Source organism: Aedes albopictus, chromosome 3 (genome assembly GCF_035046485.1).
Source record: "Aedes albopictus strain Foshan chromosome 3, AalbF5, whole genome shotgun sequence".
Classification (NCBI taxonomy): domain Eukaryota; kingdom Metazoa; phylum Arthropoda; class Insecta; order Diptera; family Culicidae; genus Aedes; species Aedes albopictus.
The window spans coordinates 102,143,925-102,216,013 of NC_085138.1; the positions used below are offsets into that span (position 1 = coordinate 102,143,925).

Here is a 72,089-nt window from a genome sequence, read left to right on the forward strand (position 1 = left end):
TAAGAATATCACTACGGATTGCCTAATCCGGTGGTAAAAGTCCACCAAACAAGCGACCCCTAATTCATGGTGTTAAGCGTACCGTGCCTAGGAATGAATGGTTAGGGGGGTCTAATAAAAACTTAACCGTGAACGGAGCCTTTGGAGTACCAGGGCACCCTCCACAGTTTGTTGCCCTTACTGTGTTAAACGGAGCAATGACGCAGTGGACCTTATTTGTCTCCGGGATAATCGGCCACTTTTCTTACGTCTCAATACCGTGGCTTAATAAAAGTGGGTAAATGATTTTTTTTTATGGCAGGAATTAAGTTCGTACAGGTAAACCTTCATCACGCAAAAGGTGCTTCTGCTGTGTTGAGTCGAAGGTTTAAAAAAGAAGGACTGGAAGTGGCGCTTATTCAAGAGCCGTGGTCCAATAAACGAAAGATTCTTGGTGTTCTGACACAAAATAGTAAACTATTTTATGATGAGCAACAAGATTCTCCCAGAACCGCTGTCTTAGTACGCAAAACGTTAAAATGCTATCCTATTACAGAGTTTATCAGAAAGGACATTGTTGCGGTCATGGTAGAGGTACCAACCACTAGAGGTAAAACTGAGATCGCTGTGGCTTCAGCTTACTTTCCTGGTGATGTTCCTGAGGTACCTCCTCCTGAGATCGCATCATTTGTTCAATTCTGTAAAGAAAACAACAAATCGTTAATCATTGGCTGCGCATCACACGGTTTGGGGTAGTACGGATATTAACAGTCGAGGTGAGTCACTATTAGAGTATCTGTCTTCCAACAATATAGACATTTGTAATAATGGTGATAAACCTACTTTCTTAAATGCAATCAGACAAGAGGTCTTGGATCTAACACTGTGCAACGCTGCAATCTTTGACAAGATCACAAACTGGCACGTGTCAGATGAGATTTCTCTATCTGATCATAAACACATAATCTTCAATTGGAGTGGTGGAGATTATTCTAGAACCGCATTTAGAAATCCCAGGAGGACAAACTGGGATCAATATGTAGAATTGTTGAATACGCATTCATTTACAATGGGAGAAACTATTGATTTAACCCAAAAGTTGGAAACATTTTCTCAAAGGGTAAATGAAAGTATCATCAATTCCTTTAACGGAAGTTGTCCCACCATACAATCGTCTTCTACTAGAGACGTGCCATGGTGGAACTTTAAACTGGATCGCCTTAGAAAATTTTCTCGTAAAATGTTCAATAGAGCGAAACAAACGGGAGATTGGACTCAGTACAGGAAGGCCCTGACTGAGTACAACAACGAAATACGAAAATCTAAAAGAAAGTCTTGGATGCTGACATGTAAAAACATAAACAGCACTCCTGTAGTTGCAAGACTACAGAAAACGCTCGCAAAAGATCATTCAAATGAATTGGGAAACCTGAAGCGCGACGATGGAGCTTTTACCAAAGCTCCTCGTGAAACATTGGATTTAATGATGGAAACCCATTTTCCGGGTTCGGTTCTAAGTGTGGATTCCAATGATACTATATCTCTAGAAGGTGAAGGATGTCCTATTATAAACTCTTCGGAGTCAACTAGTACAATAAACACCACCTCAGATTTAGCTGATGAAATCTTCACGAAGACCAGAGTGGAAAATGCAATTAGATCTTTTCAGCCTTTTAAATATGCAGGAGTTGATGGAATATTTCCAGCACTGATTCAAAATGGAGAAGCGGTGTTGGTACCATCACTAATTGAGATGTTCAAGGCTAGTTTAAGATTGAATTACGTTCCATCAAAATGGAGACTTGTAAAAGTTATCTTTATACCAAAAAAGGGGAAGCGAGACAAGACGCATCCAAAACTATACAGGCCAATTAGTCTTTCTTCAGTTTTGTTGAAGACTATGGAAAAGGTTTTGAAGGATTTTATCAATTCTTCTTACATAAAAGAGCATCCCCTATCTGACTTCCAGTTTGCTTATCAATCTGGTAAGTCAACGGTTACAGCACTTCATTCGCTAGTAACAAAAGTGGAAAAAACGTTTTCAGCAAAAGAAATAGCTCTATGCGCTTTTTTAGACATAGAAGGAGCATTTGATAATGCCTCCTATTCATCTATGAAGCGTGCCATGGAGAACAAAAACTTCGACCAATGTATCATACATTGGATTTATAATGTGCTTGCAAAAAGAGAAATCACCTCTGAGCTGGGAAGTTCTTCTATAACAGTAAGAGCAACGAAAGGTTGCCCTCAAGGAGGAGTCCTCTCACCATTATTGTGGTCCTTAGTTGTAGACGATCTTCTAAGAAGCTTGAAGGAAAAAGGTTTCGAAGTTGTGGGCTTTGCAGACGATATAGTCATAATAGTGAGAGGAAAGTATGACGAAACTGTTTCGGAGAGAATGCAAAGGGCCCTAAACTATACACATTCATGGTGTATTAAGGAGGGCCTTAGCATCAACCCGTCAAAAGTCGTAATTGTCCCTTTCACTAGGAGAAGGAAGATCAACCTAAAAGCTTTTCGGCTTGGAGGGATACAAATTCATCCTAGTGATCGAGTCAAATACTTAGGTTTGATACTGGATGCTAAACTGAACTGGAATGCTCAAATTGAGTCCGTGATCGGTAAGGCAACAAGTGCGTTCTGGTTATGCTCCAAAACTTTTGGCAGGAAGTGGGGCTTGAAACCAAAAATGATAATGTGGATTTATACTGCCATAATCCGCCCAAAAGTGACGTATGCTTCTTTTGTCTGGTGGCCAAAAACAAGAGAGGCTACCACACAATCAAAGCTTGCGAAAATTCAACGTCTTGCGTCCATTGCTGTTACAGGAGCGATGCGAAGCACTCCATCAAAAGCTTTAGATGCGATTCTCAATCTGCTACCTTTCCACGAGTACGTGCAATTAGAAGCAGAAAAGGAATTGCTGAGACTTGAACGAGTTGAAAAGTTTATGCCAGGTGATCTTGTAGGTCACCTGAGCATTTCACAATACTTCCAAAATAGGCCAGTAATGAAAATGATTAAAGACTGGATGAAACCTGTGGAGAACCATGATGTTCCTTACAAGTTGCACGAAACAATTCGTGCAGATTAGGAAGTCGGTGGTCCCACTGTTCGTCAAGGGTCAATCAAATTCTTTACAGATGGCTCAAAAGTTGGAATAAAACGGGAGCAGGAATCTACGGCCCTGGAATACAAATTTCAGTGGCGATGGGACACTATCCTACGGTGTTTCAAGCAGAGATTCTTGCTATTATGAAATGCGCAAATATCTGCCTTGAGAGAAAATACAGATATGCAAATATTTGTATTTTCTCAGATAGTCAAGCTACACTAAAAGCATTGTGCGCTTACAAATGTACTTCAAAGCTTGTCTGGGAATGCATTCTTTCACTGCGCAGGCTGTGCCAAGGGAATTCAGTACACTTATACTGGGTTCCAGGTCACTGTGGCATTGAAGGAAATGAAATGGCAGACGAGCTTGCTAAAAGTGGTTCCAATTTACAGTTTGCTGGCCCAGAACCATTCTGTGGTATATCAAACTGTACAATTAAAATGGACCTGAAACGCTGGGCTGAGCAGAGGGTGATATCCAATTGGATGGACGTCAAAAATTGCAATCAGTCAAAACGATTTATAACACCAAATGCTTATAAAACCAAAAAGCTCTTAGTGCTCAACAAGAGAGCTCTATGTACATACACTGGCCTAGTAACTGGACACTGCCCGAGCAGGTATCACTTGAAAAATATTGGCCATATTCAGAGTGATATCTGTCGTTTCTGTAATACGGAACGTGAAACCTCGGAACATCTGCTTTGCAGTTGTGGTGCTTTATACACGCGCAGGCAAAGATTTCTAAATAGTGGTTGCTTGCAACCCAGTGAGATCTGGTCTGCAAAACCTAGGAAGATCTTGGAGTTTATTAATTCCATTGCACCTGACTGGGAGACGACGCGTCGTGGCAGTAGCTGATTACTTGACACATGGTAATTAGCTGGCTAGATGCGAATATCAAAACGGGACATGCCACAAAAGTTCAGCCTATTGGACGCAGTTGCTTAATTTCCCCAACAGGGGAGAAAAAAAAAGTGTTGAACAAAATTCTGTCACATGGTTCCATTGAGATCCACAGGGTACTGGTTTAATAGAAATTCTCTTGGCAATATTTGAACATGCACTGATGTTTTCCGCAAAAGTTTTTTTAAAGTGATCAATTTGTCCCCGGATTACGGTACCGGAGAAATGGATGGAAGGTATCGTGTGTCCCATCTACAAAAAGGGCGACAAGTTGGATTGCGGGAACTACCACGCGCTCACACTACTGAGCGCTGCCTACAAGATACTCTCTCAAATTTTATGCCGTCGTCTATCATCGATTGCAAGAGAGTTCGTGGTGCAATATCAGGCTGGATTTATGGGTGAACGCGCTACAACGGACCAGATGTTCGCCATCCGCTAGGTGTTGCAGAAATGCCGCGAATACAACGTGCCCACACATCGATTTCAAATCGGCGTATGATACAATCGATCGAGAACAGCTATGGCAGATTATGCACGAATACGGATTCCCGGATAAACTGATACGGTTGATCAAGGCGACGATGGATGGAGTGATGTGCGTAGTTCGAGTACCAGGGGCACTCTCGAGTCCCTTCGAATCTCGCAAAGGGTTACGGCAAAGTGATGGCCTTTCGTGCTTGCTGTCTAGAGCGTGTTATAAAGAGAGCGGGGATAAACACGCGTGGAACACTGATGATGTCCGTTCAGCTGCTTGGTTTCGCCGATGATATTGATAATATAGCTCGCAAATTTTAGACGATGGCGGAAACGTACATCCGACTAAAGAGTGAAGCCAGGCGAATCGGATTAGTCATTAATGTGTCGAAGACAAAGTACATGATGGCAAAGGGCTCTAGGAATAAATTTCTATTGACGGTGATGAAATCGAGGCGTTTGAAAAATTCGTGTACTTGGGCTCACTGGTGACCGCCGACAACGACACAAGCAGAGAATTTCAGAGACGCATTATGGCAAGAAATCGAGCTTACTTTGGACTTCGCAGAACTCTACGATCGAATAATGTTCGCCGTAACACGAAGTTAACTATCTACAAAACGCTGATTAGACCGGTAGTCCTCTATGGGCACAAAGCATGGACTCTTGGAATTAATCTTTTTATCCCAAATCTAATTTACAACTGCAACAATCTGGAAGCCTAATTGGGTTCGTTTCAGGAAAAAATCTCGCCACAAAAAAAAAATCAATGTGAAATCCAAAACTAAAAAAAAAAAAAATACACAGTTAGAGTAACCGAGCTATCATTGATCAAATACCGCACACTGCATCAACTCCCCCGTGGGAATCCACACTGTCTGTGGCACTCAGAAGAGTCCATCCCATCCGTCAGCTGTCCTGTCCTGATGTAACCTCGAAAACAACTCCGCCCAGATCATTTCACGGAATCCCTCCCCTAAGTTGCGACGCGGTAGGTAAGTATGTCGGAGAGCAGTGTGACATTCAAATTAAATTTTCGACAGAGGAAAAGTTCTGGAAAATAACAGCTAACAGAGATTTATTGGTCAACCGTGAAAGTGTGGTTTGTTCCGTCAGGTTTCGTTCCTTCGTCCCCCAGGGAACAGGCCTTGGTTTCCCCATGGAAATCTGTAGGGGAAAGCATGATAAAATACAGACACTGAATGTTTGATAAAAAAATATAATAAAAATATTGAGTTTCAGATGGAATCTAGAAAATGTACATAATTCTTAAGATGCATAAACTGCTTGGAGTTGAATTTGTTAAGAAAGTACTTAGTCCAACAGTTCATGTTGAAGTAAATACTCCTGCCAAGCTAGACGGCAATGACCGCTGCAAAGTCCTTTGGCACACGCGAGAAACGACAAGAAAAAGTTCATCTTTCTTCTCCTTGCTTGATGTGGTGTTTTGTCACCGGGGCTTCTCGCGTGCTAATCCAAATTGAAAGTGATGTTCGGGTAATTGAAAATTGACGAAGAAATTGGCCTCTCCGACATTGCACACTTCTTCCTTTTCTATTGGATCGTGGGTGAAATCTGAAGCATTCATCGATGGATTCCCTGCCCACGTTTCCTCCTTTTCGTCTCGTAAGAAAATTGGAAACATCAAACATGTTTGACATCAGGCGCTGAACGTGAGGGGAACGCCATAAAACATATTGGAGATTTTCTTTTTGATGGTGAGTCATTCACCTCAGAGAAAAAAATAAACATCCACGTACTTTTTTTTGGTTATTTTGGGGGGAAAATCTCTTTCCATCCTATGTGTGATGCCATGAAATTTATTTCGGTGTCACAGCTCCAGTCAAGATGTCAAATATTGGAAATTTAAGTTCAATTGTATTGTATTTTGGCGTTTTAGGGTATAAAAGCTCATGATTTTGATGTTAAATTAGCTAACTCATTCACTTTACCATTTAGATATCGACCAATCCTATAAAAAATGAATCGTGACCATATTCATCTGCCAGGCAACAACTACAACAACTGCTCTAAATAACATCCAGTTTCATTCAATCCCAAACATTAGAGCCCACATTCAAACACAATTTGTAAGCTTGTAAAACTGTAAACATATTTTGAATATCTGTTTTGATTAAATTAATTATTAAAGAATTTCAAAACTTGCTGCAATCACCCCAAATTCAATCATGCCGTTCATCAGCCAACTTCCTACACAGTAATCTAATTACGCAACGGCAAATTTCCCGTTTAAAGCTGCCTTCCAGTTGTAGAGATAGAGTTCCTAAACTGAACAATATAGCCTGTCTGGCCCACATAATCATAAAATTTCATTAGGGATCGCTTCTACCTGCTACTAAACCAACTCCCACCACCAGAGCGCCTTTATGGCAAGGAAAGGGTCTTTGGGTGAACCGAATTTGCACTCATGCGAACAACTTCAACTCGTATGTCACGTGTTCTTGTCTCTCGCTCAGGCCCGGGATACGATTACTTCCACCTTTTGTGAGTCGGCTGCTGCAGTAATAAGATGAAGCCCACAGCCAATGATGAGGTTTTTATCTCACCGTCGTCGGTCGTCGTCTCATTTGTATACACCCGACCGATAGAATCTTGGTCTACCTGAGCCTGAGGAGTGGAGCTCCGGACCGAGCATAAGTTTTATATTACAGCAATTATTCTTTGACTCTTCCGGGAGGGGAGTCAGATTCGCCTAATGCACAACGACGTCCCCTGTTTTTACAATGTTGCTCGAATCGAAACCGAAACCATACGCGACTGTTTGCGGTTGGTTCGCAAGGCGGAACAGTACCGCTCACAAATAAATCCACGAGTTGGTTCCAGTCACAATAGCGAATTGAAAAAGAGGAAAATATGAATATCAAAGGAGTGGGAGTCTGAAAGGTTCATCAGGAAATTTCATTGAAAGTCTCAAGCAAAGCGGCGTCTCAAACTCCTCTGTGCTTCTTCATGACCCCACTTAAACCTGATTGCACCCCTTTATCTTTTAAAACCAAATGAAACTCTCCAAAAACATCCATTAGATTGCCCTTGAATCTTATTGAAATTTTCTTTGCCCCTCCTTGAAAATCCCTTAAGCTGCTTATGTTTAAAATTGCCGATAACCCTCTTCACCTATACCTCAAACCCCCTCTCAAAACCTTATTGGTTTCTTTTTAACTCTACACATCTATCCCATCGTCCTTTACACCTCCCTTGAATCCTTCTTGATACACTTATACTTTGTATCTTCTTTCCAATCTCTCTTTGGCCACTTACTCTGTTGATCCCCATTGAATTCCTTTTCACTTTAAAGCTTTTCGGGCCTCCTTCATATCCTCCTTAGCCACCTTGATGTCCCCAGAAACTTACTGTGCCTATTTGTTCTTCCAGGAATCTTGTTCTCCTAGGACTCTCTCCTTTCCACGTTACATCACACCCCACAAAACCCGCTTTGAATCTCCCCTCCCCATACCTTGTACCATTACTGAAAGCCTCTTTGCTCCTCAAAATGCGGTTCAAAATCTATCTGAAACTCCTTTGGTCTTTCTCTAATTTCACACCAATGAACGGCTCTTGCTTCCCCTTCAATTTTTTCTGCAACTATCCTTTTCCTTTTTAGAAAAAGGATTTTCACTATCTCATCAGCCAGCGCTATTGAACCCCCTTTTAAACTTGTCAATTGACCCTTGAACCGTTATGGAATAGCCCGTTGCCTCCCTTTTTTAACCCCCGTTATCCATTCTCATTGATCCTCTTGCCATTCCCCTTTGATCCTCTATCATTGGCCTCCTTGGCCGTTCCCAGTGACCTCATGGACCCCCTGAAACAACTTTGGCCCCCGACACTGCAAACAATCCCTGACAACTCCGTTAACCTTCAGGGTGTTTTAGAAGGTTTACAAATGTTCAGAGGGATTTCATGAAATTTACAAGAGTGGTTTATCAGGTTTCGAGGGTTCCATAGAAGTTCCATGAGCGTTTTAAAGAAGTTTCCGGGGACTTAAGGAGTTTCAAGAAATTTCAGAGGGTTTCAACATTTGTTATCAGGGGATTTCAGGGGGATTAACAGAGTTTAGGAGATTTCAGGCGTGTTCTAGGGATGTTTCAAAGGGTTTCAGGGGCGCTCAGGAACATACAAAAGGCATTCAGGGGCATTGCGATAGGTCACAGGGTTTTTTTGGGGCTCAGAAGGTGTCTGGGCGCTTAAGGTGATTCACAAATGTCTATTTTTTTTCTTCTCAGGGAATTTCTTTTGGGCGTTTCAAAAAGAGTTCCAATAAGTCTCAGGGGCATTTTAGAGGGTCTCAGAAGACCTTAGTGGCATTGTAGGGAACCTCAGGAGAATTCTGAAAGGTTTCAGGGGGTCTTAGAGGCATTTCAGGGTATCTCTATGGGTTTTGGGTAGGTTTTAAAAGGGGTTTCAGGGTTTTAGGGGACCACAAGTGGAATAAGAGGAATTTGAGGGTACAGTCAGGTTTTTTTTACGCGGGGGATACGTACCGCGTGAAAAAAAACTCAGTTCAAAATTCAAAAAAACCGCGTAAAAAAAGTCTCACCATTTCTCGACGAATCATGCAAAAATAAGACGATTACATTTTTTTTGTATAGAGTTTTTTTTTACGCGGCCGCGTAAATGAAAACCGCGTAAAAAAGACCTGACTGTATTAAGGCGTTTCAGGATCATGCTCGTACAGATACTTTCACCTCCTGTAGGGCCTCTGAAAATCTGGGATCTTAAATTTCCCGTTCTTGAAAACCCCTGGAACTCCCTTTTCTCACACTTCTTCAGATTTAAAACCTCCTGCAAACCTTTTTTTGATGCCAAGCATCCAGAAGTAAGATCTTTTTCCACTTACGGATCTTCCTTATTTGAAGTATTAATGTAATTCATACACAAAAGTCCCACTTTTCATGCCCTGGTTCAATTCAGGTACCCCAATCCCAAGGTTTAAAAAGAGGGTCCAGTTTACTCCACTTCTTCCAAAAAGTGTTTTGTGGATGCTGGTTCGACTGTATTACTACAGCAATTTTGATTATAATTCATTCCCGCTGGGTTTTTAGCCTTTCTCAAGTGTCGTACTGTCTATAGTCTCCAGTCTTCGGCTTACCCAGTCATTACTTGTTGTTTTTAGTGTGGTTTTAAAAGACGTTTGCACTTGTTTTAGTCTCACAGCACAGGCAACGATCTTTCAAAATAAAACACGTTTTGTGATTAGGGTTTCGAACTACTTGGGCACCCGCTTCAAATCCCGACACCTCACAGCAAAAAAAAGTCAAAATAGGGTATTGGTTCCCTTATTAAGCATGTGACTCCAATTTTCATCCTACAAAAAACAACGAATTGAAGCGCTGTTTGTTTTGTTTCTTATTTTTGTATTTTTTGTTAGAAGTGAGCACGCACGAAAACAAAAAGAACGGAATCAATCGGTGCCGTAATCGCTTGTTTTCGAATAGGATGAATATGGGAGCGTGAGATTACTGATGGCACACAAACCCTATCACTTGTTGCGTATCTTCCAAACGCATTTCCGTAGGTAATCATCTTCCGCAACATTTCCGAAATGGAATCTGCAGCCAATGAACTACTCGTTCACTCTGAAGCCGCACAAGTGCTCACTTCGTCAGCACAAAGATGGGTGCCGAAGTGATTTCCCATTTGATTTTTATGGAAGTTCGGCCCTTTTTTTCAATAATTTCTTTACCATGATTCTTCTTTTGTTTTTGCACGATATTGGTCAAAAATTTCTCCAGAACTTTAGACATTTTTGTGTGTATTAATCTCTTTAGAAATTGTATAAGAAAATCTACTGAAAATTTCTCCGGATGTATCTATTGGAGGTCTTCCAAGGCTTCTTTCAGAAAATCCTCCAGGGACCCTTCAGAAATTTATTTCGGATTTTTTTAGAAAAATCACCAGTACCTTAATCAAAAGTTTCTGCAGACATTAAGAAAATACTTCTGAAATTTCTCAAGATAATCCTTCAGGGATTTTATTAAAAAATGCTTACAGAATTCCTTCTAGAATTCATCCTGTATTCCATTGTAATTTCTGGGTAAATTTATGAAATAAAAATCCTGGAGGAGTATCTTTAACCATTTCTGCAGAAATCTCCGGAGGAAACCCAGCAGATATTTCTGACAGAGTTGCGGAATCATTTTAAGAATCTCTGCAGAAATTCTCGGAGGATCGATCTCTCATGGAATTATTGTAAGAATCCTTGAAAGAATATTCGAAAGAAACTGTAGGATTTTCAAACGAATTTTAAGAGTAATTGCTAAAAAATGCCTTGGATGGACTTTTGAAGAAATCTATTGCTGAAATTCCAAGATAAATCTTTACAATTCTCGAAAAAAAATCAGAAAGGATCCAAGCAGAAATTCCTGTATAATCCCTGTAGGAATTCCTGAAGAAACTTCCAATAGAATCTATTTAAATATCTCAGAAGAATTGTTAGATGAATGTCTGAAGTAAACCTAGAAAAGTTTTTAGGAATAATGGAAAATAAAAATGGAGAAACGCCTCCAGCAACCCTTGGTGGAAATCGTAAAAAAAATTTTAGAGGAATTTTCAGGAAAATTCCTGGAGAAATCAATTAATAAAATTCTTGGAGGATTTTCTGATTTATTCTTGGGCCTCTATGAACGGACATATTGTAGAACAAATTCCTGGAGACACGTCTAGATAAGCTTCTGTGAAGGTCTCTAGGAAAAAACCTTGAAATATTTCTAAAGCCAATTCCTGTAGAAATGGCTAGGAAATATTTCTCAATTTATTTCTTAAGCAATCCGTGGACAATTTTTAAGAGTTATCCGTATAGTGTTTCCCAAACTTTTAGGAGGTATCGCCCCCTTGGAGCTTGAGGAAAACGTTTTCGCCCCCTAGGCGAAAATTATTTATTCTATAATAAACATCTGGAACTATGCTTAGCTGAAGCCCTTAAAAGCCATTTTACGCTGTGGCAAAGGCAGTTGTGGCATTTAATATATTTAAATTCGTATCGCTCTCATTTTCACTAAATTGTTCTGTATATGCATTGGTTTTTCGTATTTGAATGAATAAACTGTATTAATTTATCGAGCTTATATAAATTTTGAAATCATGTTTGTGCTAAAATCATTAACGATTGATTTGAGCATTGAATAATCAAAATGGAATGAACTGTGAACATTTATGAACACTTGTTATCTTCAACCAAATGTTTTATCAGTGATCTAAAATTGAGTTCTTTAACGCCCGAGAGTCAATGTTTGGTCACAAGTAGTCAAATAGGACTGATAGAAAATTGTAAAACAATTACAAAAATATCTTTTGTGCGAAAGTACGTTTTAGAAATATATCGGTGTATTTTCAAAAGTAGTCAGCATTTCTCAGTAATAGAACATTAAGAAAAGCCAGTGATCCAAATTAACAAGCTTCGTATAAATTTGAGTACTTTCTGTGTTTAAAAAATGTCAAATAAGTAGACATGCAGCAATCATAACTAGGTTTTGAGGCAATTTAATGCTGAATTTCTGGAAAATTTTCAAATTAACTCCTACATAGTAATAAATATAATTCCACCGGGCACTGTGTGACGAATTTCACCAGAAAACTGTTCTGCAGTTCGCCTGAAACTTTATGTTTTCGAATGAAAACTCCATGAAAAAATCCGCCTACGAATTAAAAGCCAAACTTTCTCATCGATTCGAAAAAAAAACTCTGTTCCTTTCATAATTTCATTTTTTCTTTTTTAGATTTCCAGGACCCCTAGGAATTCCTTCGCAAATTCGTAAAGCAGTATACCTTGTTTTTTTTTCTAGGAATTTTACTAAAGAAATTCAAATATACATAAGTAATTCTGTAAAATTAAGTCGATGTTTAAGTATGTTTGAAAACAGCATTTTTTCAAAAATCAAGAAGAAAAACTTGAAATGTCAAGGAGTTTTCATGATTTAGTTGACGTTCTGTACACTGCCATGCTGAATGCATTCAGTCAAACAAAATGCTGAATTTCAGCACAATTAACTGAAACATTCAGCAATTTGTACTAGCAACCAGCAAGGGTGTACTGGATTCGAGTGTAGAATTAGCATTTAAGTTAAAATACACATTAATAAAGATAAAAAAAATGTGCTGGATTCCAGCAAAATATTGCTGAAAATTCAGCAATTCGTTATGCTGATTTTTGATTTGCTGTCATCGTTTGGTGTATGGACATGTATTTTGATAGTTTTGATGTTTTCCAATCATTGAAAAATCGCCCCCTTTTTTAGTATTTTCGCCCCCAATTTTGGTTTTTGAAATTTCCGCCCCCTTGGGCCTGATTTTCGCCCCCTAGGCGGCGATTTCGCCCACTTTGGGAATCACTGGATAGAAAATGCCGGCGAAATTTCCGGGACTAACATGGAGGGATATCCGGAGGAAATCCTGAAGAAATCTCTGGAAGAGCTTTTGCAGGAACATCTGGAAGAATTCCCGTACGAATCACTGAAAGTAATAGTATAAGATTCTCTAGTGTAATTCTTGCAAGGATTTCTGGATGAATCTCCAAAGAAATTCCTGGGTATATTTTTGCGAGAATTTTCAGTGGATTATATAGAGCAATTCCTGACCAAAATCACTACACTGGTAAACTTTTTTAAGCAATGCCAGTCCGATTTTCTTAAGAAATCCTGGGAAGATTTTGAGAAGAAATCACTGTGAGAATTCATGAAAGAATATTTGAAAGAAATTCTGAAACAATTCCTGTAGAAAACACAACAGGAATCTTTGGCGAAATTATCGAAGGATTTTCTATACGAATGCATAAAATAATTTCTAAAGCAATTCCCCGTGGAGTTTCAACAGCAGTTTTAGAATCGCTGAACACATTTCTGAATGAATCCATGAATGATTCTGAAAGAGAATGGATTGCTGTATAAAAAAACTATGGAGCAACTCTGAGGAAATCCATGGTAGTTTTTTTTTTCTAGAGTAATACTTGAATTTCTGGGGGATCCTTTCAAGGAAATTCTAGAGGAATGTTTGAAGCAATTCATGGAAGCTGTGGAGGCTTCCTGCATGGAATTCATGAAATATTTCCTTAACATCTAATGAAACAATTTTGGATGGAATCCAAGAAAAGGTTTTTAAAGGAGTTCCTGAAATCACTTCTGGGGTAATTTCCTAAAGAAATGTTAGGAAGAATTCTCAGAGAAATCTCTCCGAAGGAATTTTGGGGAAATTTATTGAAAATTCTCTTGAAAACTTTCTGAAGGAAAATGTGGATAAATTTCTAAAGACATCCTGGGAGGACTTTTTGTAGGAATCTTTTATTTCAACGCCGACGGTTTGATCCTCGGATTTGGATCTTCTTAAGGGCTCAAAGTTAACCAATTTGTGAAGTGCTGTGTTTGCACCCTGGCTAGTTTAAAGGGAAAATTAATTAATGGGGGTTTTCTATGCTGCTCGATGCTCGGAATTCTTTCACTTCGAACTTTTTTGGATGTTTCACCGTCGAAGAAAGGGAGATTTCGGGAGGAATCAATAAAAGAATTTCTGGTTTATTACTTGAATATTTTTTGAAGAAATTATTGAATAAAATGCTGAAGCAATCTACAAAATATTTTCTAATATAATCTATTGTGAAATGTATAGCTAGTGGAATATGTAAAACAATCAAGTTTAACTAAAAATCCCTAGAGAAAATTTATAAGTAAGGATTAATACAGATCGATTTGCATGAGCATGATCATCAGCATAGATGACCGTTAGAGTGAGTCATCGTTTATATGGAAAAATGAAAAATTCAATGGCATCCCATCAGATCAAAGCTTTTTTGATCCCATTTCAGGACCCAAATAAGTGTACAAAATTTGGGCTCGATCGGTTATGTCTACGTTTTGCGCATCATCGCGTTTGAAGCTTGTATGGGGTTTTACATGGGAAAACGCACTTTTTTGCATTTCTCTCATAACAAGCTCGTGTCCTGAAAAACTTTGTCGAAGACCGCGAAGTGATCTGATGCTTATGAAAAAAGTTATAGCGTTGTCATTGCTTGGCGAAACAGCATGATTTTGTTGCTATTGTTATTCCTTTACATGTTAAAACATGAACACATGCATGCGGTTCGTTGGTTATAACAATTTTTACAAGCATCGGATCGCTTTGCGGTCTTCAACAAAATTTTTCAGAACATTCTAGGCTATCATTTTACAGTATCGGTTAAAAAGTTTCGGACAAACTTTTTCAACTTATGACAAAAATGCAAAAAAGTATGTTTTCTCATACAAAATCCCATACAAATTTCAATTGCAATGCGCAAAGTGTAGACGCAACCGATCGTGCTCAAATTTTGCACAGATACTCAGGACCCGAAACGGAACCAAAAAAGCTTTGATCTGAGAAAACGATTCTGATGACCCACTCTAATGACCGTGCAATTCGTAGTTGCTACTCCGTAATTGATCAGAACAATCGAAGTAGCGCAAGGAACTAACAAACGGAGCATGGGAATACCTTACCGCTTTTAATGTACGGCTTCAAGAATTCCAGACTTTATTACGTCAAAAACGGCGCCAGCCAAGTCCTCACAGTCATCAAGGAAGGGAAGGAATGTTAGTACGGCGTGAGTTGGTACTAGAGACCGAGAACACCTCTAGGGGAATTGGGGGTACGACGCCCACGTTAACCTGTTTGACCGCAGGTAAAAAATAAAAGTTCAAAAAATCGCCAACAACCCATTTCTCAACACAATTCTACCAAATTTTGAACACAAACTCGCACAACACTATAGTTTTGGAAATGCACTATAGTTTGGAAATGTACGGGATCCACATGGCTAGGTTAGCCAAAGCAAAATCAAGAAATTGACATTTGTTATAACATGTTTTACCTATAGTGTAACCTCTGTGCACAGTTTTAAGAGACCTATTCATTGACACATGGTGGAATATGAGTTTATGAAGTGCACGGAGGTTCCACATAGGTAAAACATGTGATTACAGTTTATCTACAGCTCAATGAACTCAAGGCCTGACTTCAGCCAGGCCATCCCGGGTACTCAGGAATCTAGTCGAGGCTTTTACTTACTCCTGTTCGATATAGTATTGGTTTTTGGAGCTAACCGTTGTTTTCCTTATGCAAATAGGTCTAATTGTAGTCTATCTACGGTTCTTTGTAGTCAAGGCATGACTTCAATCAGATCGTCCAAAATGTCTACTGCTCGTTGATATGACGAACATTATACAGATGTTCAAGTATTTGTGCAAATAAAAGCGATAAAAATAATTGAAAATAATCCTTGTTGATTATTTCGAGTGTGCATGTTTTGTAAGGACAGATTCGGACAATCCTTCGAGATGTTCAGGAAATATTTGTAGTACTACAAGGGCAACACATGTTCTAAAGATGTCTCCGATGACCTATGGAGTCAATAAGGGAATACTACCTCGCGTTTGATTTCATTTGAAAACAATAACAAACGCAAATGAAGACTTGGATGGTTCAGAAATGTTCATATCTCAAGAACTCAAAAGAAACCTAACGTAAAATCTCAAATTCGAATCTGTAGCAACATCAACTATCGTTGGGCAACGTAATGTGCAAACTCCCATTGAAAAACTTCGTTAAGAAAAAAATTATGGGGGTGCAAACCCCAGCAAAGGCGGATAACTAAGTGATATCACTTTGATAATAAACTATGTTATCGGTATTATCATCTTGTTATTTTTGTTATCATCTTTTCCAATTGATGATAATCACATGATAACAAATTTAGTTATCAATAATGTTGGTCTATCACGATAACATAAAAGTACTAAATAATAACAAAATATGTTATCAGTTCCAAACGCACATTTCAAAGCTTTCCCAGAACTGAGGGTCTGGCGGACCTCGAATCTAAAAATAGATTCCGCTTTCCATCTTCAATGCGATTGCAGTACGAAAGCGTAGCCTTCAACCACGCTCCCTCTCACTGAGTCCCGTTGGTATAGGGGCTATCGGCTGCGACCGATAATCACTCGGTCAGGGTTCGAGAACCACTAGGCGCAATAGTTGAAAACATGGGTTATAGTTATAAGAAACTTTTTTCAACTGCTGACCATGTCGATGAAGTAGATTTTTACTATTTTCGTCGATAAAATAGCTCGGAATGATAACTAAATGATAACAAAACCTGTTATCAATCAGCTGTATTTTTTCATGTTGATAACTAAATGTAATTTTGAATAAATATTGTGTAACACAATTAGTTATCAACTTGAACTCAATGATAACTTAACTTCTTATCATTTTGGTATTCGTGTAGTAAATTTGAGTTATCATTTTTGTTATGTTGGCTCTTAATTCAACCTAAATGATAACAAACTCAATTATCAAACGAATGATAACCAGGTAACAGAACTTATTATCATTTTGTTATCCGCCTTTGCTCGGGAATCGTACTTGGCCTTATTTTTGCCCGACTTGACCCAGTGACCCACCGGCCTTGCTCCGTCCAGAAGTCCAAGAAAATGTTGATCTCGTACATTTCCAAAACTATAGTGTTGTGCGAGTTTGTGTTCAAAATTTAGTGGAATTCTGTTGAAAAATGGGCTGTTGGCGATTTTCTGAACTTTAATTTTTTACCTGCACGGAACTGCCAAACTACCCAAAATTGAGTTCTTTTGACGCAATCCCATAGTTCCGCCCAATAAGCCAAATTTGAGTAAATCGATTAAACTCACACTAGGTAAATTGCCTTTACCTCCAGCAAAAAATATACTTAAGAGTAGGTAAATTCAACCCAAGACCCCCCCTCATTCAACCCAAATTTGAGTATACTTACATTTACTCAAAATTGGCTTATTGGGCTCAAGGACCCCCATTGGGTAGACGCATCTCTGTTTGTTTTTGACAACATCGGTGGGGGAAAAAGGGAAAACAACCTAATTTTGGGTAACTAGTTTATTCGATATACTCAGCTTTGAGCAAAATCGACCCAAAAATTAGGTAGTTTGATTTCTCCGTGTGGGGTCAAACGGGTTAAGGAAGAGTCCAATTTTAACCACGAAGCACTTCATAATACACTCTTTTTTGACACCAATGTGAAGCATCAGCATGTTTCTTTCCAAATGGATGAAACCTTCAACCAGTTTCGTGTTTTACTATTTAAAAAAACAAACTTGAAAATACGTTTCGTTATCAGTATATAAGTTTTAATGCGGGATAAAACGCGTCACTAGCTACAGCTAACGCCAGGGCCAGGATGCTAAATTGTGCACATATATTTTCTTGCATGGTTTTTTGACTATGTACAATATTTTCGATCACCACTGTACACTTCATTCCAAACCCTAATACCACGGATAAGGCGTTGCGGTTGACCGAGATATAAGGATCTCCAATCCTTACATACACTGCTCACACAACTCCTCGGTCGGTCACCGTGATGTCTGAATAAATTATGTGAAGTCGGGTGTCCACATTAATGGGTTAGATAATTGCCAGAAGATGTTCTACTACCTATACGATGGCAATCATGACTCGGCAACAGGTTAAATCCACATTGGAAAAATTCTACTTTCAAGAAGGAACAACAACGACTATCCACATCTTTCGTTCTTGCGAAGATTTTCGGACCCAAAGTAATCCAGCATGGTGTAAATTCCCGACAGTTCCAGTAGCACTCGTTTGTCGAGCAGGAAATTTGATACGCGTGCACGACTCTCATATGTACCTACATGTGCTGCTGTTATTGTTCAGGATGCGTCATCATCATATGTACGATTCCCTCATACGGAAAAGGTTTATTAACAATTGAGGTAATTTATGGCGTCAAGTCGGCATTAGCCAGCATCATCGGCTCGGCTGGCACCATCGCACCGGTTTGGTTGGTGGTAGAACAACGCGTGGCAAACACATATCGTCCGTCGCCAGTCGTTTGGATTTTGGAATGTTCCTTTTTCTTACACGCATCTGCTGGCAGAACGTTTCTCACTTTAATCCTTTTGTTCGATAAACAAGAAATCTCAATTTTTTGCTGTTCCTGTTTCTCTGTGAGGAGGTATCAGGCTGCACGCACATGTGGGATTTACTTCGGGATGGAACGGGTTGATGGATAAAAGGAAACTTCTCAAATTGCCTTCATAAATAACCTTAATTACCTTAGGGGGCCCCCAGCTGGAGACGTTTTTGGATGTTGAAGAATTCTTCAGGTGGTTTGTTAGCTGGTTTCATTTTTAATGCCAATAATTTTCGAAAAAATGCATTTGTTTCGTGTAATTTTTCAATTTATGTGATGAGAAATAAATTAAATTACAAGCTAAATGTATTTCTTCATCAGCTTACAAAATTACATGTCATTTTTTATATCCCTTTTGCATTGAGTCATTTTTTACCCATACCGTACAAGTTTCGTGGTGCAGTAATAAAAATACTACATAAACCATGTGAAGTGTAAAGTGGCGCAGTGGAAGCGTGCTGGGCCCATAACCCAGAGGTCCGTAGATCGAAACTACGCTCTGCTAATTCGATGAGATTTTTTTCAAGTCTGCTATGTCGATAAACGGTTCTGTATGCAATGCTAAATAGACAGGCGTTTGCCACCAAGCCTCGATGGCGCAGTAGGTAGCGCGTAAGTCTCATAATCTTAAGGTCGTGAGTTCGATCCTCACTCGGGGCATTACTATTTTGTGAGTTTCAAAAATTGTTTGAAAAAACAAGAAGCAAAGATTATTCTCCAAGGTGACAAGAGACATAACCTCCACAATTTTTCATTACATTAAAAAACCAAGCCTTGAAAATGTTTGGCAGTTCTCAGGTCACTTGATGACAGATCACACGAAAGCAAGATAAAGACAAAATATGTCTTTTACTTTACTGTTTCTGTCCTCCTTTTGCTCAATAAATAAAGAATAAAGAATAAAGAATAAAGAATAAAGAAAAAAGAATAAAGAATAAAGAATAAAGAATAAAGAATAAAGAATAAAGAATAAAGAATAAAGAATAAAGAATAAAGAATAAAGAATAAAGAATAAAGAATAAAGAATAAAGAATAAAGAATAAAGAATAAAGAATCCTGAATCCTGAATCCTGAATCCTGAATCCTGAATCCTGAACCCTGAATCCTGAATCCTGAATCCTGAATCCTGAATCCTGAATCCTGAATCCTGAATCCTGAATCCTGAATCCTGAATCCTGAATCCTGAATCCTGAATCCTGAATCCTGAATCCTGAATCCTGAATCCTGAATCCTGAATCCTGAATCCTGAATCCTGAATCCTGAATCCTGAATCCTGAATCCTGAATCCTGAATCCTGAATCCTGAATCCTGAATCCTGAATCCTGAATCCTGAATCCTGAATCCTGAATCCTGAATCCTGAATCCTGAATCCTGAATCCTGAATCCTGAATCCTGAATCCTGAATCCTGAATCCTGAATCCTGAATCCTGAATCCTGAATCCTGAATCCTGAATCCTGAATCCTGAATCCTGAATCCTGAATCCTGAATCCTGAATCCTGAATCCTGAATCCTGAATCCTGAATCCTGAATCCTGAATCCTGAATCCTGAATCCTGAATCCTGAATCCTGAATCCTGAATCCTGAATCCTGAATCCTGAATCCTGAATCCTGAATCCTGAATCCTGAATCCTGAATCCTGAATCCTGAATCCTGAATCCTGAATCCTGAATCCTGAATCCTGAATCCTGAATCCTGAATCCTGAATCCTGAATCCTGAATCCTGAATCCTGAATCCTGAATCCTGAATCCTGAATCCTGAATCCTGAATCCTGAATCCTGAATCCTGAATCCTGAATCCTGAATCCTGAATCCTGAATCCTGAATCCTGAATCCTGAATCCTGAATCCTGAATCCTGAATCCTGAATCCTGAATCCTGAATCCTGAATCCTGAATCCTGAATCCTGAATCCTGAATCCTGAATCCTGAATCCTGAATCCTGAATCCTGAATCCTGAATCCTGAATCCTGAATCCTGAATCCTGAATCCTGAATCCTGAATCCTGAATCCTGAATCCTGAATCCTGAATCCTGAATCCTGAATCCTGAATCCTGAATCCTGAATCCTGAATCCTGAATCCTGAATCCTGAATCCTGAATCCTGAATCCTGAATCCTGAATCCTGAATCCTGAATCCTGAATCCTGAATCCTGAATCCTGAATCCTGAATCCTGAATCCTGAATCCTGAATCCTGAATCCTGAATCCTGAATCCTGAATCCTGAATCCTGAATCCTGAATCCTGAATCCTGAATCCTGAATCCTGAATCCTGAATCCTGAATCCTGAATCCTGAATCCTGAATCCTGAATCCTGAATCCTGAATCCTGAATCCTGAATCCTGAATCCTGAATCCTGAATCCTGAATCCTGAATCCTGAATCCTGAATCCTGAATCCTGAATCCTGAATCCTGAATCCTGAATCCTGAATCCTGAATCCTGAATCCTGAATCCTGAATCCTGAATCCTGAATCCTGAATCCTGAATCCTGAATCCTGAATCCTGAATCCTGAATCCTGAATCCTGAATCCTGAATCCTGAATCCTGAATCCTGAATCCTGAATCCTGAATCCTGAATCCTGAATCCTGAATCCTGAATCCTGAATCCTGAATCCTGAATCCTGAATCCTGAATCCTGAATCCTGAATCCTGAATCCTGAATCCTGAATCCTGAATCCTGAATCCTGAATCCTGAATCCTGAATCCTGAATCCTGAATCCTGAATCCTGAATCCTGAATCCTGAATCCTGAATCCTGAATCCTGAATCCTGAATCCTGAATCCTGAATCCTGAATCCTGAATCCTGAATCCTGAATCCTGAATCCTGAATCCTGAATCCTGAATCCTGAATCCTGAATCCTGAATCCTGAATCCTGAATCCTGAATCCTGAATCCTGAATCCTGAATCCTGAATCCTGAATCCTGAATCCTGAATCCTGAATCCTGAATCCTGAATCCTGAATCCTGAATCCTGAATCCTGAATCCTGAATCCTGAATCCTGAATCCTGAATCCTGAATCCTGAATCCTGAATCCTGAATCCTGAATCCTGAATCCTGAATCCTGAATCCTGAATCCTGAATCCTGAATCCTGAATCCTGAATCCTGAATCCTGAATCCTGAATCCTGAATCCTGAATCCTGAATCCTGAATCCTGAATCCTGAATCCTGAATCCTGAATCCTGAATCCTGAATCCTGAATCCTGAATCCTGAATCCTGAATCCTGAATCCTGAATCCTGAATCCTGAATCCTGAATCCTGAATCCTAAATCCTGAATCCTGAATCCTGAATCCTGAATCCTGAATCCTGAATCCTGAATCCTGAATCCTGAATCCTGAATCCTGAATCCTGAATCCTGAATCCTGAATCCTGAATCCTGAATCCTAAATCCTGAATCCTGAATCCCAAGAAAAAAAGATAAAAAATAAAGAATCAAGAGAATCAAGAGAATCAAGAGAATCAAGAGAATCAAGAGAATCAAGAGAATCAAGAGAATCAAGAGAATCAAGAGAATCAAGAGAATCAAGAGAATCAAGAGAATCAAGAGAATCAAGAGAATCAAGAGAATCAAGAGAATCAAGAGAATCAAGAGAATCAAGAGAATCAAGAGAATCAAGAGAATCAAGAGAATCAAGAGAATCAAGAGAATCAAGAGAATCAAGAGAATCAAGAGAATCAAGAGAATCAAGAGAATCAAGAGAATCAAGAGAATCAAGAGAATCAAGAGAATCAAGAGAATCAAGAGAATCAAGAGAATCAAGAGAATCAAGAGAATCAAGAGAATCAAGAGAATCAAGAGAATCAAGAGAATCAAGAGAATCAAGAGAATCAAGAGAATCAAGAGAATCAAGAGAATCAAGAGAATCAAGAGAATCAAGAGAATCAAGAGAATCAAGAATCAAGAAGCAAGAATCAAGAAGCAAGAATCAAGAATCAAGAATCAAGAATCAAGAATCAAGAATCAAGAATCAAGAATCAAGAATCAAGAATCAAGAATCAAGAATCAAGCATCAAGAATCAAGAATCAAGAATCAAGAATCAAGAATCAAGCATCAAGAATCAAGAATCAAGAATCAAGAATCATGAATCAAGAATCAAGAATCAAGAATCAAGAATCAAGAATCAAGAATCAAGAATCAAGAATCAAGAATCAAGAATCAAGAATCAAGAATCAAGAATCAAGAATCAAGAATCAAGAATCAAGAATCAAGAATCAAGAATCAAGAATCAAGAATCAAGAATCAAGAATCAAGAATCAAGAATCAAGAATCAAGAATCAAGAATCAAGAATCAAGAATCAAGAATCAAGAATCAAGAATCAAGAATCAAGAATCAAGAATCAAGAATCAAGAATCAAGAATCAAGAATCAAGAATCAAGAATCAAGAATCAAGAATCAAGAATCAAGAATCAAGAATCAAGAATCAAGAATCAAGAATCAAGAATCAAGAATCAAGAATCAAGAATCAAGAATCAAGAATCAAGAATCAAGAATCAAGAATCAAGAATCAAGAATCAAGAATCAAGAATCAAGAATCAAGAATCAAGAATCAAGAATCAAGAATCAAGAATCAAGAATCAAGAATCAAGAATCAAGAATCAAGAATCAAGAATCAAGAATCAAGAATCAAGAATCAAGAATCAAGAATCAAGAATCAAGAATCAAGAATCAAGAATCAAGAATCAAGAATCAAGAATCAAGAATCAAGAATCAAGAATCAAGAATCAAGAATCAAGAATCAAGAATCAAGAATCAAGAATCAAGAATCAAGAATCAAGAATCAAGAATCAAGAATCAAGAATCAAGAATCAAGAATCAAGAATCAAGAATCAAGAATCAAGAATCAAGAAACAAGAATCAAATAGCAAGAAGCAAGAAGCAAGAAGCAAGAAGCAAGAAGCAAGAAGCAAGAAGCAAGAAGCAAGAAGCAAGAATAGAAAATTAAGATCTCTTAGCGGATCGACTGAGAAGATTACTGCAGGAATTAAACGGCTACGCAGTCTTCAATACGGAAAACAATAAACTTCGTTTTCCGTATTGAAGACTGCGTAGCCGTTTAATTCCTGCATTAAGAATAAAAAGCTGTTGGATGGCCACATTTTGATTCTGCGAGGCTTAACCATATCGTAGCTTTTCATTCCAGATTACATCACTCCTCGATAGTATAGTGGTCAGTATCCCCGCCTGTCACGCGGGAGACCGGGGTTCAATTCCCCGTCGGGGAGACATTATCAATTTTTTATCGCTATTCTTTATTACACCAACGAACCTAACCTTAAAATAATTGACAACTTTCAGGTCATTTTGACAGATGCGATATAAACATTTGGTCTGTCAAAATGACCTGAGAAGTGTCAAACATTTTCATGGCTAGCTTTGGTGGTGGTTGGTGAAATGAAGAATATAATATTTTTTCAGCTAAAAGAGCTGTCAAGTCAGTAAAAATAATTGGCTCCAGAGAGGATCGAACTCACGACCTTCGCGTTATTAGCACGACGCTCTAACCAACTGAGCTATGGAGCCAGATAGCAAAACGGTCGAGATATCACGTCGCGTATGTGTGATCAGCACATTCTGAAAGAATACAATACAATCACAGCAAAAATTGTTTAGTTGTCATTTCCAAATTAAAAACACAAAGATAAGATTAGCCCGCCATAAATCAACCTCATTCAAAGTGATACATATGTGTACCTTACACATGTAGGTAGCGAGTCGCATGAAAATGACTGACCAGGAGACAAGCGTGAAAGCAAACATCCGAATCTTGCTTCATCTTCAACGCCAAACAGAACCGAGCTGGACGGCGTGTTACGAGACTTTGCTTTTTAAAGTTGAATAAAGATATTCCGTACCGACCGTCGTCCGTCCGCCAGAGAGTGTCGGGTGGGTGCTTTCCATTCAGACTCACTGTCCCTCACCGCACACGACCACGTGGTTGTCGACGACGACGACGATGACGACGTTGTTTCGTAATTTCGGCACGTCTCCGGTGTGAAGAACCATTCTAGCTCACAGGCGGCAGGGCACAGAAAGAACGTGACTTGTGCTCACCTCCAGGATCCATCCGACCCGACAGCAAGCCACGATACAGACGGCGGTGAATTCCTTTCAGCCGAGGAGGAAGCATCAGCAGCAGGGGAAACGGAAATGAGCAACACGGCTTCCTCGCTCTCTTTCTCCTGCTGGCTGCGACAGGCTCCTGGGGTTTGTCTCCTCCGCTGCCGCTCTTTGTGATGGGCGATGGCAAGATTCTATCTCCTGTAAAGCGTGCAAGCAACAGTTGGGATCACCGGTCCTGCGTTGCTGAAAAACTTACCCGAGTATGATAGCATATAACTTAAAATTGAACTTTGCAAATATGTGATAGGGTAACCAATATAATTTGGACCCCCATATATTTTGGACCCCCTGTGTCCTATTATCACAACTTACACAGGTTTAATGATGAGATGACGGAAATTTTTAGAATCATTCGCTAAATAAGATCGCTCTGCACGGGAAGCAATCATTATCTCACTGGAAATATCCATATTTGCCTTGAAATTATGTTTTGCCAATCTCGTCATCCGTGCGAGTGTCGCATCATGTTTACAAAAAGAGATTGCGGTGCTGAGGAAACTTGTAGATGTAAACAAAAACGTTTATCATTCTAGCGCATTAAATTCGCAAAGTTCGTCTAATCAGCCTTTGTCAATCAAGTAATTAGGATGTGATCAAGCATATTCAAGCGACAAATTCTTCCAAAATAGTTTCAAACGAGTTTAAACACCGGGTGTCCAAAATATATTCTGAAGAGGGTCCAAAATATATTGGGGTGTCCAAAACAGTGAAAACTGAAACTCCAAAAATCAGTTATTTTCATCAAATTTTCAGCCAGAAATGACCTTGCTGGTATTTTTGACGGACAGTGGAGGCTTTTACGAACATACTTACATCATCATTATGTGTAAATACTAGCGTGGTTCAAAAAATCGTTTTTGCTCCACACCGCTTATTCGATTCCTAACCAGATTATATGCCTTCTCACAAAATTTGAGCTCATTTGGATGAAAATTAAGACTGCACAAGCCCGTCAAAGTTTGTATGGGAATTACTATGGGAAAACGATGTTTTTCATTCTATCGACCGTAGCATTTCCACAGGTGCCCTATTGGGTTAGTCGACCCTTGGTAATACTAGGCTACTCTATATGCCACATCTTTGCCGAAGACCGCATTCAAATCGGACGCCTCATTAATTAGTTATCGATTTGTATCCAACTGGGCAAACTTTAGCTATGATCCTCCAGCTTCCCAGCAGGCAACATTGCTGCATATAGCGCCAAAGATAGCACATTGAAATCATGGCTACTATGTTCCACTGCAGAATGCAGTGATGCCCACCGAATAGTTTAACCATCATGAGTAAAGATTTCGATTCTGGATAAAAATCGGTAACTAATTAATGAGGCGTCCGATTGGAATGCGGTCTTCGGCAAAGTTGTAGCTGATAGAGTAGCCAAGGATTACCAAGGGTCGACTAACCCACTAGGGCACTTGGGGAAATGCTACGGTTGATTGAATGAAAAACATCGTTTTCCCATAGTAATTCCCATACAAACTTTGACGGGCTTGTGCAGTCTCAATTTTCAACCAAATGAGCTCAAATTTTGTGAGAAGGCATATAATCTGGTTAGGAATCGAATAAGCGGTGTGGAGCAAAAACGATTTTTTGAACCACGCTAGTAAATACCCTCTGAATCTGTTTGATTTTGAATTAAATTCAAACCAATGTCCTCTAGGGGTCCAAAATTCAACCGTTACCCTACTTTAGGTAATGAAGCTCTATTGAGTAAAGTTTTAGCATAGCATAACACAATGATAATATGTAATGCAAGATGCGCTTTATGCATAGGACATCATTTTGTTCCTAGTTTGTTATTCACTTCCACTCGGCCAACCAAAAGTCAAGTTCCCGACTTCAACTTTAAGAGGGCGGTGCAAGAAATGCTAAACGTGAATCGACTGGTGTCGAAACAAGACGCTTCCGAATAATATGAGAGGAAAAAAAAAATCGGATGCTGGTGTCTGGCTCAAAGTTGCTGATATGATAATTTAATCCGTCACTTTGCTTTTTCTTTCCCGGTCGCTGGCTGGTGGCAAGCACAGACAGAAGGGATGTTCTGTGTTCTTTCGGGGTATGGTTTTATAGTTTGCTTCCCGCAAGTTTGTACATTTCTTGGAGTTCTACACCACCATGGTGAAAGAAACGACTTCAGTTGCTACGTCGAAAACTGCTATTACTTCAAATCACATGTCGTTTCAGATCGTTTCCTATGCTTCCTGGTGCTTTTTCTTTTTCAGATTGTTATAACTTTTGGAAATCAGTGAAGAAAGTGTCTGATCAAACTTTGATAACACTGAGGAATATACAAAAAGCGCGACAGACAGAATATGTGATTTTGGGGGATTTTTTTTATTACCGAACAGGTTTGGGCCGAAGGGTCTCCGATTTCAATGAAAATTTCACCAGAGCTAGAGGTCGTGGATATATGATCATATGTGGAATTCAAAAAAATCATAGTGGGCTATTTTCCCGGAAAATGCTAGATGAAATTTCACGATTTTCCAAAACTTTATGAAACACCCCAAACTTCAAAAAATCATATCTCAAAAACTATGCATCGTAGAACAAACTTTTTTTTCGTGAAATCGACGCCAAATTACCTTAGCAATCTAATAGAAATACAACGAGAAAAAAAATTCTAAGAAAATTTTTTACCATAGAGAAAAAACCTTTAAAAATGCTGATAAAAGTACCGTCTGTATCATAGATTATTTTTAACAAAATTTTTCTGAGCGCAGAATGTTCTTCCTTTCGTTCTTCGACACCAAAATGGAATCTCTTACCGTTTTGGAGATATAGCCAAAAAACCAACGGCCAGTTGCTATATTTTTATAGGCAGCCATCTACAACAGCGGACTTTCACTTGTTGCAAAATTTCAACGAGCAAATGGCATTCGCTCATTGCAACATAACTTTGACACCAACGTGTATTGGAGTACACTGCCAGCATGACTGACAGCTCAGCTATGACACTATTGCCTTTTAAATGCAACAACTTATCAAATTTTGAAATTAATGGGTTTGTAACTAAAAAGCGTTGCAAATATCAAGTTCACAACGAGCAAACGCATATTTGAACATACATTTTCCATATCAATCAAAGTAATCATGTGCAAACCGTTAGAGATAAGTGGATATCAGGTAACTATTCTTTATTACACCAACGAACCTAACCTCAAAATGACTGACAATTCTCACGTCATTTTGACAGATGTAACATGAGCATGAAAAGGACGACAACATGATCGATAAAGTAGAATATAATATCCGTCTTTTTCGTGCATGTGTGTGGTCTGTCAAAATGACCTGAGAATTGTCAAACATTTTCATTACTTGCTTTGTTGGTGTAATAAAGAACAAGGTCTCTTTACACACAAAACTTTGTTTTCTTTTTATAGTAGGGGTACTCACCAAACAGAATAAATTGCTGCGTAAGTCATGATTTTCTGCTTATTTGAAATGTTTCATGATTTTGCGAATGAAATAATCAAAGATTGCCTTGGTGATCGCGACCTTTAATCAGTTTAATCAGTTTACGCTGTTAAGTGAATCCCCCTAGTGTTTTTGTTGCTTTAAATTTCTTTGATATGTGGATTATTCTATACACCATAATGAGACTATTTTCCACTCAATATTTAGTAGCATGATCTGTGCAAAATGTGTTTGTATAATGTGCTTTAGGAGAACCACTTACTTAAAACTTAACAGAACTTTGAAAGATATATACTATAGATTAGAGGAAAAACATGTTACAATGTACTAATTGGTACGGGCAACAAATTAAAACCAGGAGTTTTCCTTGCCTACAGCTTCTTAACGCACTGATAAAACATTGTTGCTTTATATCAAGCAACAGTGGACAACAGTTGAGGTAGCGTGGTACGCTAGAGGATCGATCATTATCGTCAAAGTAAGTTTTGGCATTTACCTATTAATAAAAAATATCAATTCAATCAAGTCAATTTATCACTTATTTTTCTAATTAACGGTTTGTTGTAAAACTACTTCATCAGTTTTGAGAACTATCATGACAAACAATTTGATGGGTGTAGACTTTGGTATCTTTATCATTTTTCATTATTTAGTATTACATCAAATTCAAGATAAAACTGAATCAACAATATTTCTCCATAATACACGGTTCGTGGCTGCCGCTCTCCATCCTCGGTCGCGCCCAAATGCTCACCAAGTCACGCTCCACCTGGTCCGCCCATCGTGCTCTCTGCGCTCCACGCCTTCTTGTACCAACCGCTAGTAAACACCAGCTTTGCTGGGTTGTTGTCCTTCATTCTTGCAACATGCTCTGCCCACCGTATCCTTCCGGCTTTGGCCACCTTCTGGATGCTGGGTTCGCCGTAAAGTGCAGCGAGCTCGTGGTTCATCCTTCTCCGCCACACACTGTTTTCCTGCACACCGCCGAAGATCGTTCTTAGCACGCGTCGCTCGAAAACTCCGAGTGCTTGCAGGTCCTCCTCGAGCATTGTCCATGTCTCGTGCCCGTAGAGGATTACCGGTCTTATTAGCGTTTTGTACATGGCGCATTTGGTGCGTGGGTGAATCTTTTTCGACCGCAGTTTCTTCTGGAGCTCGTAGTAGGCCCGACTTCCGCTGATGATGCGCCTCCGAATTTTACGGCTCACGTTGTTGTCATCCATCAGTAAGGATCCGAGGTAGACGAATTCTTCCACCACCTCGAAGGTATCCCCGTCTATCGTAACACTACTACCTACTACCCAGACGGATCCGGTCGTGTTCGGTTCCGCCTACCACCATGTACTTTGTTTTTGAGGCATTCACCACCAGTCCGACCTTTGCTGCTTCGCGTTTCAGGAGGGTGTATAGCTCTGCCACCGTTCCAAATGTTCTTGCAATAATGTCCATGTCGTCCGAAAAGCACAAAATTGACCGGATTTTGTGAAAATCGTTCCCCGGCTGTTGAGCCCGGCTCGTCGCGTCACACCTACCAGAGCGATGTTGAAGAGTAGGCATGAGAGTCCATCGCCTTGTCGAAGTCCGCGGCGAGATTCGAATGAACTGGATAGTTCACCCGAAACCCTTACGCAGTTTAGCACACCGTCCATCATTGCTGTAATCAGTCTAGTCAGCTTCCCAGGAAAGCCGTTTTCGTCCATGATTCTCCACAGCTCTGCGCGTTCGATACTGTCGTATGCCGCTTTGAAGTCGATGAACAGGTGATGCGTCGGGACCTGGTATTCACGGCATTTCTGGAGGATTTGCCGTAGCGTAAAGATCTGGTCCGTTGTCGACCGGCCGTCGATGAAGCCGGCTTGATAACTTCCCACGAACTGATGACAAACGACGGAAGATGATCTGGAATAGCACTTTGTAGGCAGAATTCAAAATAGTGATCGCCCCTAGGATCGCCCTGAAGTTCTCACATTCCAAATGGTCGCCTTTCTTGTGAATGGGGCAGATCACCCCTTCCTTCCACTCCTCCGGTAGCTGTTCGATTTCCCAGATACTGACTATCAGCCGATGCAGACAGGTGGTCAACTTTTCTGGGCCCATCTTGATGAGTTCAGCTGCGATACCATCTTTACCAGCTGCTTTGTTGATTTTGAGCTGGTGAATGGCGTCCTTAACTTCCCTCAGCGTGGGAGTTGGTTCATTTCCGTCCTCCGCTGCACTGGCGTCGTCATTTCCTCCGTTGTTGTGGGTTCCCGTGCCTACGTTCTCCACGCCATTCTGGTGCTGATCGAAGTGCTTCATCCACCTTTCGATCACCTTTACGTCCGTCCGTCAAGAGGCCTTTGTCTTTATCCCTGCATATTTCGGCTCGCGGAACGAAGGTTATGTCCACTACCCTATTCGTTCTGGAGCTTCACGGTGGCGGGGCTCTCAGCGAGCCCGACGGTATATCGCGTCGGCCGAGCTATGTGGGCCACCTCAGCACGCTCGGGAACTCCGGGTCACTGGCTGTATCCGTAACACCGGGCAAAAGCGGATTCAGGGTTAAAACTAACGGGTACGCATAGTTCGGGTAAAATTTCACCTTAGCTTTCTTAAAATCTTCCACTTCCTCACTGAACTTTTCCACATTTGATTCTCCACGTTTTAGCTTTTGAAGGTTTTCCTTAACTTTACACCTGTTATCAACTTTACACTATACTTTTTCAGTGTGTCCAACGACTGTTTTAAATGAGGTCTTCTCGAGAAATAGACTCATTCCTTCAAAGCTTCCTAATCCCCCTATCGTTCAATAGCAATCTTATCCTTTTTCCTTTACACCTTTTAATTTTTCCTTTTTCACTGAATTATGTGATTGTTGGTGCTTTTTATTGTAGTGTGGTGAATTTGTATGACTATGTATAAGGGTATTTTTATGGCATTAGGCTAATTTTTGTTTTAAATAAATAACACGGAAACATGCAATATATATTTTTTACAATTAGAATATACAAATTAACACAAACAGACAGACTTATAGTTACAAACGGTAACAGAGTTTCTTCCAGAAAGTCTTCATTAGATTGCTTTTAAAGGTTCCTTCCATCTTCCATGGATTGCTTCAGAAACTCCTCCAGAATTGTGTTACGAATTTCCCCATGAATTCGTCCAATGAATTACTTCTCCAAGAAAAACTTACATGGCTTTTTTCTCTCTGTTCGGAACACAAACCACTGCGACCTAAATTTGATCTATTGTAGTATATCCCGTGTCCTTTGTATAGTGCATGTCGTATTACTTTATTGCCATTGAGAAGTTATAAAGTATTCGGTTTTGTTACAGTAGCCATTTTCAACTTAATTGCAATGGAGGATTCTGATTGATAGGTTTCGCTTTGAACACGCTCCTTTTTCAGTCAAAACCGGATCTCCTAACGATAAAGTCAAGAAATGATACCGATATTGACCATGCATCGGAACCCTAGTCCTTACTGTTTCAAACTAGTGAACACCGAATAAAAGGATACTAATCCGAATAAAAGGATACTAATCCATTTGTCCTTGTTTCAAGATCTATCTCGGCCACACCTAAAACCGAGACCTATCACTTTCAACAAGGTGTGAAATGTAATAAGGACCAAAGTATTTTCCTTTGATTACTAAGTTATGCTGCTCCACACGTACTCCGGTGAGACTCGAACACCGGAGTACGTGGATTTCTTTTCATAATTTCAAATCTCAATTTGTTCATCGAGCACATGTTCTGTTGTGCACATGGATGTCAAAGCATTTTCAACAGTGTAATTTCCCACATGGCTTGGTCAGCCAAAGCAAAATCAAGAAATTGACATTCAGATATACCTTCAAAAATAATTCAACAATTCATGTTATTCCTGAAATTCTGCCAAAGAATAATTAAGAAATTCTACTAGCGATTCGCTTAGGAAATCCTTCGCAAATATCTCCAAGGGTTTCTCAAGAATTTTTTTCAGGATAATTCTTTCGAAAATTCGTTCATAAATTCTTCCTTTGGTTACATTAAGACATTTTCCGAGGATTTCTTCCGAAGTTAGTGCAGGCATTACTTCAAGAAGTCCACCAGAGATTTGTTCAGGAATTGCTTTAGGGATTCCAATGAAAATTCCTGAAGGAACACCTCCAAAGATTTTTGCAATATTCATTCATTTTCATTTATTTGTTTAACATCAAATTCATGGTAGGTACTGAATCAGCAATTTGCCGCCATAATATTCGATTTGTAGCTGCAGCTCTCCAACGTCGGTCACGCCCAACGCTCGCCTGATCACGCTCCACCTGGTCCGCCCATCGTGCTCTCTGCGCCCCACGCCTTCTTGTACCAACCGGATGGTTAGCAAACACCAACTTTGCAGGGTTGTTGTCCAGCATTCTTGCAACATGCCCTGCCCACCGTATCCGTCCAGCTTTAGCCACTTTCTGGATGCTGGGTTCACCGTAGAGTGCAGCGAGCTCGTGGTTCATCCTTCTCCGCCAGCATAGCATAGCATAGCATGAATACTTGCACAAATCTTGGATGGAGTTGCAAAGTTGAATATATCCATTGACATAGGTGATTTCGCTACTATCTACAATGCCATAGACATACTCAGCTCCACACACCTGGCCAAGTCCTTGCAAGCATTTATAAATCCCTTCATCAACTTAGAAAGAACTGAAGCAGCTTCCAATAGATGAAAGGATGTTGAAAATAGCGAATTTTCAACTTATATGTAGTTGTATAACAATAGAGGGTATTAAAAATAGAACAAGTAATAGAAGAAGCATGAAACATTCTCACCAAATTTGAAAGGTCCATCGTTAGATGCGCTTGAGGAGCGATTTCCCTGCTTCAGGGACGGACGTCCAGTGGCTGAATATTGATAACTGGTTTTATTTGTATAACTTGAACACCGATGCTTGATCTTCAATTCAGACATTCATCCGAAACGCGTATTTCGTGTCCTGTAGCTCAGTTTATAAATGACAAAAGGAAAATTAATTCATCCGCACAGCCTCAAGCAGGAAACCATTTTTCAGCAGCCGAATTTTCACAGTTCAAGTCTACGATTATCGTCACGTAACAAAGCACAAAATATATCTTGAAAATCTAACACGACCGTGAACACGACACTAGAACATTTCTTCAAAAATCTTGCTGAATACGTAAAATATAGCATGAAATAACACTTTCCACCTATTCTCCGGTGTTGCATTCAAAAATACGCGGATCAAGAAAACACTAGACCTTATCCTATTCATTGGGCACTACGAAATGTTCCAAAATTTCCCTAAATGGGTGGCATAAGCTTAATCTGAATGGTTACACTTCACTAGTTAGTTCTTTTAAAAAAGCTTAGGTAAGAAGTTACATAAACATTTGAAAGTTTCCTGAAAGCAAAGTGATCCGACACTTGTGAAAAAAGGTATTACGTTCAGATCGTCTGATGGTGCTTTTAACACGTAAAGCATATCCTGTGTTTTTATATGGAAATAAGTGTCTTTATATTTATTTGAATCTGAAAAGTCGATATAAACGTTTTCATGGATGATGATTTATATTTCCAGCCAAAATTCTAGTTATTTTAAGGTTGCAGACAAAATTCCATAACAATCGAATCACTATAAAAAGAGATTCTGATCCCTAAACATGATTATTTTGTATGGAAAACGGTTCTGCCTTTATACTAATTTCTCGCACTGTATATCTGGTGGCGTTATGATAGGTATGTATGGTGGACTTTATCATTCACCCAATGCTAGTGGTTCAACATTTTTAAAGTGCCTTGAAGACGAATGGTTACCCAGAGTGTTAGAAAACGATGGTATAGTCACAATCATTGGTGACTGTAATATCAATTGGCTAGATAACGTAGATAGACATGAGTTGAAAAATCTTATGTACTCAGTTTCGTTGTGTCAAAGAGTAAACTTTCCAACGAGAGTGAATCATAGAAGTAGCACAATGATTGATCTAGTTTTTAGTAATAGCGATAAATTGAATGTAATTGAATTGCCACTTGATAAAATATATGACCATGCAACTATAGGACTCGTAATGGAAAATTCGTCAAAGGAAGTAATAGCGCATAGGATAAAAAAAAATGTTGGAAAAAGTATTCAAGGTCTCGTCTTCAGACTGAGCTTCGTTGGAAAACGAGGGATTTTCACCAATGCCGTGGTACTGACAGTTCAGCGGAAAAGCTATCAGAAGCAATAGAGTCTACTGTGAATAGTATGGTTGAAGAAAAAGAGATTGTTGTTACAGACACAGCACCATGGTACACAAGTTCTTTAAAGTCTTTGAAGATACTCCGGCATGAAGCTCATTTGAAATTTAGATCAACGCGAAATCAATCAGATTGGGACAATTATTAGATAAAAAGAAATAGCTATGTTTATGCCATTCGGGATGCTAAGAAGTCGGCGGTTCAACAAGAGATGAGAGGGTGTAGTAACAACTCAAAAAAAAAAAAACTGTGGAAATCCTTGAAGAGATTAATGAATCCAGCTAAAATACTGACATAGGAGCTCGATTTTTCAATATTGACGATGATCTTGATAACAAAGCAAAAGCTGATAAGTTATTGACAGCGTTAAGCAGATTCACAACAGCATACCAGAGTCTAATTTGAATGATGCCAAGAATACAGAAAGTTTAAGTTCAAATAGCAGATGATCAGTATTCGAGCCAGTTGATATGACCCGTTTGAAAAAAAAACGTATATAACTTGCAACAATGTGGAGGAATCAATAACTTTAATACGACAGTAATGATTGATGCATTCGAAGCAAACAAACACGTATTTCTCGATTTGATTTATATGTCCCTGAGTAAAGGAGAATTTCCCTCAAGCTGGATGAAGTCTATAGTGGTGCCACTACCAAAAGTGCCAAATTCACAAAACCCTGAAGATAGAAGGCCAGTAAACATTATATAAAAAAGTTATTGAGCTCATAGTCAAGGAGGAGTTAATGTCTTTTCTCAACAATCATGATATTCTGTTGCCAGAACAGTCTGGCTTTAGAAAACATCATTTTTGCGAAACTGCATTAAATTCGTTGCTTTTCAAGTGAAAATATGCTTTAGAAGATAGAAAAGTAGTTTTAGCCATATTCTTAGATTTGAAAAAGGCATTCGGAACCATAGACTGAAACAAGTTAATTAGTATAATCTACATAATATAGGAATTGGTGGTAAGGTTATTGACTGGTTCAAAAGTTATTTATCAATGAGGACACAGGTAACTATCTATCGAGGACAAGAATCTGAATACGTTGACTTAGTGGTTTCACAAGGTAGCGTGCTAGGACCAATACTTTTTATTTTGTATATTAATGATATTAACCCTCGAGCAATCGCGCTGTTGTATTTTATACAACACGTAGAAAAAAACTCACTTTTCGTAGCTGAAGATGAAGAAACTGAAATTAAATGTCAAAAAAACAAAGTATATGTTGATTACAAACAAAATAAGGAATGGACATGTTGACACCTTATGAATCCACGGCGAAGTTGTTGAGCAAGTTAATGTTGTAAAATATCTTGGGGTGATGGTTGACGAGAACTAAATTTCAATGAGCAGTCAATATGCTCATTGAAATTTAGTTAATATAATACGAAAAGCAGCTTCAAAATATGGAATGTTGTGTAAAATCAACAAGTTTTTATCACTTGACAACAAGGTTATGTTTTTTTAGAAGTTCCAGTATAAAGAAATTTCTTCATGAATTCTTCAATGAAACTTTTCAGAAAATCCTCTTGAAAAACCATTAAATTTTCTTTGTACAGTCCGGAACCCATTAAATATTCATTACCGTGTATTTTTTCCGTGTAAATTGCCTTTTGTGTAAATTAAAATCTGCGAGCTTGACTGCGGTTCCTTCACACACTCGTGCAGGAGTAATTTTGATAATCCATTCATAGATTTTCTGAATTTCTTCCAAAAATTTCTCTAAAAAATACTGGAGGACTGTTCTAAAAATTCCTGATGGGATTTCTAATGAAATCTATGCGGGATTGTCTGAAGACCCAAGTAACCATGACGCTGGATATACAGCATTAATTTCACTTTATAGTATATTATATGACATGCGATATAAAGTTGTTTTGTCATATAGGTTCCATTAAAGTAGGTTTAAAGTCGAAAGTGGCGCTACTATTGTTGATTTAAAGCAAGCTTTACTGTGGCGATTGCTAAAGCATATAAAATGCTTGTACCATATAGCTAATGCAATGAAATAGTAAGGAATGCATACTTAGGGCATCATGCCAACAAAAGAAAAAAAGTATTTTTTCATTTTTCTGTCTATTTTTATCTTCTCATACCTGTTCCGATACTCTCACACTGATATTTTTTATTCTATTTCGGGAATTGAACCTAGACTGCTGAAACTGGACCGCGATGAAACTCGGACGCGCTAACGCTGTGCTACGACTACCATGTATTTTGCATCTGGAAAAATGTGCAACATAAAGTAACGTATACTCAGCTCGTGCTTTATTGAGTTGTGTTTTCAGCAGCTCTAAAAAGTTGTCTGAATGCCATCAGTTTTCTTACTGTCCCAAATCCATTCGAAAACAAGCGACTACAGAACCGATTGATTCCACAAACGAAGATAATATAAAGGTATAAATTAGTCTGTGTTGATTCTGTTCTTATTGTTTTCATACGTGCTCACTTCTATCATTTCTTTTAAGAATTGGGGCCCTATGTTAAATAAGGAAACCAATATCTCAACCCCACATAATTTTTGTTCCCTCAGCATCTGATTGTCTTCAAGTCCCAAACAGAAACCAAAAAAACCATGCGCAATATAAATTTTCAAACAGCAACATCTGAGCATAATAATCCAAGTTCTACGCAGCAATCCATGAAAATATGGCTTTGTTTTTCTTTTCTTTTGAATGGTTGTGTTTCTAAAAATGTTTTACTGATTTTTTTTTCGAACTGAGGTTTTTTTTCTGTTTACAACCATGAAAGCATCAGTAAAGGCATATATAAAGTAATAAATCCATGCATTATTGATTGCTATAAAGCTTTTAACATGGTAATGCAATGAAGCATTAAACAACGTCCCTATAGAACTATACCGAACTGTCAAAATCCTATAATGCTTCAACGCTTTCATAATGTAGAGTAAACGCTTTATTACTTGACAGGTGTAGAATAAAAGTTATCTCGCATTAGCTAAACTATAATACGATTGAATTAATGTAATGATATAATGCTTGTGGTTACTTGGGGATATGCCTTAAAAACCTCTGAAGATTCCTAGAAGGAAAGCTAAACTTTCCTCTAATCTAATCTAATCTAATCTAATACATACGCAGTCAGTACAAGAAAGCATCCTGGAAAATAATCAAGTTAGATTAGGCTCGATTATTTTTCTTGTCAATATTGAAGCTTATGGCATATCAAGGATATGACACAAGCGTCAAAGTGACCAAGCCTACTACGCAGTATTTGCCGCAAAGATGATTCTTGGAAATTATTTATGGTCCACTGCACGAATTTGTGCTGGCCTGCTTACTCCCACACGAAATTTGACGTTTGAGCGGTGTCGGCACCGCTCAAACGTCAAATTTCCTGTGGGAGAAAGCAGGCCAGCACGAATTCGTGCAGTGGACCATTACACCAACGAACCTAACCTCATAATAACTGACAATTTTCAGGTCATTTTGACAGATGTAACATGAGCATGAAAAGGACGGCAACAAGATCGATAAAGTTGAATATATAATCCGTCATTTTCGTGCATGTGTGTGGTCTGTCAAAATGATCTGTGAAATGTCAAGCATTTTCATGGCTGGCTTAGTTTGTGTAATGAAGAATGCTTCAACTTTTAAATGTCAAATCAAGCATCGAAACAATTCTTGAATCTACAGGGGTGGAGGGATGCGTGGACATACCGTACAAAACGCTCCGTATGTGTAGTTGAATATGTGAGAGATATACTTATGACATAATTGCCATGAGCACTGCAGTGCCATGGCCTTCCATGATATGCAGGATTTCCGTTCCAAGACTTGGCGTGTCTGGACTCCGATGATTCGGCTGAGCAACTCCCGTTCGCTTTTTTCATTGGATTTACCAGTGGCAGTAGTACACGTTTGTTTTGATTTTTTTTTAACCGAGATCTCAGTATTAACTTGTTCCTACTGAAAACTCGGTTCATAATTTTACAGACCTTTTAGGGCTTACCGATTTTGTACGATAAACTTTAAATATTGATGCGTGTTCAGCATTTTCATTACCGAAATTTGCAAACCGTGGATATAATTACCGAATTTCAGATGTTTCAAAACAGAAATGCTGAAGTTCCGGTAAAACAACAGATTTACGATTTGAGTTCAGTAAGAAAAAAGAGAAGCCGACAATGATGCAATGATGATTGCATGCAATGATAATTATGCTGACGAAAGACGTTACTAAAAAAAAACATCTCGTCTCCCCGACGGGGAATTGAACCCCGGTCTCCCGCGTGACAGGCGGGGATACTGACCACTATACTATCGAGGACTATGTAAATTTAGAAATGTAATGATTTTTTGATAATGATGAACTCAGTTTAAAATTTTGGAGATATTCCCAGTTAGCTTGTTGCAATGAATGTGATCTTGCCTGACTAGCTCCGCACCACTACAAAAGACGGTGAATATCGAGATTTTTACAACAAAAAGATCTACAATTTTTTATTTGATGATACATATGCTTCATGCACTGCCTCTCGCTCTCTATCGAACATTTTCGCACGAACCAAATCCATATCAGCATCCGCCGTCGACGACGTCCAATTTGTGAGCGCGACGTGAAGTCACACGCGTGTGCTTCCCATCTGTAGGGCAGGGCCGCATTCACGTTGGCGATTGTCGTCGTCGCCGTCACTGTCAACATGTTTCCGACTTTTACGCTTCATAACGTTGTCGTATGAGAAAACCGCTGACTGACTATATGCCGCGCCTTCTCAAATGCAGGAAACACGTTCCTTCCTTCAGCAATGGATGAGACGATGATGCGCCATCACCCGCAAACGACACCGCAGAAATATGCAACGACAGCGAAAATCAATAAGCGTCACCCTCGTCGTAATCTTGGGGATTCGAAAGGCTTCCATATTCTGATGGTTTTGATGGGGACATAGCTTGCCAATGTTGGTGGTAGTAACGTACATATAGCTTGTTTTATTCGGGCTGCAGCGGCCAATTTGCAAAATCTTTATTGGATTTGTTTAGGCAAAGTGGATACACGACAGCTTGATGAGGGAAATCTGTTGACGACTCTGTGGAGGAAAACTGAAAGTGCTGTAGCTATCGTGTAGGAGAAAGCGGGGAAGGATGGCTAGTTGGATACCTAATTCTTCATTACACCAACAAAGCTAGCCATGAAAATGCCTGACACTTCTCAGGTCATTTTGACAGACCACACACATGCACGTAAAAGACGGATTATATATTCTATTTTATCGATCTTGTTGCCGTCCTTTTCATGCTCAATGCATTGCTCATGTTACATCTGTCAAAATGACCTTAGAATTGTCAGTCGTTTTGAGGTTAAGTTCGTTGGTGTAATAAAGAACAGGGTACATTTGGTCAGGGTTGGTCCATTCTTTATTACACCAACGAACCTAACCTCAAAATGACTGACAACTCTCAGGTCATTTTGACAGATGTGACATGAGCATGAAAAGGACGGCAATAAGATCGATAAAGTAGAATATATTATCCGTCTTTTTCGTGCATGTGGGTGGTCTTTCAAAATGACCTGAGAATTGTCAAACATTTTCATGGCTAGCTTTGTTGGTGTAATGAAGAATTTTGATATTAAATTGCGTTTGATTAACGTTTATGCACCCAACGATATAAGGAACGAACTCATCAAATAAGATAAAATTCAGCACTCTCGAGACGAAATTCTTGATTTGATATCGTAGGGAAATATCACTTACACACTCATTTGGTAATACTTTTAAATGAATACGAGCAGCCGAAATAGCTCAGTTGGGAGAGCGTTAGACTGAAGATCTAAAGGTCCCCGGTTCAATCCCGGGTTTCGGCATTGAACTTTTTTGATACAGCTCAGCAACGAATCCTGTCTTCATCTGACTCCATCATTCCACTTTTTTCAGCTCATCTGCCTGCGATGTCGTTTACGCGCACATTCAAAAAGTCGTGACGCCGATCATTAAGGAGAAACTTCAGAGAATACAAACATGGCTGCCACGATGGCTGACTTAGTCTCCTACTCACGTTTTCAAGAGCACCAATTTGGAAAATTCGTAAACAAATGCTCTCAATTTGTAAAAGCTGCCTCTTTTTGCAAGTGAGCAAAGCCAGGAAAAACAAGTGCGGCTTGGTTCGATGATTTGTTCGTCAGATTTGTGCCTCTAACGTTTGTATGAAAAATTGCAAAGGGATTTCTTGATGTTTCACCTTAAGGGGATATTATTGTTCCCACCCAAAGCGCTGCAAAACACACCGTCACATCGCCGCACCACCACGACGACGTACGTAGACGACTAGAAGAAACAAAGAAGGGTTGCGCGCAAATTTATTGCATGGTGGTTCAAATTTACGAGTTTGATTAACCAGGCTTCCATTACTGTGTGACGAACCAACGACGACGAAGTGAGAAAGGGTTGCCTCGCTGCTTTCAAAACAACCAACGGCCGTCTATAGGATCACCGACCGCGCCGCGGCGGTGGTGGCACACATGCGAAAATATGCGGGAGAAGAAAAATACGCATTACCTACACACAAAACGCCAAGACAACAACGACAGCAAAAGGGGTGTGGCCAAAGCGAATTTTTCATTTTGAAAATTAATGGCTTCGCCAATTCTTCTGCTTGCCACACGAAACTATAATCAGACGAAATTGAGACAAAATACGCTCATTTTTCACACCCTTTCATTTGATGATTGTGTTGCTTTTGCTTCAGCGTTTTCGATCGCTGGGTTGTTGTTCAGCAGCTACGTTTGATAGCATAATGTTTGAGTGATGGGGGACCGTTTGTATCAAAGTTATTCATAATTTTAATTACATGGTTTGGCTGGTTATCAGATTTCAGAAATAGATGCGACTTTAAAGTTTACGTTAATATATTCTCAGAATTAAAGAGGAACCAAAAATATATAGATTTCTCCCCGACGGGGAATTGAACCCCGGTCTCCCGCGTGACAGGCGGGGATACTGACCACTATACTATCGAGGACTACGGACTACTAAATATGAAGAAGTTTTATTCCATTTTTGGCATTGTTGGAGTGAAAACTGTATTATGTACTCACCTTTTCTTGCCCATGTTAGGTTTGTCAAAATCAAACTATTTGAGGATAGGTGTGTTGTAATGGTAATGAAGACTTATTTTTTTTGGTTAAATATCTGCTAAACTTGCTGACCTAGTTCTTCATTACACAACGAAACCTAACCTCAAAAATGTTTTACAGTTCTCAGGTCGTTAGCCATTAGGTTAGGTAATATGAGCAAAACGAGGGCTGCAACGAGATCCGTAAAGTAAAAGGTATGTTTGTCTTTGCACAGGCTAATTGTGTGTCTTGTTTGTGTGAGATCTGTCAAATGACATGAGAACCGTAAAACATGGATAGGTTTTACGGTGCATTAAATAATTCGTGCAATCTTTGAAGAAATTTCTGTTAGGATATCAGCTGAAATTCCTTGAGAAATCTATGGAGGAATTCCTGAAAAAAGTGCTGGAGAAGTATCTGGAGCAGTTCCAGGAGGAATTACAGTATGCGTTGATAATGCGTTGATAAATTCCAGCAAAGGAATTCCAAAAGCAATACCAAAACATTTTCGAATAGGAATACCAAGAGGTAATCCAGGAAAAAGTCCAAAGAGGAACTTCTGGGGAATCCATAGAGAATGTTCCATTAGGGAATCTAATAGAGGAATCCTACTGAAATCTCTTGAGGAATTGCGTGGAAATGAGTAATAATTGAAGGTATTTATAGACGAACACTTTAAAAAATTCCTAGAAGGATCCCTGAAGAAATTATATGAGAAATTCATGAAAAAATGTTTAGGGAAATCTCTAGATTTATTTATTCATCAGTGGGTCGGCTCCAGAGGCACGTTCTTCTCCGTTAGGGAAATTTGTGCCATCCGTAGATTTATTCATGCATGAATGCATGGATTAATTCATAGTGGAATTATTGCAGAAATATCTACTGAAATCTCTGGATACATCATAAGAGGAGCAGAAATTACTGGATAAAGTCCTGCAGGAATACCAACAAGAATTTTTGGAGCAATCCTTCAGGAATCCCTGGGGTATCACAGGGGGAATGAACAATTCTTAAGGAAATATCTGGAAGGGTTCTTGTAGAAATTTCCAGAAAAAATCATGGAGGAACTCCAGCAGAAATTCCTGGAATAATCAAAGCAGGTATAGGGTATTGGTTCCCTTCTTAAGCATGTGGCTCCCATTTTCATCCTACGAAAAACAAAGGATTGAAGCGCTGTTTAATTTGTTTCTTATTTTTGTATTTTTTGTTAGAAGTGAGCACCCATGAAAACAAAAAGAACGGAACCAATCGGTGCCATAATCACTTGTTTTCGAATAGGATGAACATGGGAGCGTAAGATTAATGATGGAACACATACCCAATAAAAATAAGTTAGACCAACAGGTCTTAGTAAAAAAAAAATAATTATTTGAACTACATTCGAATTACATTGAACATTAATAGTATTATCTACTAACTAAACCAATGAGTTTTATCAAAAAGAACCGAACGCGTCGCGATATAGAAACTGAATGAACTGAATTGTAATACCGAGTTGCCTATTAAGTGTACTCAATACTCCTAACTGCTGACTAAGCTGGGTGAAGTCCACCGATCGGTTTGCTGACATCTGCAGTAGCGTGATCGAAAGAGTTGGGCCGTTGTTGCGTAGAAACGACTATCTCAGTCTTAATTTACGACGATTTATTTTATTCTACCTGACGTTTCGGCCATGGGTTTTGGCCTTTTTCAAGGGAAAAATTGTCTATCGTCCTTGTCCTTGTTACAATTTGCATTTGCGTTTGTCAATTTATCCGGGTCATTGCTTTTTTGTACAATTTTAGGGTAATTTAAATGATAATTTTGGTCAGCGTTTTGCTTACACATATAACGACTGTTTTAAAATGGTGAATGTTATTCTGGGCACTATCAAAGTTACATCGAAAAAATAATGTGTCTTTCGGCTTAAAAAATGATAAACCTTCCAAAAATTCAATTTTTGTTCGATCAACCAATTTCTATTGAGAATTGCATACGAAAGGCTGTGCTTAAGGCTGAAATTACAAAAGGCTGAAATTATAGTTCGACTATTTTTCAAACGCCATCAATTCAAAAGAAGCCGTTCCCAAGACCAATCCATACTACCAAGTTCATGAAATGCTTTGTTGATTAGCCACATAGTAACGATAATGTATCTCAAAAAAGAAACCTAAAGTTAACCCAAAAACGCCTACAATCGTACAATCGTAATTTTCATAAAAAAATATTATCAACAGTCAAGTTCCAATAAAATCAACATGATTTCACAAAAACATGGAAGTCCATAGTGTAGTTCCAAAAAATACCTTCAAAGTAGATCCTCGACATCTGAATCTGATATTTTTTTCAAGGTCTATTTAAGCACAAATAGTATACTATCGTTGTATTCTGATCCGTATAGATACAATGCATCTATAATTAGTGAAAGAGAGGACAACGACTGAAGAAAAATAAGAAAATGACTGTCAGATGACATCATGGTTTACTAAAGATATCTAAAAGTATCAAAAAACCTATTTCTCCCTGTTTCTCTATTTTTCTCAAGCTGTAATTCACGCTCAGAAGGGATCCTAGAAAGTCACAAAAGAAAACCTGTACAGAATCCCTGATAGGATCCTTAAAGAAGTCACGGAAGAAATCCCGGCTGGAAGCTCGACAGGACTCCCTGAAAGTATAATTGAAGAAATCCCGGGAGGAATGTAAAAGAAAAAAACGGGAAGAATCTTTGGAGGAACCTGGGCAGGAATCCTGGCACGAATATCTACAAGAATCCCTCAGGGTTCTTAAGATTCACAGAAATCTTTGAAAGAATACAAGTTGGAGTTCCTGGAGCAATCCTAGCAGGAACCTCTAGAGAAATCCTTTACGAAATCCCAGAAGGGATCTTTGAAGGAACTCCAGCAGTTATGCCTAAAGGAATGCTGACTACAACACTTGAAAGAAACCTTTCAAGATTTTAGAAAAAATCCCGGTAGAAATTCCTGAAGATACCTGAAGATACCCGGGAGGATTTACTGAAGGAATTCTGGAAGACATATCTGGTAGAATCATGAGAGGAAACTCAGCTGAAAGCTTTGTAGGAAACCCTAAAATAATCACAAAAGAAATCCCGGGTGAAATTACTGTAAGAACTTCCGAGAAGCCAGCAAGGAACCCGAGCCGTATGCCTCAAAGAATTCCACTAGAATATATTTCACTGAATATATTTCGACAGAACACTTATAAAGTATACTAGGATGAATCTGTTAAGTAATTCCAGCAGAAATCCTGGCTAGAATTTCTGTAAGGATCCTTTCAGGTTTTTCTAAAACAATTCTGGCAAAAATCTCTGAAGTTATTCCTGAAGGAATACCAAAAAAGAATACCTGATGGAATCCTTAGAAGGATCATGACAGGAATGCCGGCTTAAAGCTGCAAGAACCATAAAAGATGTCTCTATGATCTAGGATCGCCTGAAAAAAAATCTCGGCAGAAATGGTGTAGAACTGAAACTACCATGTTGGATATGGTACGCCATCTTGGATTTCAAAATGGCGTTAAATATCGATTATTGACTTCTACTCGTCAAGCCCGATCGCTAGATATCCATGTTGCATGATATCATAGTTCAAACAACCATTCCGTGGCCGTCATCTTGGATATGGTCCGCCATTTTGGATTTCAAAATGGTGTTAAATATCGATTTTCGATTTCTACTCATCAAGCCCGATCGATAGATACCCATATTGCATAGCATCTGAAGCAGCATTGCCGTTAAATAACATACATTCTGAAGTTTTGGCCACCATCTTGGAACCTATGCCGCCATCTTGAATTCCAATACCCCTACTACCACCTCCACATCCTAAGGAATGTGTATGCCAAATTTGAATTAAATTTCTTGACGCATTCCAGAGTTATGCCAGAAAATTCATACATATATACATACGTACATACACATACACATACAAATAGACAAACATATAAACAAACAAGCATATAAACATACAATCATAAATACATCGATTAACAACTCTGCTGAAAAAATGAACTATAAATTATTAACGATTATCAAAATTCCAGAGAAATAAATTATTTTCGCATTGAAAATGAAACTCATAGATCGTGACAATATGTAATCTTTGCAGCATCGTTTACGCCACCTAGTGCTCCAGTCACAAACTATATTGTCCACTATGAGCAAGGTATGGATGTGGAAAACATCTTCTCTGAGGAAAGTATTCTAAAATTATGCATAATTCTGGAGATATTCACATCAACAGGACTGTCCTATTTATAGGACGCTGGGCGGATATGGGTTAAGGTTGAAGGATTCGTCATTGACATAACCGTCATCATCGAAAATTCAAAAGCAGTTTTCTCGTTCAAATCTGAAATTTTCGCAGTAAAAATGTATTCACTGTGTTGCGGGTGGAGAATGTAGTACAATGAATACATTTGCAATACAAACATTTAAGTTTTGAGCGTGAAAACTGCTTTTGAATTTTCAATGATGACGATTTTGTCAATGACGAATCCTTCAACCTTAAACCCATATAGCCGATGTGGTAAGCGCACGAGCAATCAGTAAAACAATGGTGGCGGGTTCGATTCTTGGTTGACCCAGAAATGTTTCAAAATGAAAACTTCCCTAACTTCCTTGCGTTTTATATATTATTTTATGCAATTCAGTATCATAGTTTATATTTTTTATAACTCATTTTGGTATAATAATGGCCATTTTTTTCCGAACTGGTTCATTATGCAACTGAAATGAGTTGCATAATGAAAAATAGTTGTATAATGTTCATAATGCAACTCATTTGAGTTGCATTATGAACATTATGCAACTCAAATGGGTTGCATTATAAAAAAATCATTGCATAAAATTTTGTATGGAACTCGTTGCAAAACTCGATTTTTTCAGCACTCTTCGTATTTATCCAACTCGGCAAGCCTCGTTGGATAAATGTACGACTCGTGCTGAAAAAATCAACTTTTTGCAACTCGTTACATAAATAACTATTATACATCTTCATGACTACCACACGAATCGTTATCGTTAATCGTTGAAGGTTGTTAATCGATAAATTATCGCCGGATTTATTGTCGTTCGATAAGGGGCTGTCCATTAATTACGTAAGGGAATTTTAGTGATTTTCTGACACCCCCTCCCCCCCTTGTAAGATTTTTTGTATGAGAACCCAAAAAATTTTGTATGGCGCGTAAGATTTCTCAAACCCCCCCTCCCTCCACAAACCCTTACGTAATTAACGGACAGCCCCTAATTCAACGATAGTTAACTGAAGTTAACTTTGGGAGTTTTGATCATAGCAATCTTGGTCGAAAACATTTGACGTCTGTAAGGCTGCTTGAACAAGTGCTTGTACGAGTTGGGGTTCAATCGGAAATTCTGCCAAGGGCTAGGCCAGGGGTTTTATTGGGCATTTCGTGTCATTCTGTCAAGAATCCACCACGGATTCCATCGGGAATCTTGCCAGGCATTTCAACAAAATTTCTACGATGATTCCTTCGAAAATCCCATCAGAATCCCTGGTGGAATTGAATATTTCGCCAGGAATTCCATCACGAAATTTGCTACGAACTTATGCAAGAATTTCTCGCATTTCATCGGATGTTCTACCAGGGACCCTAACGATTTCTCTAACGGTTCCATAAGGAATTTTCCCAGAGGTTTCATCTGGAATTCCAAAAAGCATTTTTGTATAAATGCCTTCGAAGACTCCATTGGCTCCTGTTGATCACAGTATTGAACAAAAGATTTTTCTCCCGGGCGATTACATTTTGACATTCATATACCACGTAGACCAAAACTTGGCCAGCTCAGAACCTCTCCCCTCCCCCTCGTTGACTTTTTCCATACAAACATTTTAAAATTTGTATGGAGCGTAGACCTCGGCTAGACGTCCCCCCCTCCCCCTGGTTTATGAACGGTCCCCAGTGAAGCAGATTGTGATGCGTATAAATTTCCTTAACGTTATGACTTAAAAAATGATCCAAAATGTTCATACATAAGTCATGTACGTAACTTTTGTTGACTGAGGTAAAAAAAATCACCACTCCAACGATTTCTTTACTTGACATTGAACAGTTAACTCGATAATTTTCGATAAATTATCGAAGACACGATAACGATAACGATAATGTAACGTACTTTTTATCGTTAACGACGGTTTATCGAAAAACTGTCAACGAGGTCATAGTTGGCGTTAAATTATCGGCGATAATTTATTGATTAACAACCTTGCACACGATATACAATAGGCAGTGGAGGATCTCAGTAAATAATTGAGAAAGTTCACATAACAAACTAAGCTGAGGAGCAAGCTGTGTTCCAGTTGGAACATTACGCCAAGAAAAGAGAGAACGAAAATCCTTCAGCAATTTAAAACGATATTGGTTGGATATAGGTTAGGCGCTAAAATGGCATAGATGTGTTAGTTTGGCAAAGTTTGGCCTTATCAAAAGTTACACGAGATTTGATCGTTCCGTAATTTTTATATGACGTCAAAAGACTTCAACTAAATTAATATTGATGATAAAATGTCAATGTTAAGTGAAAAATACTTTTATTTTTTTACTTCAAAAAAGGCTGACAAAATCGGGTTAAAAAGCGCAAAAAGCCGACAAAATCGGGGATAGACAAAATCGGTGGCTCACAAAATCGGGTCCTCGCTATATATGTTTACAATAGAGATAGTGGTAAAATAACAATACAAAAACAATACGGTGTAACGTTTTTAACCATACAATGAATTTTAAAATTCATTCCTTACAATGAGGTTAGAAAGGCCCTTAAGGAGCTGAAAAACAGCAAGGCTACTGGGAAAGACGAGATCCCGGTCGAACTTCTTAAGCACGGAAGCGAGCAGCTACATCAATCAATCCACCAGATTATTATAAAGATTAGGGATGATGAAGAATTGCCCACCAGCTGGTTGAATGGCCTCATATGCCCAATCTACAAGAAATGGCACAGACTGGAGTGTGCCAATTACAGAGCGATTACCCTTTTAAATTCGGCGTATAAGATACTGTCGTGTGATCTGTTCGACAGACTGCAACCTCTTGAGGAGTCCTTCGTCGGCGAATACCAGGCTGGTTTTCGTGAGGGCCGATCAACGACGGATCAAATGTTTATCCTGCGGATGATCCTAGATAAATTTCGGGAATATAACTTGCAGACTCACCATTTGTTCATTGATTTTAAAGCAGCGTACGATTCAGCGAAAGAAATGAGCTTTGGCAGATAATGTCAGAACATGGTTTTCCGGCGAAACTAATTGGGCTGATACGCGCAACGCTGGATGGATCAAAATCGAGTACATATTCGGATCACGGACGAAGTGTCTACGTCGTTTGTGACCTTGGAGGGATTGAAGCAGGGGGATGCTCTTTCAAATTTATTGCTCAACATTGCACTCGAAGAAGCGATTAGGAGATCAGGCGTGCAGAGGAATCATCACACGGTTGCACATGCTCCTCGGTTTTGCGGACGATATTGATCTCATCGGAATCGATCGTACGGCAGTAGAGGAAGCTTATGCTCCTCTGAATAGAGAGACAGCGAGGATAGGCTTGACGATTAACTCTACCAAGACGAAGTACATGATAGCGAGTAGAGACAGAAGCAGGCCTAGTGCTGAGGTAGTGATTGATGGGGAAGTGTTTGAAGTTTTTGAAGAATTTGTTTATCTTGGAACACTTGTGGCATGTGACAACGACGTTTCCCGTGAAGTGAAAAGGCGTATTGCAGCTGCGAATAGGGCCTTTTACGGATTTCGTAGCCAGCTTAGGTCCCGTAACTTGCAAACGCAAACAAAATTCGCTCTGTATAAGACGCTGATTCTTCCGGTTGCCCTCTACGCTCACGAAGCGTGGACGTTAAAGGAGGTAGACCGAAAAGCTTTTGGGTAGTTTTCGAGCGCAAAGTGCTGCGGACAATTCTCGGTAGGAAACAAGAAAATGGAGTGTGGCGCAGACGCATGAATCACGAGTTGTACCAAGTGTATGAAGATGCGAATATTGTGGAACGTATAAAATACGGCAGACTTCAGTGGGCTGGACACGTAGTGCGAATGTCGGAAGAAAGAATAGCAAAAACAATATTCAGCAGAGAGCCCGGTAGAGGTAGGCGACTTCGTGGGCGGCCGCAAACTCGCTGGCTGCACGCGTTTGAAGAAGATCTACGATCCCTACACGTTCGGGGAAACTGGAGGAACATCGCCCAAGACCGACGAAGATGGTGGTATACTATACGCTCGGCGTTGGAGTAAATTTACTTTGTGGCCAACAAGGTATTAAGGTAAGGTAGGATAAATCGTCAACTGTTGCACACCTCATAGCAATAGCATGGAGGGAGTGTGCAACAATTGGCGAGTTTTTAAGGTGTGCAATATTTGGAAATTTACCCTACACAATGCGCTTCGAGCGGATTCGGTAATCATGAAGCGAAAGTTTTCATGTCTGGGCTCGCGGTGTTAAGGAGAACACAAATATGACTGCAACAATGACCGACGTAGATCCCTACTCACGTTTTCAAGAGCACCAATCTTGAAAATTCGTAATCAAATGCGCTCGATTTGGAAGTGAGCAAAGCAAGGATAAACAAATGCGCCTTGGTTTGAGGCTTCGCTCGTCAGATTTGTGCCTCTAAAATTTGCATGCAAAATGGCATAGAGATTCCTTGATGTTTCACCTTAAAGCAACCACTATTTATAAAGCCCTGTTGTTTCTTTCGCTTCTGTTATGCTCCCAATAGGGGGATTAGGGGCATAATGGACACCCGGGGCGAAATGGACATCCCTGTTTTTGCCGAAACCGTTGACTTTTATGTAAAACTTTTAATGCATAAGTGTGAAGGAACAAATCATTGTTCTATTTTTCAAAAATACCATTTATATTGCTCCGAAATAACCAAAATATCATGGAAATTGAAATGTGATTTTCATATGGTGAAATTCTTATAATTTCGAAGCAGCATCAAATAAGGTATTGTGAATGTTGGAGTGTGTCCACCATAAGAACAAGTGAATTGTTACCTTATCTACATGTATACAAAGATTTAGCAATGGATGAAGTATTTTATTTTTGATAGAATTTACTTAAAATAGCAATTTTAATGTTGTAGTCGATTCGGGGCGAAATGAACACTGGCAATTACGAATGGATGTATGCGCATTGCATACTGTTAGGCGTTTTATAGAGTTTGGAAAAAATCAATCCAATTATTTTAGCCTAAAGTTTATTTAATTAACTTTGATGTTATGTAAACTCATGTAAGATGGAGTATTATATCTGTGATATTGATCTCCGTAGGTAAATTACTTAACTGGTCGATGTAACCAAAGAATTAGCATAAAATATGCAGGGGTGTCCATTATGCCCCGATGGGTGTCCATTTCGCCCCGTACCTTTCCTGCCAGCCCTGAAAAACACACGGTTTACAATTCATTATTTCTTCACAATAAATACATTCTACCTGCTGTAAATGATTGAAAGGCGTAGGAAACAAGTAGAAGTTGAAAGTCAACTGATAATGTGATTAGTTTTACTCGGTTTTACAGGCCTAACGTACTCATTTGCTTAGGGTGTCCATTATGCCCCTAATCCCCCTAGTAGCGTCTAATAGCAGTAGACCGGATCGTACCGCTTTCAAAATAAGGTGTCGCTTTTTGGAAGAATACAACATTTCACACGTAATTCATTAATATTCATATTATTTTTGTAAATGTTTTTAAAAACAAGGCATAGAGTTGTCTACCATCTATTTATGTCCTTCCCATAAGTTACGTAGATTTTTAGGGAGGAGGATGGTGTTTGGCCAAATTCTATGCTCCATACAAATTTGTATGAGCAAAAATCTACGAGGGGTAAAGAGGTTTTTCTAAGATGCCCAACAATGAGTCTACGTAGTTTATGGACAGCCCCCTAAATGTCGTCGCACTTCAAAGACATTTCTGCAAAGATTTTTGCGCCAGAAGGAAATAATGGGATTATTCGCAGACATCCCTCCAGTTGTCCCCATCTTCAGAATTTCCTTATCCAACCTTATGTCTAATGGATCGAAGACGAAGCATAATTACCGAAGAAATCAGGGAAGCGACAAGATATGTCCTCCTTCGAAATTCAAAGTGACAGTTCCGGAAGGCGTGCGGCGGCGGCGGCGTGGCGGTGATTTGAAGCACGGAGTGCAGGAAGATCATTATGATTATGTCTGGCTATAACGACAGTAGCCGAGAAGAACGAAGAATCCTTATGTTTATGCAATTTACAAATTAACAGGATTATTATTACTACCGCCCATCATCATTGCTGTTGGTTTGCGGCATGGGGGATGAATGGGGGACAACGGTCCGACCATAACCGAAGATGATGCGGCATTTCTCCTGAAGATTGTGCAGATCTGGAATCTCCGGCCGGTGAGGATGGGAGAAAAGACAAATGTATCGTTTTCCCTGTGTTTGCTTCGTTAACAGAGGGTGTAATGAGATTTAAATTAGTGCGAGGACATTTTCGATTGGAAGGGGTCACTTCCTTTCCTTTTATTCAGAAGACGAAGTGGAATCTTAAAGATGCACTACATTACATTGCTGGAGGTGCGCGGCTGTCCTGATTCAGAAAGGGGTGGGATCGAATCGTGCTTTGCAAGCTATAAAACATCAAAGAAACTACCTCACGATGCCCTCGAGAACACCTTTTGCAATAAACCTGCCGTTCTATAGGTACCGATGGCGCACCTTTCAGGGTTAATTAAATTCCCTTCATTTCACGCATCCCAAGCGGAAAAGCAAATATCTCCGCGTTCGCCGTTCGGAAAGAGCTTCCGTACGGAAGAATCCTTCGGCAACTGCCAATCATTCCATTTCATGGGGAGGATAACGTCTCGAAGATAGGGATTTTCTTGTATTTGAAGCACTTCCAGTGTGAGAGGGCAGTGTTTCTCAACTGCATTACCCAAGTAACATTTTAATTTTTGTTCGGCTCTTTAAGAGGTTTTCGTGACCAATTTTATAAAACTTGCAATAAAACTGATTCATGCATTAAAACATCTTGATAATCTCTTTAAGAGCATCTTTCGGCTAAATGAATTACTCTCGGAGAGGTTTTCCAAACCGTATTTATAGTGGCAATAAAACTGTTTTAAAACCTAGTTCAAACTTTTCCATAATCGAAAAGCGATAGCCCGTGGCCTTTGCCTAAACTAAATCACACCACCACCCCACCACAAGGACCACGTGGCGTATGGACGGCCCCTTAGGCGACCATGCAAAAGTAAGCTGGTAACGACGACATTCTATCTTCTAAGTAGGCTCGGGTGGCACTGATCTGAAACGGAGGATGGACTAATGTCGGCGTCGCTTTCCGTCCCATGAAACCGAAGCGAGGCCCTAAATTACGCTTCCGATCTGTTCCCTGCTGAGGCAACTAACTGGGTGGAAGTAGGTTCAGGCGAACACTTCTGATCCACTTCCTGATTCGGCTCTGAGCTTAGTACCCAAAAGCCTGTACCAACCCTCGGGTGGCCTCCCTGTTTGCATAGATACCAACCACCAAAATCATTGGCGACTACTTCATTGGCAGAGAGGGATAGAGGCTCTAAGGGGGACCCAGCAGAAATGACTACTAAATCCATAAACCATGTGGTAGAGAGTGGAGAGGCAAAGGGATCGGCGTTGAACCCGCTCACGCGAGAAGGGCTGGCGAGATCGTCCCTACGAGGAGGAGTACGAGGCGGCGCAGTACCAACCAAGGTAGCGCAGATGCCTGGCGCAGACCTCACGCCGTTGCTGAACCGTAACAGGGCCTGCTGAAGCTCCGCCAATCGCTGGCTCTGGCCTAGACGGAGTATGATCTCCTGGTCGAATAGTGGAGTGCGGCTGATGCGAGCAAGGAGGAGCGGTACACCCAAACGGACAGCTTCCTCTTTGCTGCCAAGATGGTGCATGAGATCATGCAGCTCGTCGGAGTCGTAGCAGAGAGGTCAAACAGCCCTACGGCTCGAGCTGCATGGTCGAAACCTCCCGAATAAACGCGGTCCGCGAGGAGAAAGATACAACCGGCAGAGGCGAAAGTCGAAGTGGACGGCCAGTGCGAGCAACCAGGCTCCCAAGTCGCCAGCCCTAAGAGGCCAACCCTAAGAGAAACGGGGGCCAACCGGACCAAGGGAGAACCCTTGGAATATGTTTGGAAAGAAGAAGAGAAACGACGTGCTGGTCTTCAAAACTGAGGAGAATACATACGCCGAGGTGCTGAGGATCATGCGAGGCGAATATCATCTCTCACCACTGGGCGCACCAGAACTGAAGAGATGATGCTAGTGCTGAAGGAAAAGGCGGCCAAAAAGGACACCTTTTGTAATGCACTAGCCCAAGAGGTACTCAGCGAGAAGGCGCAAGCGAGAGCCCTAACGACAGAACCGAATCTCCGGTGTAAAAACCTGGACGAGATCACCGACGCAGTTCGCAGAGTTCGCAGCAGCCCTCAAGCAGCAGTATGAGTTCGATGTACCAAGTGCATGGATCCAAATGCGGAAAGGCCCGGCAGGCACGCAAATAGCCACGATAGAGCTCCCGATAGGGGAGGCGAAAAAGGTGACTGCAGTCGACTAGATCAGAGTTGGCTGATCAACATCAGTCAGAGGCGTGCTTCGAGTGCGTCGAACAAGGACAGAAGTTGTGGGCGTGTAAAGCCCCGATAGAAGTAAACTCTGCAGGAAGTGTGGAATTCTTTATTACACCAACGAACCTAACCTCATAATAGTCCTGTTCAACGACGTAGGTTGAACTTGCTCGAACTTGCTCCATCCCGCTCTTTCCCGTTTGTTGACAAATGGGTAAGAGTAGGATGCAGCAACTTCGAGCAAGTTCAACCTACGTCGTTGAACAGGACTAATGACTGATAATTCTCAGGTCATTTTGACAGATGTAGCATGAGCATGAAAAGGACAGCAACAAGATCGATAAAGTAGTATATGTGATCTGTCTTTTTCGTGCATGTGCGTGGTCTGTCAAAATGACCTGAGAATTGTCAAACATTTTCATGGCTAGCTTTGTTGGTGTAATGAAGAATAGATGGCTGCATCGCCAGGGAGTGCAACTCAGCACCAAAATGCCTGATTTGCATGGCGAACAACTGAACCTTAACCACTGTGAAGCCGCACAACAGTTGCTGCGGCAGTCAGTCTCTAAGTCAAATACAGATAATACCCTACTATCCGACCCATATCGCATCCCTCATTACAACGGTAACTGGATAGCGGATAAGGCTAGGCGAGCAGCAATCTGTCTCGACCAGGTCTCGTCTATGTTAGATTCGTACTAGTGGGATTGAGTCCCGTGATCATCGGGGGAGACTTTAACGCCTGGGCGGTCGAGTGTGGTAGCAGCTTGACTACCCCAAGAGGATGGGCTCTACTCGAAGCTATGGCTAGACTGAACGTGGATGTCGCGAACGTAGGCGACAAAAAAACCTACAGTAGGAATGGTGCAGAGTCCATCATTTCTGTGAGCTTCTGGAGCTCGGGTTCAAACCCTAGCTCGGACTGGAGGGTCGACGATCGATACACGCACAGTGACTATCCTACAATTCGATACAGGGTGGAAAACGGAGGAAGACGGCCACAGTCGAAGGTTATCTACTGTCATCGGGGATGGCTGACCTCGCGCTTCGATAAGCCGGCATTTGTGGAACGATTACCTATGGAGGATTACACCGACGATCTATCCAGCGATGATCTAGTCTTAACCGTAGGCGCCGTGCCAAGCCGATCCCTACCCAGAATACAAAGAGCTCGCACCGATGAGGGCAGAGTGGAGCGCAGGCCTCACCGCGCGACTGGCACTGAACAAAGAGATTAAGGCGCGTAAGCAAGCGTGCTTCGAAAATCTCTGCCAGGCAGCCAATACGACCTCTTTGGTGATGCCTACAGAGAAGTCATAGCCAAAACGAAGTGCGCGTCAGCACTCCCAGAACGATCCCTCGGGATGCTGCAGAAGGCCGAGGAAACGTTGTTCCCGCTTACAGTATAAGACCATGAGTCCCCGTCTCTAACGGCCAAACCGACCAAAGCAACTGTGACGAACGACTAACTTAAGGCGGTCATCGAAGCTAGTCCTGACATGTTCAGAATGGCTATGTAGATGTGCCTGGAGAAGTGGAAAAGGCAACGATTGATCTACTGCCCATGCCCGAGAAGCCACCTGGCGACACATACAGACCTATCTGCCTTCTGGATACCGCCGGGAAACTGTTGGAACGGTTCAATCTATCGAGACTAATGGTCTATACCGAGAATCCAGATGACTATGGGCTCTTGGTTAACCAGTTTGGCTTATGGAAGGGTCGATCGACGGTGAACATGAAGAATGCGTTCAACAGCGTCATTTAGGTCTGTCCCGCCTATGCTGGATACTACTGGAGAGCTACTTTCAGAATAGGGTGCTAATCTATGACACCGGGGAAAGAGAAAGGAGCTTCACTGCAGGGATACTTCAGGGGTTCATCCGGGGCCTTGTACATACTATGGAACGTGGCGTATGATGGCGTATTGATGTTCAAACTTCCACCGGGCGTAAAGCTGGTCGGCTTTGCCGATGACCCTAGTGGTACACGGCGAGTCAATAGAGGAAGTGGAGCTTGCAGCAGCGCACGCGATAGGCTTAGTGGAAGACTGGATGAAATCGAGACAGCTGGTAGGTACTTGCGCACCACATTAAGGAGGTGGTGATGGTAAACAACCACAAGTCTGAACAGCAGGCAGTGGTCACCACAGGCGGGTTCACGATCAACTCCAAACTCTCACTGAGGCAATTGGGGGTCATCATAGATGACAAGCAGAAAATCGGTAGCCACGTGGAATATACCTGCCAAAGGGCAACAATGACGGTGTCAAATATCTCGGCAGTAGGCTTGAGCAAGCGTAAGCTGCTCGCGACAGCAGCGGTCTCCATACTACGGTATGTCGTCGCTGCATGGTCGAATGCGCTAATGGTTAACCGAAAAATGAAGCGACTCGAGAGTACCCACAGCCTGATGTACCTTAGGATGGTCAGCGCATACCACATGAAGGACGCGGTATACGGAGATCACCCCTAGAAGATACAACCCAAATCATCAGAATGCACTTGTTTTCGCTTTCGTTTGTGGCCGACGATGGATGACCTGGTTAAAAACAACATCATTCCCAGTCAACCAGTGATCGTATAAGATGTTGCATAAGATGCTAATGTGGAGGCGATATGCGTACATTTCACATGCGTCTAAATGGAGGCATGCACGCATTTGGCCTCCACTTTGTCATCTTATGCCACATCTTATACGATTATTGGTTGTCTGGGTTGTACAAGCGCATTGTACAAGCATTACGATCAAGGTGAGTACCAGAACAATAGCCACCGTATTCGAAGCAGCAGTAGGCACAGCATCCACGTAGTACGAGGCAAATATCACGCGAGCAGATCTGATGGGCGATGAGAGTGACGAAACCAATCTAAAACTGGATGACCTGCCGAACCTATCTGCGAGCAACTCTACACACGGTACTCTATCGGAAGATGACCGTGGATCAACTGATGATCCGAAGGACAGCCAGGAGCCAGTGCTTTTTCGATTGCCGTCGTGTATACTTGCCGTAGCAAATTGGAAGTTAAATGTAGTAGATTAATTAAATGAAAGTAGTTTGTAGAGTGTTGTGTTTTTAGAAATAAAGTGTTGTTCCTGTATTGAGTGTTTTGTGTTACCCAAGAGATTCCGAGGAAACCCATAACCTAAGGAGATAGCCAGGAACACGTTTCAGGCCACCATATCGAGCCCCAAACACTCTACGTCGAACAAGTGGATAATCTACTTCTCCTACCCGCAAGCGACATCATCCAACCGATCCAGTCAGTGTTGGAGTCGGTAGCACGGATCTCCACTCGAAGGAAAAAGGGAAAGAGACGACTATTCAACACGTGGTATGTGTGTTAGCGGGCATGATGCCCATAGCACTAGTGGTGGCAGAGGACGAAGAGTGCTTCGAGAGACGCAGCATAAAAGGTGCGAGACGGATCGCCATAACATCGTCTATGTAGAAGTGGTAGATAAAATGGGATTCCTCCAGCAAGGATAGATGAACACACAGGCTCATGGGCGCGTCTAAGTGGGCGAGCAGGCCCCATGCAGGCATGTCCAGAATCTGCACACTGCGACGAGACCACGGAGCATGTGATTTTTGAATGCCCACGCTTCGTGGAGCAAAGGCCGATTATGCAAGAGTTATGCGATAGAAATATCACTCCGGACAATATATGTATATTATTTTTCTAAACCATAGGGGGATAATCTGCTCAACAGACACCCTAACAGGAAGGTTAAGGTAGTGTAGGACTGAGGCCGTCTTCTACAACAAAAGTAAAAGCCAGGACTACTTTCTCCTCGTACCCACTAAACCATTCCTATGGTCGCCAAACCCTACGTCTCTCCGGAACCACCAAGAAGGTATTGCTTCAGAAAGGGGCTAGTTCACATCGCACCCTCAAGGTTAGCTGCGTAGCCTGCAGCAACGAACATCGATGACTCGCTTTGGAGAGTCCATCATGGTAGCATGCTGACGCTTAGCCAGTTTCCCGAGTGGTCCTCGCCACTCCCTTTGTCCTCGGAAGGCAGGCAGGGTCAACCCCGCCCGCGCCCAACTGCTTTACAGACATCAAGAACTGATGCCCACGTGCAACCCGATCTGACCTGCTGAAGACAAGGGTATCACTACCCTTCAGGCCCTATCAGCTGCACCAGAAGGTTGCTGACAGCAGAGTCTCCACCTGCCCCGACCCTTGCCGGGGATCCCTTTCTAACCGCGGGCTCGGATCCAACCCAGTAGACCGACGCCACGACAGCACCGCTACCGAGACTTCCTCTCCGCGGCCACTTAATCGCTGTAAGGGTCGATCTCGACCGCAGGGCACCGGTATGAGCTACGAAGCCGACTCCGAACCCCTGGACCACCTCTTGTACTGCATCTGGATTAGCCACTCTCCGAGTCCACGCGCCACCTCCTCTGTAGCTCCCAAACGATATGGATGATAGCCTCCGGACAATATTGTTGGTAGGATGTGTACGGGGGCTTGTTACCAACCGTTTGGGTAACAATGACTTGTGTGGTGGAAAGGCTAGCTGTTGGTTCTGAGCATGTTATTGTTATTGTTTTTTTTATTGAATATTGTATATTTATATTATTTATTTAAATGTCTAAGTGTATAATAAATGTTGGTCTCCACAGGTTTGTGTTTGAGTTATGTTTATTTTACGCTTAGTAGTTTAAGGTGTCTCTTTATTTATTTATTTGTTCATTCATTTATTTATTTAATTATTTTGTTCTGTTCATATATTCCGATTGTAGATTTGTTTATTATTCAGATGCTTTATTTATCTATTTATTTATTTATATTTATTTATTTTTTTCTATTTATTTATTTATTTATTTATTTATTTATTTATTTATTTACGTATTTACTATTCAATATTAGATGCTTTATTTACATATTTATTCAGATTGATTTATATACAATTACTAGATTATTTATTTACAAAAAAAAGGAAAACAAGTGTCCGTCAGGTTTTGTTAAGGCATTGCATGTGGCCACAATCGGAATTTTAACTTAAATTCACAAGACACCTTGATTAATATAATTTGTTTAGAGTGTAAGTGGCTGTCATCATCATCATCTTCAGATCTGTCACCAAGATGAAGAATATCTGGATGGAATAAGGAGTGGGTCCAAGGGTGGTGGAAGACGCCTAAATACCTGGCTCGAAGAGAATCGTTTCAGGCTGACAAGTGGGATGCCGTCACCTCCACGGATTATCGAATCGTACTTGAAGTACAAAGAAAATGGCGGCCGGACAACAGAAAGTTGTGGTGGCCACCCCTCCCATGCCAGGAGCTTGAGTCCAATGGGTAGTCTATAGTACTATCCGAACCCAATCTAGGATAGAGATCTTTGAGAATAATGCGGTAGGAGTCTGAAAGAAGCTTCGGAAGAAATTCAAGAAGGAAATCCAAAAAAAAACGGTAAATGATTCTGAAGGAATCTTTCGGAAAATTTTGGAAGGAGCAACATATTGTAACGTTGAACTGATTACCAGTTGAGAACCCCTTCAAAGGCAATTGCTTTCCAATTCAAGACAAAGTTCTTCAAAACATACCACATAGCAACTACTCTCGTCTTCGCAGCGCACAGTTGCTTTGCCGCAAACGAACGCCAAGCCGCACCCCGCGGAAGGGCTTCGAATTGATCCATTTATCATAATCGTACATAACCAACCGGAAGAGCTAAGCATCTTGGCGTTGTTGGCAGAAGAAGAATTCCGTTCGCTCGGGCGCGGGCAACCCTTTTCCTTGTTGCAATTTCGGGTCCCTCCCTGGTGTGTAGTCAGCCAGTCAGTGCACCAATATTTGTATTGTTTGATTCCTGGCTGATGGTTTGAGCCATTCCAGAAGCCCTCAAAGACGACGGAGTCGAACAGCACTAGAATTCCAATCTTGCAAAGCGCTTTTCCATCTCGTCGAAGGAACGTCGTCGTTCTGATCCAGCGACGTCGGTAATAACCATAGTCGGGTAGAAATATCCTTTCGCCGGGAAAACTCCTTTAACGATTTACGTAAATCCTCAGGAGAGTACTTCTGGTTGGGTTCTCCCTGGCAACGGTAGAACACAACAACGTCGTCTTCCCGAAAACGCAAAACGGAAATTCCATGCCACTATAGATAGATATATTGCCTGTTGGTTTCTTCGGGATTCGGGAGCGATACAACAAATTGCGTTCCTGCCTGACTGACTGGAAGAGGATTTCCAGACTTCCTTCAAGTGGGAAAATGGGGGGTGAAGATTTGGGCAAACGCACGATGAAAGCAAGCGCGTGTGGTGCCGAAAAGGGTGTCGGGAGCCAAAGAAAAGAACAATCAAATTTTATTGCCCAAAACACAATTTATCAATTAGACATTGGTTGGAAGGGGTTTGTTTGTCCGAGTAATGGCTTTAACTTTAAAAGTCGAGGATAAGTACGGCATGTGTGATATTATTAGTTTGTTATTGCCAAAAATACGTGATGATAACACACAGTGAAGATTTCTTTAAAATACCGTAGTGAAAAACGTATGCCAGTTGAGTTGTAAGTTGATCAACTGATAAAATTCAGATAATCAGACTCTCTCTCAGTAAAATACCTTCAACCATCGGATCTTACCCAACTAACATTTTCAGCACTATAAGCTTCAGTCATTTGCTTTCTGTTGCATAACAGCTGAATTCAAGCAGTGAACGCTGAATAAAAAGAAAGCTAGTCAAAATTAAACCATAAGCTAATACACAGCTGCAATACAAATACCATACAACTACCCAGTTGCGTTTTCTGAAATAAATCACTTGTCACTGGGTCTTCTTCAGATATTGCTCCAGAACACCCTCCAGCAATTCTGTCAGAAATTTCTCAAAAACATATTTTAGTAAATCCTACATAGTTTGCTTTAGAAATTCTTCCAAAAATTTTTTATGTTTTATTCAGAAATTTCACTACAAATATCAAATATCTTTGGATTTGGAACTTTTTTTCTGACATACCCGATTTTCAAGCAATTTTCAATCTTATCTGAATACACTTTATTCCTCAAAAACCAAATATTTTTCAGCACAGATTACCAAATCAATGTAAAATGGATGTACCGTCTACCCCCGTTGGTTTGAACGACACCTCATGCAAACCAACGGGGTTCATTTTTAATTTGAACATTTAGTAACCCTGTGGGTGGGCATCGAAAAACACACTGCTGGTAACCTTATTTGCTATTTTGTTTTGATTCTGCGTTCTGTTTCACCCCGTTCCATGCGCAGAATGACGTTTGAATCAGTTTTAGATTGAACGATGTGCAAATCAGCGGAGGTCAAATTAAAAAGTGTTCAGATTAGATGCGGTTAAACCAACGGGGGTAGACAGAAGTGCATTCATTGAAAGATATATTTTATCATTTTGCATGTAGTTTTTACTAGAAACTGTAACCACTATATGGTGGATCTTTTTTTGTGCCGGTCACTGTAGAATGATAGTTTCTTCGGTAAAGTTGTTTGGTAGGTCAAGGGCAGTGCTGTAATGGTAAATTCATAGTTCGAAATTCTCGCATGATTTCCGAGAATGATTTGGGCAAAGGTTCCTCCAGGCTCCAGGAATCTATTTAGATGGCATTCATGTCTATCTAAACAATGTGTGAAAATTGTTGCAAAGTTTCCTCCAGATGTTCTTTCAGGAATTTCTCCAAGATTTTTCCTTGAGTCTTCTTTAGAAGTTTTCCAAGAAACTTCTTAAAACATTCGTCTTGAAGCTAGTCCACGGGTTATTTCAGCAATTCCTTCAGGAATTCTTCCGCAAATTTCCTCAAAGATTTTTCACCGAAGTTCGTAAATTATTTTGTGCATTTCTTTAAATATTGCAGAAGAAATTCATGTAGGAATATTATCAGAATTCCTTCCAGGATTTTATTGGAATTTCTCCAAAAAAAATCATTTAACCCTTTGAAGCTGGATTTTTTCCAAGCGTTATTATGGAGTTTTTTCTACGTTTTTCTGTAGTTTTGGTGGTTAATAGCATAAAAACGGTATAATATTATGAAGAATATTTTTTCTGAATATCCTAGGTCATCCAAACTATTCTTGAGTTTAAATCCTAAAGTCTACGGGTTCAACGATAACTTCTTTCATTATACAAAGCTACGAAAATAAATAAATAGATTTGTAATCTATCATGTAAAGTAAAGGTAAACATACAATATCAGATCAGTCGGGATATCCTAGGTCATCGAAACTGTTCTTGAGTTTAGATCTTAAAGTCTACGGGTGTAACGGTAACTTCTTTCATTATACAAAGCTACGATTTGTAATCTATCATATTCAGTAAATCTTCTGAAGGGTAAATATACAATATCAGATCAGTCGGAATATTCTCGGTCATCCAAACTGTTCTTGAGTTTATATCCCAAAGTCTACAGGTGTAACGGTAACTTCTTTCATTATACAAAGCTACGATTTGTAATCTATCATGTGCAGTCAGTAAGTCTTCTGAAAGTTAGAGTGGTTGTTTTTATCAACTAAGCTTCATAACAGTAAGGAAGCCCATAATATCCCATAAATATATAACTACGCTTATTGTTCGTTTTACTACATTGGTAATTACAGTGGATTAAGTAACACTACTTAACGTAGTGGCAAAAGCTATAATCAGAAGTGTAGACCTGAAGCTATGGTCTCCGGAGTATTGTTTTTGATCAGGAATATCTCAAAACTATCTTGAAATGACTCATGATATGCCAGGGGATCTCTAATACTGTTTAATGTTCATTGTGAGAATAACTACTGTTACTATCAAGAGCTAAACCACAGAATAGTTTGGACAACCCTCTATATTCCAAAGGTTCATAATCATATATAGTAGACTTCAGATTGTTCCAGTCACCGCGATTGATTATGAAACGTTACTCAGTATGTCAAATATAGCTGATGTTACGAGAGTAGACCTGAAGTTTTGAACTCAAAGATAGTTTGGCTAACCTGGAACATTCCCATAGTGTCTCTAAACGGCATTTGAGATTTTAGGAGCTTCATGGATCTCAGCAGATTATGCCATGCTATTATTTATGGTGAAAACACATAAGATTTTTTTTGTAGATTTGAAGGACTTCTTTATAGAACAGTTTGGATGAACCTGAATGTGTAAAAGGTTTATAATAAAAAAGAAGACTTTAGATTGGCCCAGTAACCACGGATAAGTATTAGCCTGGTACACGGTTTATATGGGAAAATATAAAAAATGGAAAAACTCCAACTCCTGTATACTTTTTGAGCTCCATTTTGGTCCCATATCAACTGTGCAAAATTTCAGATCGATCGAAGAAACTAAATTTTAGCGCCCGCCATTCTTAGTTTTTCATACGATTTACTATGGGGAAAATTTACCTCTTCAAAGAAAAATCGCTTGAGGTCAACCATTGATCCCTAAAAATAAGTCGTTGAATGATTTCTGTAGATAACTTCACCAGGAATCAGACCACCGAAGACCGCAAAGCGATGCGACATTCGTGGAAAAAGTTATTAAGCCTTACCCGATCGATAAAATGACGAGATTTTATTATTTATTGTTATTCCTTACGTGTTAAACAGCGTGGGCATGTCATTCGGTTTTCAGTCAATAACTTTTTCCACATGCCTTCGATCGCTTTGCGGTCTTCAGAGGGTTTGTTCCTCGTAAAATTTCCAACAGAAATCATTCATCGATATATTTTTAGGGGTTAAGGGGCAACCTGTGGTGATTTTTCTTCAAAAAAGTGATTTTCCCCATAGTAAATCGTATGAAAATTTAAAACGGCTGGCGCTAAAATATAGTTTCTCCGATCGAGCTGAAATTTTGCACAGTTGATATGGGGCCAAAATGGAACTCAAAAAGTGTACAGGAGTAAAATGTATTTTGGTGTCCCACACTAATAAGTATGCAACGTTACTCAGTATAGCAGATATGGCTGTTGTTACAAGTGTAGACCTGAAGTCCTGATTTCCAATGTAGTTTGGCTGACCTGGAAAACCCCTGCAGTATCTATAAATGACGTTTGAGATATCAAATTCTTCGCGGATCCCAGCAGATTATGCAATACTATTGTTTATGGCGAAAATTCATGAGGTTATTCTTGTGGATTTGAAGGACTTCATTATAGAACAGTTCGAATGACCCCGAATATTCCAAAGGTTTATAATATGCTAGTAGACTTCAGATTGCTCCAGTTACTGCGGTTGATTATGCAGCGTTACTTAGTATAACATATTTAGATACTGTTACGAGTGTAGACTTGTAGTCCTGAACTCCAAGGTAGTTTGGCTAACCTGAATTATCCCTGTCGTGGCTCTAAATGACATTTGAGTTTTCAAGTGCTGCGCGGATCGCAGCAAATTATGCAATACTATTATTTATGGTGAAAGTACGTTAAGTTTTTCTTGTAGATTTGAAGGACTTCATTGTAGAACAGTTTGAACTTTCCTGAATGTTCCAAAGATTCATAATGATTAAGAAAACTTCAAGTTGTCCCAGTAACTGCTTTTGATTATGCAACATTACTCAGTATAACAGACATTACTACAGCTACTGTTACGAGTGTAGACCTGAAGTTCTGAACTCCAAGGTAGTTTGGCTGACCTGCAATATCCCTATAGTGTCTAAAAATGACATTGTAGATGTCAAGAGCTTCACGGATCCCAGTAGGTTCTGCAAAGCTATTATTTGTGGCGAAAATGCATAAAATTATTCTTGTAGATTTGAAGGACTTCACTATAGGACAGTTTGGAATACCTAGAACATCCCAGAATATAAAACACCTTTTGATATTCTTGGCAAAGGTTAAATGAATACATATAAACGTAACCCACATTTCAAGTTCAACTTTTAGAGCAACTGATATGTCAATAATTTAGTTTTTCCAAATTTCATGGTGTTCAGGATATTCTAGGTTATCAATGAAGGCCTAAGTATAAATACTCCCATGTTTCCCTAATTGAGGACCCAATTTGCAACAACTTTGCCGAAGACAGTATTCTGTTTTATCGAATTGGTGAATTTATACAGCTGTTTCTATGTAGGGGGCATATATGACCACTCCGGCTCCAAAGGGTTAAACATTTCTCCAAAAAAAATCTTCTTGCTATTTCTCAAATTTTTTTCAAGAATGTCTTCAAAAGATGCAATTCCAGGAGATTTTCTTCACAGAGATTCGAAGATTCTTCCAGAAATTCCTCTAGGGTTTTCCTTTAGAAATCAGAAAATTTTCCTGGAACTCTTTCAGAAATTATTGTTACTCCAAATATTCAGAGATTCTTTTAGCTATTTATTTAGAAATTCCTCTAGAAAACTCTCAAAAGATTTTTTTGGAAGCTGCTTAAGTGTTATTTACACCTAACATCAGTTACAGGAAGATTTACTTAAAAAAAATCAGAGTTCCTGAAGATTTTTTTTATTTTTTCAGCAAGATTTCCTTCAGAAATTTCTCCGGTAGTGTTTCAGTGATTTTTGTGTACAAATCCCTTCAGAAGTTGTATACAAAATTCTTCTTGGAACTACTCCATTCCTGCAGGATCTCCAGGAGTTCGTACAAGACCTCCTCCAGAAGATGTACCAGGGATCCCTCAGAAAAATATTGAGAATTGTCCCTCTAGATTTCCAGAAAATTTTCAGGATTTTGCGAAAGATATTTTAAGTATTTTTTCAGGAATTTCTTCAGAGATAATTTCAGTAATTGCTTCAGGATTTTCTCCAGGAAATTCGCCAGAAAATTGTCAAGAATTTCTTCCAGGAATCTCTTTCAGATAATCCTCCAGGGATTTGTTTAGAAATTCCTTCATGGGTTTTTTCAATTATTCTTTCAGTATTTTTTTGTACTTTCTGTATAAAGTTTTGAAAAATCTCTGGACGAATATCTGCAACAATTCCTGCAGCAATCTCTAACGGAAATCCAGGAGATTTATCTGAATTGTTGGAGGAACGGTTGAAAGAATTTTCAATGAAATCTCTGAAGGGTTTTTGAAAAAAAAACTTTCAGAGGATTTCTGAAAAACTCCATGGAAGAACTTTTGAACAAGCCCCTTGCTAAAATCCCTAAAGACATTCCCAGAAGAAACCCTCGTAAATAAGTTATAAAGCAGTCACTGGTGGTATCCTAAGAACTTCCTGGAAATCTTGAGAAACCTTTAATGAATTCTAGGTACATATTCAAGCGGGCAATTTCAATGGAATGCCTAGAGCAATTCCTCAACATTTCCCTGGTGAACTTTTTGAAGAAAGATTTGTGAGAAATATGACCGGAATCTTCGAATGAAAATATTGGAAGCATTTATAAGAGAATCTTCGAAAGAGTTTCTTGTGGAATTTCTGTAGAAAGCCCAAAGGACTTTCAAAACGAATCTTTATAACAGTTTCAGAAGAAACCCATGGAAATCCACGTAAAAGAATTCTTCGAGAAGTTCTTGGGGCTGCAAAAGGGTGAGTCAATAAGGAGAGCGTCCAACATAGCTCTGGTCTTCACAAGTTCCTACCTTATGCTTCCACGAGTCAAACGATGACAAAGACAGCCAGCTAAGCGTTGTGTGCTTAGCTGGTAGTGCAGCCTGGGCACCGTTGTCCTTCTGACTGCAGATAGATTGAAGAGGTACGACCCGAGCGTCTGTTCACCAAGGAGGTGCGGCTCAAACAGCGTCTGTTCTGGCATCCAGCGGCTGAGTAAGAAATGCTGCATCACGCCTTGCTAGATCCAAGGTGGTAGCCCCATCAGCATGGTCGTCCCAGTGTTGGTTGAGACGTTAAACAGAACTGGCACGATGGCCCTCCGGCGAGACAGGAGTGTTGGCGTAGGCCCAATAAGCCACCCGTAAAAATCCCCATTGCGAATAACATAGGAGAAAATACGACTCGATACAATCGGCAAAGACCCACGCGACGAAATAAGGACTACGATTGGAAACTTGGAACATGGAATTGCAAGTCACTAGGTTTCGCAGGATGTGACAGGATAATCTACGACGAACTACATCCCCGCAACTTCGACATCGTGGCGTTGCAGGAACTTTGTTGGACTGGACAGAAAGTATGGAAAAACGGGCATATGCGCTCAAAACTTTCGACGGTTATTACCACGCGTCGAAGTCGAACGCCGCGGCTCTACATCGAGCGGCTGCGTAACGTAGAAGTTGCTCAAGACTACGTACAGCAGTTAGCAGTGGCCCTACCAATGAAAAAGCAGCTTGGCGCAGCTACACTTGAAGATGGCTGGAGGGATGACTCCGCGAATCCGAATCACAGAAACGACTGGTACGGCGAATGTGAAAAACGAGAAGAATACAGCACGAGCGCGAATGTTCCAACGTCGTACGAGGGCGAATAAGGCACGTTATAGACGAGCGCGGAATAGGCAGAACTCAGTTTTGCGGAGGAAGAAGCGAGATCGCGAAGGGGTGGAAGAGCTGTACCGCGCTAAGGACCCACGGAAGTTCTACGAGAGGCTGAACCGCTCTCTCAGAGGCTTTGTGCCACGAGCCGACATGTGCCGAGACAAACACGGGAATATTCTCACGAGCAAGCGTGAGGTGGTCAAGAGGTGGCGGCAGCATTACGATGAGCTCAAAGGCGACGTTGCAAGTACCAAAGGTGGCGTGGTAACAGATCTAGGACTACGTGCGCAGGACGAAAGATTTCCAGCTCTTAACCTCCAAGAGATTGAAGAAGAGGTTAGCCTTTTGAAAAACATCAAACCCGCTGGAGAAGATCAACTACCAAGCGAACTTCTAAAATACGATGGTGAGAGCACTACACTGGGTCATTACCAAGATTTGGGAAGAGGAAGTACTACCGGAGGAATGTATGGAAGGTATCGTGTGTCCCATCTAGAAAAAGGCGAAAGTTGTATTGCGGGAACTATCGCGCTATCACACTACTGACCGCTGCCTACAAGATACTCTCTCTAATTTTATGCCGCCGTCTGTCAACGATTGCAAGAGAGTTCGTGGGGCAATATCAGGCTGGATTCATGGGTGAACGTGCTACAACGGACCGGATGTTCGCCATCCGCCATGTGTTGCAGAAATGCCGCGAATACAACGTGCCCACTGCCCATACATCACTTGTTTATCGATTTCAAATCGGCGTATGATATAATCGATCGAGACCAGCTATGGCAGATTATGCACGAATATGGATTCCCGGATAAACTGATACGACTGATCAAGGTGACGATGGATCTTGTGATGTGCGTAGTTCGAGTATCAGGGACACTCTCGAGTCCCTTGTAATCTCGCAGAGGGTTACGGAAAGGTGATTCAAGCTACACACATGGCGGAAACGTACATCCGACTAAAGAATGGAGCCAGGCGAATCGGATTAATCATTAATGTGTCGAAGACAAAGTACATGATGACAAAGGGCTCCAGGTAGGAATCACCGCGCCCGCCACCCCGAATTTCTATCGACGGTGAAGAAATCGAGGCGGTTGAAGAATTCGTGTACTTGGGCTCACTGGTGACCGCCGACAATGACACCAGCAGAGAAATTCAGAGACGCTTTGTGGCAGGATATTGAGCTTACTTTGAACACCGAGACGCCGTCACACGAAGTTAACTATCTACAAAATGCTGATTAGACCGGTAGTCCTGTATGGGCACGAAACATGGAATCTATGTGCAGAGGACCAATGCGCCCTTGGAGTTTTCGAACGGAAAGCGTTGCGTATCATCTACGGCGAAGCGCAGGCGGATGACGGGACTTGGAGAAGACGAATGAACCACGAGCTGCATCAGCTGCTGAGAGAACCTACCATTGTCCACACCGCGAAAATCGGGAGGCTACGGCAGGTGGATCACGTCATCGACATCCTGATGAAGGATAGCAAATCCGATTGAAATGGTTCTCGAGAGCCATCCGACCGGTACGAGAACACGTGGTGCGCAGCTACGTATAGCAGAGGATGCTCGGGCCTTAGCCTGACCAAATTCGCAACTGATGGAAGCACTTTTTTCAGATTGACCACAGAGTTGACGGTTTTTTATTGAGATTTTGATTGAAGTGGTTTAACTGACCTCTGTTACGGGTGTAGCATCATGCATTGGCTTCAGCCAGCCGTGTAGTTGCCGACCAAGAATAGAACTACGAATAACCTGTGCCGGTGGTATGAGTCCACCAAACGAGGTAACCGCAATTCAAAGTGTCAAGCGTCCCATGCCCGAGGAATGAGTAATCGAGGTGGTGAAAATAGTTGCTCGTCAACGGAGAATGTGGGGTACCTGTACACCCCCTACGCCTACAGTATTTTGTCCCTTACCGTATTAGTACAGGGCTCTGGTATGGTGGATCTTGCTACTCTTGCACGTGCTGCTCGTGGGGTTCAAATTATAAACAACAACAATAAAAAAAAATCTATTGGAGGTATTGACTAGGTTAACCGCTTCGCAAGGAATGGGTTAGCGAGATCGGAGACGATAATAGGCAGCTACGTACGGACCAGCATGGGAAGTCCCTTTTCCTCCCCACCCGGCTGGTGTACCAGGTGAGATAATCGATGGAGCATGGTTGGTACGACCATGAACAAAAAAAAAGTGATGGGCTCTCTGCGATGGGTTGCTGCGTACCAGCTTGACTCCATAGTTGACTTTGCATCATCGAATTCTAGTGTGAGTAAGGACCTCAAGCAGGCTAAGTCAGTAATGGCGACCAGGCATGACCACAAGAAACTCGTGGCAACTGTGGCGCGGCAGCGGCCCGTTGAAGTTAAGGGTTCCAAAGTCTACCTAAACGGAGGCCTTTGCTTTCGTGGATAGCACAAAAAGTGCGGCGGAAGCATTCGCAAGAAGCATGTGATGTAGCCGTCGATTCGCTGTCGTTTCGAAGCGCTTTGTCAAACACTTGGAGGTAACGATCGACTATAAGCTTACCTTCGGTCGCCACGTTTATCATAGGGTAGAATCTAGTCTTACGCAAAACTGTTATCACTCGATAGCACAATTGTGCTGGTTCGTCACGAAAGGGATATAAGAGTTGCAGGTTTACAGCTAATAACTTCTAAAACTATGCATGACCAAAACAGGATTGAACAATTTGTTTTTTTTTTAGTGAGTAACTTTGATTTGGTTAATCAGTGAGTGGAGTTCATCGATGGCTGTTATTAATTCAAGCTTAACTTTACAAAACACGGTATGCAACAAATGTAAACAAATCGATATTTTGATGGTTCTTCATACACTGGTATAGATTCTATACGTAAAGCTTCTTTTTTATTGTCAAATAGCATTCCAATAGTTCATAAGAATTAATATGAAAAACACCCTATGTAACAACGCGTTGCAAGAAAAATTATGGTTCCGGGAAAATCAAAAGCCAATCGGCTGGAAATTTTCCTCGACAACGATCGTAGGTAGCCATGCTAATTGAGTGTTGTTTTTAATGTTGACAGTAAATGAAAGATGTATGGATGCTCGACCTTGTGCGAGGAAAAAATGAAATCCAGTGGAAAACATAACTTTATGCCAACTTGCGCGGGGTGGAAAGTAATCTGAGTGTCGTGATATTGCTAAATAATCTTGGTGGGCTATTATGGGCAATTCTTCATTACACCAACGAACCTAACCTCAAAATGACTGACAAATCTCAGGTCATTTTGACAGATGTAAGATGAGCATGAAAAGGACGGCAACAAGATCGATAAAGTAGAATATGTTATCCGTTTTTTTCGTGCATGTGTGTGGTCTGTCAAAATGACCTGTGAATTGTCAAACATTTTCATGGCTAGCTTTGTTGGTGTAATGAAGAATGTAAAGTACCGATCACGAACATGGTGATGCGTCGGTATCCAGCTGATCAAGAAACGAATAAAAAGATGTGAGAAAATGAATTCTATGATCAGTATTTTAAAACTGGTTCTAAATCAACGTGCTTTTCTCCTTCACCTAGTCCTGAGACATCTAACTGTGCCACAGTAATTTGACAGTGACAATGAATATTTTTTATTTCACAAACAGAGATCAACGCATACTATGCAGGCTTTGTTCTATGCGGTGATAGCCGGCTGCGCGTTATATCCGCACAGCGATCCAAATTTTTAAATTTCCGCGTAATATATCATAACAAATATATTTGTTACATACGATACCAATAGAGCACTGCATGAAATTCTCTCTTTCTCTTTCACTCCTACAAAAATTTTGTAAACAGCAAGGCCAAGAAACGTCAAAAGCCCATACAAAATCAAAACAGTGCACTATACCCTATCTATCATTCTGATGGTATCATAGCAAACTGCGACATTAAGTGTGGTTTAGTATAATTTGGTGTCACTTTTTCCCGCGTTCCAAGAATCTAATCACAACAAATACCACTTTCCAGTCGGTGCCTACCTAGTACCTACCTAGTGTATAATGGATGAATCTTCATTTCTAGTGTCGGCAGTACAGCGCTGATGCCGGTTTCAACATTACCAAATGCGAAGCTTTAAGTCCTTCGTTAATGCTGTATACATCAAGCAGAAAGATCATCATTCAACCTTTTTGCACATCAACCAAAACATCACATCCGGATCTAGATTATGGTGACGAGTTCGTAATGATAAAATTAGACCTCACCCTCTGCAACGCTAGTTTTGTGTGAAAATTCCATATTATTTTGTATACGATCAAGGGCGTAGCCAGAAGGGGACAGGGGGCGAGGATGGGCGTGGCCCTCCCCTGGCCGCCAGATTTTTTTTTTTTAATTCGAGCCGACTCAAAGATTATCAACCCGGGTAGACGAGAATATCTAAATCATATCTCAAATCGAACACTTTTTGCTGTCATAGCACGAAGTGATTTTGATGAGTTATTCAAAAATCTAATGAATATCGCACGAATAGCTCAAAGTGATATGATATCAGTTTTTGTTCTTGTCGAAATAGCTGAAAATTTCTACATAAGAACAAGTTTAGCTCTTCTGCACGAAATGGAACACATACACCCATAGAGATGGTACAATGTTAGTGAAATACCATGTGCCTTTTTCTGAGCTGTGGAAACGAAGAACCGCATGCTCTTATTCCCATGTTATTTACAACAGTGAGCCACAGTTGAGTGGTAAGCATCGCCGCCTGTGAAATCCTAAGGTCTTAGGTTCGATGCTGCATGCTGACATTTTTTTATTTTTTTTTTCAAGAAAAAAGTGTCAAACCTTGTCTGCTATTATTTTGATCTTGTAATATCTTAACGAGCTGTTATTCAGTAGTTCACCATATTAGATTTTGCTATTATTTCTGTTCTTTTA

At 40.3% G+C, this 72,089-nt stretch overlaps 6 non-coding genes across 6 annotated transcripts; 3 read left to right on the forward strand and 3 right to left on the reverse strand.

Annotated features, from left to right (window-relative positions):
• The first annotated feature begins 19,029 nt into the window (after positions 1–19,029).
• On the forward strand, positions 19,030–19,102 carry Trnam-cau (transfer RNA methionine (anticodon CAU)). Its single transcript has one exon. It is a non-coding gene; the product is annotated as a tRNA-Met (tRNA).
• Positions 19,103–23,592: 4,490 nt separating this feature from the next.
• Trnad-guc (transfer RNA aspartic acid (anticodon GUC)) lies at positions 23,593–23,664 on the forward strand. The gene has a single exon. It is a non-coding gene; the product is annotated as a tRNA-Asp (tRNA).
• Positions 23,665–23,888: 224 nt separating this feature from the next.
• On the reverse strand, positions 23,889–23,962 carry Trnai-aau (transfer RNA isoleucine (anticodon AAU)). Its single transcript has one exon. It is a non-coding gene; the product is annotated as a tRNA-Ile (tRNA).
• Positions 23,963–38,420: 14,458 nt separating this feature from the next.
• On the reverse strand, positions 38,421–38,492 carry Trnad-guc (transfer RNA aspartic acid (anticodon GUC)). The gene has a single exon. It is a non-coding gene; the product is annotated as a tRNA-Asp (tRNA).
• Positions 38,493–39,955: 1,463 nt separating this feature from the next.
• Positions 39,956–40,028, forward strand: Trnaf-gaa (transfer RNA phenylalanine (anticodon GAA)). The gene has a single exon. It is a non-coding gene; the product is annotated as a tRNA-Phe (tRNA).
• A 1,082-nt stretch (positions 40,029–41,110) lies between these two features.
• Trnad-guc (transfer RNA aspartic acid (anticodon GUC)) lies at positions 41,111–41,182 on the reverse strand. Its single transcript has one exon. It is a non-coding gene; the product is annotated as a tRNA-Asp (tRNA).
• Between the last annotated feature and the right edge of the window lie 30,907 nt (positions 41,183–72,089).